This window comes from Helianthus annuus, chromosome 16 (assembly GCF_002127325.2).
Source record: "Helianthus annuus cultivar XRQ/B chromosome 16, HanXRQr2.0-SUNRISE, whole genome shotgun sequence".
NCBI lineage: Eukaryota > Viridiplantae > Streptophyta > Magnoliopsida > Asterales > Asteraceae > Helianthus > Helianthus annuus.
Window position 1 is genome coordinate 58,098,644 of NC_035448.2, and position 72,089 is coordinate 58,170,732.

Genomic DNA, 72,089 nt, shown 5'->3' on the forward strand with positions numbered 1-72,089 from the left:
CATCGATGATATATTGGTATATTCGAAAAGTGAAGCTGAACACGCACACCACTTACAAGAAGTGTTAGAGACACTTAGGCGAGAGAAGTTATATGCAAAATTCTCTAAATGTGCCTTTTGGTTACGAGAGGTTCAATTTTTAGGCCATGTCATAAATGCCGACGGAGTATTGGTGGATCCGTCAAAGATAGAGGCAGTGTCAAAATGGAATCCCCCGAAGAACCCTTCAGAAATTAGAAGCTTTTTGGGGCTTGCGGGGTACTATAGGAGATTCATTCAAGATTTCTCCAAAATTGCGTCACCGCTAACCAAGCTAACCCAAAAGAAAGCAAAGTTTATTTGGGGAATTGATCAAGAAAAAGCGTTTCAAACGCTAAAAGAAAAGTTAACTCAAGCTCCGGTACTGACATTGACGGACGGAGTCGAAGACATGGAGGTCTATTCGGATGCTTCACTATCGGGACTCGGTTGCGTGTTGATGCAACGGGGCAAGGTAATAGCCTATGCCTCGAGGCAATTGAAGATACACGAGAAGAAATATCCTACACACGATCTCGAGTTGGCGGCGGTAGTGTTTGCATTGAAAATATGGAGGCACTACTTGTATGGAGTAAAGTGCACCATATTCACCGACCACAAGAGTTTGAAATACTTCTTCGATCAGAAGGAGTTAAATATGCGACAAAGGAGATGGCTGGAAACGGTGAAAGACTACGATTGCGAAATACGTTATCACCCAGGAAAGGCTAATGCGGTGGCAGATGCTTTGAGCAGAAAAACGGATTATGTCCCGATACGAGTAAGATCGATGCAACTCGTAGTAACCTCGGGTATACTTGAACGTATTCGAGGGGCGCAATTAGAAGCAGTAAAAGAAGAGAATTGGAAGAAAGAAAGAATAATTGGTCAGTTGAAAGATTTGACGGATGGGAATCACGGATTAAAGACTCGATCCGGAAGGATATGGGTCCCACATACCTGTGGAGTGAAGGCACTTCTACTTAATGAAGCTCATAAATCCCGTTATTCAATTCATCCGGGTGCGACCAAGATGTACAATGATTTGAAACAAAACTATTGGTGGCCCGGAATGAAGAGAGATGTGGCGAAGTACGTGGAAAAATGCTTGACATGTTTATAAGTCAAGGCGGAGCATCAGAAACCATACGGCAAACTCCAACCGTTAGAAATTCCGGTTTGGAAATGGGAACATATCACAATGGACCTACTAACCAAGTTGCCTAGAACGAGTCGTGGTTTCGATGCCATATGGGTAGTGGTAGATAGATTGACGAAAAGTGCTCACTTCATTCCAATACGTGAGACTTATACGTCAGAAAAGATGTCGGAGGTTTACACGAATGAAATAATAGCATGTCATGGGGTGCCGGTGTCTATCGTGTCTGACAGGGATACTCGGTTTACTTCGAATTTCTGGAGAGATTTCCAAGAGCAAATGGGGACCAAATTGTTCATTAGCACTGCGTACCATCCTCAAACGGATGGACAAAGTGAAAGAACGATACAAACATTGGGGGACATGCTACGGGCGTGTATAATCGACTTTGGAGGTAGTTGGGATGTTCACCTACCGTTAGTTGAGTTCTCGTATAACAACAGTTACCAATCTAGTATTAAGATGGCACCATACGAAATGCTTTACGGTAGGAAGTGTCGAACCCCGGTATGTTGGGGTGAAGTGGGTCCACGAGAACTCGCCCACCAAGATATAGTACGAGCCACGAATGAAAAGATCGATAAAGTTCGGGCACACTTGAAGGCGGCTCAAGACAGGCAAAAGGCGTATGCCGATAAAAGGAAAAGGCCGATTGAATTCCAAGTTGGTGACATGGTCATGCTAAAAGTCTCCCCATGGAAAGGTGTTATTAGATTCAGAAAAAGGGGGAAGCTAAGCCCGAGGTTTATTGGACCATTTAAAATTATTGAAAAGGTCGGCAAAGTAGCTTACCGCCTCGAACTACCGGCAGAACTAAGTGGAATCCATAGCACGTTTCACGTGTCACAATTAAGAAAGTGCCTAGCAGATGAAACAACCTATATCCATTACGATGACATCGAAGTGGATAATAGTTTGAACTATGCGGTAAGACCGGTGGAGATTTTAGATCGAAAGGTCAAATACTTACGAAATAGACAAATCGATCAAGTCAAGGTCAGATGGGAGCATAGAAAAGGCTCGGACACTACGTGGGAGTCCGAGGAAGAAATGCGACGACTCTACCCTACATTAATTGGTACGTAATTCGGTTTCGGGGACGAAACCCTTTTAAGGGGGGTGGACTTGTAACACCCCGAAAATATAAAACTTTATATTAAAATTATAAAATATAAATAAACGGGAAATTTACTAACTAGAAACTTTTAACCTAGTTAGTTAATAGACTAGAAATAGCTTATGAAGGGTTAAAGCCTACTAAACAATAAGTAGAACAAAGTGGAGGGGCCTGAATTGTCAAAACTGAAACTTAAGTTACTAATAGTAACCAAAGCAAAACCAAACACCCCAAAACTTGGTGTCTGGTCAATCAAGAGAGAGGGGCGACCAGGGGATTTGCTTCAAACCCTAGTTTGTCACAAACAGCTCAAATTGGAAGCCCAAATTAAGTCCAAATCGAATTCTAAACACAAATTAGTGATCACCTCGGCATAAGGATCAAAAGGTATGTAAAAATTTGATGTTTTGATTCACCATGAATTCTAGGGTATTGATGAAAAACTGAAATTGAGCCTAGATATGTTATGCTTGAACAAGTCTTGAAGTAATATGATGTTGAGGGTTGAACCCTAGATGATTATTAGTGAAAATCATTGCATGATACTTGAAGAAATTACAAACACCATTGTAGGTGATCTATGATATTGTAAAGTTAGACAAACACTAGGATTATGTTTTTTAATCTAGTGAAAAGCTGAATTGTATGATGAAATCCAGCTATTTAAATGTTAAGTGTGTGAAATTTGCTTAATTGAAGTGAATTTAGATGTAAATAACAAGCCATGAACTAAGTGACGATTAAGTAGAAATTCTGCCCTCAAGGTGTTTGTAGAAATGCCTCAAAGAAGGCTTATAAATAGAAATTTGAAGCTTTAACGCCTAATTAAGATGTTTCGGTATATTATGCGAAGTGAGGTCTAAAGAGGGTTCTAAACATGTCTTGAATTGAACTCTATAGGACAAGATACCGGGACGTCGAGCGGACAAGCCGGTGGTGATTCTCGGTTGAAGGGCGTGCGCTAAGGTATGTAACTTGACCCGTTACCTTAAGTAAAATTAGATCATGGCGATATGCGTATTCGAATTTTAGAATATAAGTTACTATGAAATATAGCGATGATATCACTACATTGAATATTTGGTCAAAAGCTGGTTAGAACTCGTTGGTAGTCGTCAAAAAGGAAGGAATTCCATAGACGAGCTAAACGGGTCGGATAATCAAGTAAGGCATGATTTTTGTTTCGGATTATGATAGTTTGATTGTTGATTTTGAATATTTTATAACATATTTGAGATACGAGGTTTTAATGAATTAGTATCATAGAAAACTGAAACCCGAGAGTCGGGTCTTGGGAGTAATGAACAAACAAAACAAAACATGACATTTCAGGTACTACCGTAAATTACGGTAGAACCGTAATTTACGGTGGTTGTGATATGGTTTACGGTGCAGATCTCCTGGTTTACGGTGACCAGACATTTCCAGGTCTCACCGTAAATTACGGTGATACCATAATTTACGGTGGATCCAGAATCACTTTTATATTTTTGTTATTTCTAATGTGGCATTAAACCTTGGGATTTTATTATATAACAACGTCAAAACTAATGATTTTAACGGTTTTGATCATAGGTAATTTGGCGGATCTTACAGGTGGCGATCAAGCGATTTAGTGAAGAACCGAACACTCTTTTTTGAAGCTTCCGCAATGTTTAGATCTTTTGTAGTCTTTGTGTATGGGTTGTAAACACAAGTCAAACAATTTCTTTTAAAATGCTTTAACTTAGTCATTAGTTGACTAAGGTCTTTGTTATTTATGAACTTCGTTAATGAAATTCATGTACTTAAACTATAAACAAAAAAAAAATAATCAAGGGTAAAGCTAGGGTGTTACAAGTTGGTAATAAGAGCCTAAGGTTGTCTACAAAGTGTTCGGTTCAAGCTTGATCGACCGTCCGGTAAGAACTAACTTATGTTAATAAATTTTATATTACGTAAAGAATGAGAAATAAACAAATATGCATGAAAGAGCAAGTAAGCTCATTTAAATACAAGAAATGTCAAAAGCAAGAACGATCAAATCAAGTTGTGAACTTGATTGAATCAACAGCAAGAACGATCAAATCAAGTTGTGAACTTGATTGAATCAACAGCAAGAACGATCAAATCAAGTTGTGAACTTGACTGAATCAAAAGCAAGAACGATCAAATCAAGTTGTGAACTTGATTGAATCAAAAGCAAGAACGATCAAATCAAGTTGTGAACTTGATTGAATCAAAGCAAGAGCGATTAAATCAAGTCATGAACTTGATTGAATCAAACAAGTAAAGCATGTGTTATAAATGGAATGTTTTAACAACTTGTGTAAACATTTCAGAAATAGAGATGGCTGATAAAGGTAATGATGATGCGGTGCCGAGAGTCACCGAACAAATGAGAGAAGTGATTGCCGAAGAGGTTGGAAAGGCGATCGAAAACAGTTTGTCAGGCTTCATTGATAGAATTCAAAACACAGTTCTATCAATGGTAGAAGATAGAATCAAGAAATTAGAAGATGACTCAAAACTTGAAAAGGAAAAACATGGAGGACGGAAACCTTGTTCATACAAGGAATTCATGGCTTGTAAACCACCAATATACAATGGGGAGGTTGACCCGATAGTGTGCCAAAGATGGCTAAGTGATATTGAAGGGGTATTCGAGAGGACCCATTGTGATGTAGATGACTATGTAGCCTATGGCACGGGTAAACTAAGAAATCAAGCAAAGGATTGGTGGGATAACAAAAAGAGAGAGATTGGTATTGAAGCTGCTAAGGTCATGACTTGGGAAGAATTCAAGACGCCATTTCTTAAGCATCATAGCCCCAAAGCGGTTATGAATAAAATCAAGGAAGAATTCATGCAGCTTAGGCACAAAAATGAGACCATAGACAAGATCACGACTACGTTTATGGATAAGATGAAGTTTTGTGACGATCTAGTGACGAACGAAGAACAAAAGATATACTACTATCATAACATGTTGAGTGCTGAATATAGGGAGTAATGAACAAACAAAACAAAACATGACATTTCAGGTACTACCGTAAATTACGGTAGAACCGTAATTTACGGTGGTTGTGATATGGTTTACGGTGCAGATCTCCTGGTTTACGGTGACCAGACATTTCCAGGTCTCATCGTAAATTACGGTGATACCGTAATTTACGGTGGATCCAGAATCACTTTTATATTTTTGTTATTTCAAATGTGGCATTAAACCTTGGGATTTTATTATATAACAACGTCAAAACTAATGATTTTAACGGTTTTGATCATAGGTAATTTGGCGGATCTTACAGGTGGCGATCAAGCGATTTAGTGAAGAACCGAACACTCTTTTTTGAAGCTTCCGCAATGTTTAGATCTTTTGTAGTCTTTGTGTATGGGTTGTAAACACATGTCAAACAATTTCTTTTAAAATGCTTTAACTTAGTCATTAGTTGACTAAGGTCTTTGTTATTTATGAACTTCGTTAATGAAAGTCATGTACTTAAACTATAAACAAAAAAAAAAAAAAATCAAGGGTAAAGCTAGGGTGTTACATCCTGCAAGGGACCTGGGTCAAATTTAGTAGGATCTCCTTCAATGCCCATAGGTATTGGATGGCGGGGATCCAAACTCTTTGACCCCCTCATAAGTTAACTACTATTAATACTATAACCCGGCTATTTAGGACTGTATCCCTGCTGACTCAGACTACTTAGTCGAGGGTAACGTCACCGCCAAAAGCGGGGCCTACCATAATTTGCATTAATAACTTAATTCATTATCTTCCAATAATCCAACCCTTTAGGATTGTATCCTTGCTGACTCAAACTACTGGGTTGAGGGTAACGTCGCCTTCAAAAGAGGGGCCTACTACAATAACTAAGATAATCTCTTAAACAAGTGCAAAAGTGCGAAAATAATCAAAGGTTATACTAATACACGAGTCGGATCCAAGTGATTCATCTTGTCTATCTGTTTTTATTTTATTTTTATTTTTCAGCATTTAGTTAGTTTTTATTTTCTTACTTTAAAAACCTTTTCTAACATTTTGATTTGATTAGACGTTGAGGATAAACCGGTACTACAAGCTCTTCTGTCCTTGGACGACCTCGGTATCTTACCAACACTATACTACGTCCACGATGGGTGCACTTGCCCATATGTGTGTTTAGTGTTAGTAAATATCGTGTTTTATGTCACGGCCCCCGGCCCGGTTTGACCCGTTCCTGGGGCCGCGGGACAGAAATCCCGTGGTATCTGATTTATGCGACAGCGGAAGTCTTTTATTACAGGATCTTTTCACCGTAAAATGCTCGTTTAATTACACAAAGTTTTTAGGGATAAAATCCCATAATTTACAATAAGTTGATTTCACACAGAAATCATTATTTTCCAAAACATGTTTTATTTATTTATTCACAATGAGCCACTTCTCTGAGCTTGTAGTGCTTTACTGCACTTTTCCTGGATCACATAGATCACCTGAAACATGTTGGAAAAAGGTTTTGTCAGCGGGGAAATACTGAGTGAATCATTCTGTTTTCTAAAACGACCCGTTAGTTATAAATTACAGTATTAAGAGCGATTACAATGTTTCTGATATCAAACCAACTACCCACAGTATTTGTCACTCGACCAACCATTGGTTAGCCCATTTGTCCAATGGTGTCTGTGACTGTGGTCGGATCACCCCTTGGCCACCCGTTTGTCCAAGTGTGACGGGAAACAAGTAATGTATATAAAACCCCACATACCGGCTGTAATGTGGTGATTACAAAGACTTAATCCCTGTACTTATAACTTTGAAAATAACTTTGGAGTTTTGTACAACTTACTCACAATCTGTGAGAAAACAGTTTTTAAAAGAAGAATGACTCACATTGCAGATTACGAGCAAGATATAAGCCTACTGATTAGCCTTGATTAAACCTAGTTTAACACAATGCACACACAGGCAGGTTAGTAACTAATACAGCAGTTACGTCAATTCACGAGATTAAACCCTCACAACGATTAATCAGTGCAATACTCGATAATTCAATCGGATTCACAACAAATAACAGAGCATAGTCCGAATTCGAACAGCACTCTAATATTCAAGTCGAAATCACGACGAATAATCGAAGTACAAGCTCAATTTGAGCAGCACCCGGACTATGGTTGGATAGTTATAATCGATCGGACGTTGAATCGTAATAGCGATCGAGTTATTACCCTGATTGCGGCAGCACCTCGTGATCGTGTGTGTGTGTTGTGGACTGTAATCGATCTAACTCGACGTACAGACAGCGATTCTACGTCGCTTTTGTTTCAACAGTTAAGTGCCAAGGTCGGCTATTTATAGCCAGAAATTCGACTCGCTTACGGACCGTATGACCTAACCCTTACGGTCCGTAAGGCTGACCGGTAGGCTTACGGTCCGTAAGGCTTAACCTTTACGGTCCGTAAAGGGTGCAACCTATTTCCTAGCCTAGCTGAGTTCGGGTCTTAGCTTTGATGAGTCAAAAATTCAGCCAATCAGCCTTTAGCAACGATTTTAATTAGATAATTATCAATTAGGGTTTGCCCCCCTCGAGTTTTAGGGGCCCTGATCCTGATTCCGATTGTTCCGGAAATTTCAGGGTTTATGCCAAATTATTTGGGTGTCTTAATTAGGGTTTTCTTATTGGATAATTATTATCCTAATTACGGGTTTTAGTGACAGTTGTTACATCCTCCCCACCTTAAGAAAAATCTCGTCCTCGAGATTTACTGGAATAGATGAGGATATTTTCGCTTCAATTCTGATTCCACCTCCCAAGTGTATTCTGGCCCTCTCCTTGAATTCCATTTGACTTTGACCAACACCAGTCGTTAATGCTTGAGAAATTTGACTTTTCGATCTTCGATCTCTATTGGTTTCTCTACGAATTTCAACTTTTCATTTACCTCTACATCTTGAAGAGGGACTACCAGGGATTCGTCTGATAAACATTTCTTGAGATTGGATACATGAAATACATCATGTACTCCAGCTAATTCTTCTGGTAGTTGTAAACGATAAGCTACTGGTCCTATTCGTTGAATCACGGGGAATGGTCCAACATACCTTGGACTTAGCTTTCCTTTCTTACCGAATCGTACTACTCCTTTCCAAGGAGAAACTTTTAAAAGTACTTTGTCCCCGATTTGAAATTCTAAAGGCTTGCGACGATTGTCTGCATAACTTTTCTGACGATCTCGAGCCGTTTTCAGTCTTTCCTTGATCTGGGTTATCTTGTCAGTAGTTTCTTGTACAATTTCTGGACCTGATAATTGACTTTCTCCTATTTCTGCCCAACATACTGGAGTTCTGCACTTGCGTCCATACAGTGCTTCGAATGGTGCAGCTTCAATTCTTGAATGATAACTATTGTTATAGGAGAATTCTATTAATGGCAAATGGCTATCCCAATTACCACCAAAATCAATTACACATGCTCGGAGCATGTCTTCTAAAGTTTGTATTGTCCTTTCACTCTGTCCGTCTGTTTGTGGATGATATGCAGTACTTAGATTTAATCGAGTTCCCATTGCTTTCTGAAAACTTGTCCAGAAATGAGAAGTAAAACGACTACCTCTATCCGATACAATAGAGGGTGGGACTCCATGTAAAGATACCACTTCGTCCACGTACAGCTGTGCTAATCTTTCCATGCTAAAGGTTTCTTTCATTGGTAAGAAATGAGCCGACTTGGTTAATCGGTCTACAATTACCCAAATCGCATCATTACCTCTTCTGGTTTTGGGTAACTTTGTAACAAAATCCATTGTTATGAGTTCCCATTTCCATATAGGCATTTCTAGCTGTTGTAGTAATCCTGAGGGTTTCTGGTGTTCAGCCTTAACTTGTGAACAAGTTAAACACTTGGATACGTATTCGGCTATATCCTTTTTCATTCCTATCCACCAGAAATTATTTCTTAAATCTTGGTACATCTTATTATTTCCTGGGTGCATGGTATACCTAGATTTATGAGCTTCTTCTAAAATCTTATTTCTTAACTCTCCTCGCTTAGGTACCCAAATTCGTTTCTTATGGAATTTCCAAATTCCATCTTTTCCTTGTTCTAATTCCTTTAGGTAACCTTTCATTCCTTCGGCATCGTCCTTGATTGCCATTCCCTGAACTTCTTTGATTTGTTCCATTAAATCTACTTGTAGACTTAACCTAAGAGCACGGACTCGTTTCTGTTTCTCATGGTACTTACGACTTAAGGCATCTGCAACTACATTTGCCTTTCCTTCGTGATATTGGATATCACAGTCGTAATCGCTTAGCATTTCCATCCATCTTCTTTGCCTCATGTTTAACTCTTTTTGCCCAAATATATATCTTAAACTCTTATGATCTGTATAAACAGTAAACTTACTTCCATACAGATAATGTCTCCATATCTTAAGGGCAAAAATTATGGCTCCTAATTCTAGATCATGAGTCGTATAATTCTCTTCGTGCTTTTTCAATTGTCTAGAAGCATACGCAATTACCTTCTTGCGTTGCATTAACACACATCCGTATCCTAATTTTGAAGCATCACAATATACTTCGAAATCTTCGATTCCTTCTGGTAAAGCTAAGATGGGTGCATTCGTCAATCGATGCTTTAAAATCTTAAAAGCTTCTTCTTGTCTAGGTCCCCATTCAAACTTAGCAGCTTTACAGGTTAACTTAGTTAAAGGTACGGCTATCTTAGAAAAATCTTTGATAAATCGTCTATAGTATCCAGCTAAGCCTAGAAAACTTCTTATCTCCATTGCTGTCTGTGGGACTTTCCATTTTGTAATTGCTTCTATCTTAGCAGGATCTATATGGATACCTTCGTGATTTACCACATGACCTAAGAATTGTACTTCTTGCAGCCAAAATTCACATTTCGAGAATTTGGCATAAAGCCTTTCTTTTCTTAACAAGGTTAAGAGAACGTGTAAGTGTTTACAATGTTCTTTTTGGCTTTTGGAGTAAATAAGTATATCGTCGATGAAAACAATCACAAATTTATCCAAGTATGGTTTACAGATTCGATTCATCATGTCCATGAATGCTGCTGGGGCATTTGTTAATCCAAAGGGCATGACTGTAAATTCATAATGACCATACCTAGTTCTGAAAGCAGTTTTAGGTATGTCTTCTTCTTGTACTTTCAACTGATGATATCCGGATCTTAAATCTATCTTAGAGAAATACCTAGCTCCTTGTAATTGATCAAAAAGATCATCAATCCTAGGTAGTGGGTATCGATTCTTAATCGTAACCTTATTCAATTCTCTATAATCGATACACATTCTCATCGATCCATCTTTCTTTTTCACAAACAACATTGGTGCCCCCCAAGGGGATGGACTAGGTTGTATGAATCCTTTGCTTAATAATTCATCTAATTGCTTTTTCAATTCTAGCATTTCGGTAGGTGCTAATCTATATGGTGCTTTGGCTATTGGTGCAGTACCTGGAATTAAATGAATTCTAAACTCTACTTCCCTATCAGGTGGTAATCCAGGTAATTCTTCTGGAAAAACATCGGGGTATTCTGAGACTATCGGGATATCCTGAAGTTTCTTATCTTTAGTGTCAATGATTACTGAAATCATATACACCATTTCCTGCTTTCTCGAATAACTTGCCAATTTCATTACTGAAATAAATTTCAGTGGCTTTCGAGGTTTATCTCCAGTAATTAAAATTACCTCTCCTGAAGGAGTTTGAATTTCTACGGCATTTTTATCACATAGGATTTGTGCATGGTTGGCTATTAACCAATCCATTCCTAATACTACATCGAATCCGGCTAAATTCATTGGTAACAGATTTGCAGAAAACTTATGGCCTAATAGTTCTATTTTTCCTTTTTGCCAAACTGTATCTATTTTCACAGAATTTCCTTCTGCTGTTTCGACTGTAAAAATCTGCCTAAGAGTGGTTAAAGGTAATTTAAGAGCTTGACAAAATGAAGTATTAATAAAACTTTGGTTCGCACCAGAGTCAAATAATACTTTTGCAAACACATCCTGTACTAGGAACGTACCAGCTATCACATCTGGAATGAGTTCGGCCTCCTGAGTGGTCAGCTGGAATGCGCGTATATTCTTCTTGGTTGCTCCTTCAGCTGATTTAGCTTTGTTGTCTACTGGTTTAGATAGCTTAGGACATTCGGATTGGAAATGTCCCCTTTCTCTGCAGTTATAACAAATTCTTGTTTTCTTCCTGCAGTCTTCTTCACGATGTCCTTTTGCCTTGCAAAAATTGCAAACTATATTGCATTGTCCATAATGCTTCTTTTTGCAATTTCTGCAGAAAGGAGGTGATGAGGATTGCCCTGTTCCTCTTTTCTTGGTATTACCCATACGAAATCCTTGGGTAATCTTTTGAGCTATTTCCCTCTTACGATCTTCTTCTCTTGTGCGCACCAATTCATCCGTTATGGTGTTAGCTAATTCTACAACATCGTCAATGGTACGAGGTCTCGCAGCTTTAACGATGTTTCGGATTTCACTAATTAACCCCCAGATGTAACGGGAAATAAGTACCGATTCTGGCGAAGCCAGTGTTGGCACTACCCTTGCGTATTCAAAGAATGTCGAAGTATAGCCCCGGCAATCTACCCCTGTCATGCGGTGACTTAGGAATTTGTTTGCCATTTGATCTTTTTCATATTCGGGACAAAATTTTCTTTCTACAAGACTCTTAAATTCTTCCCAACTCATGGCATAGGCTATCCTTCTTTCTTTTGCCTGGAGGATCGTGTTCCACCATTCTAGTGCTCCTTCTTTGAACAGATTTGATGCATACATCACTTGATCCTCTTCGGCACATTTGCTTATTGCAATTACTGCTTCGGTTTTCTCTAACCAGCGCGGTGTTGCAGTTGCCCCTTCGTTACCTGCAAATTCAGTGGGTTTGCAAGCAAGAAATTCTTTGTAAGTGTAACCAGGTGTTGCAGCTTTTATTCTTTTTAGAAGTGGGACTTGTTGCGGATCATGATCGTTATGATTACCGCCTCCATTTATGCTGTTACTGCCGTTGTTTTCCAGAGTACGTTTACTATGATTCAAGTGTTGTGGTTCTGCAGGTTTTTGAACAGCAGCCACAATTTCTGGAATAGCATGAGCTATCCCTTGGGCGATAAAGTGCTCAATATCTTGTCGGGTTATATATTGATCTTCTTGTTCTTGCTCAGATTGATTTACTTCATTAATTGGTTCATTGTTAGCGTTTTCCATCTGCTAATTAGTAGGAATTATTAGTGTCTAATTTATTAATAACAAAATTAGCACAGATGAACACATAAATTATTACAACATACAAGCATAACCAAAATTGTCGATTTCTCGACTTTCATTTTGTTATTGTATATTGTATATGCATCCGTACACACCGTATCTTACAAAGTTTTATTGCCCATTTTACAAAGTTTTAGGTTACTTATTTACACTATTATACAATATGGCTTCCTGACTTTTTCGTGGTTTGACTGATAGTTCTAGTAACGATGCTCCCTCTCATCGTATTTCCAAGATAGTTGCTCTCCCATTTCTCTGATCCTATTACCTGTACCTATCAGTTCTTCACCGAACTGACGAAGTTCAGCTAGGTTTTCATTACTCATGGGAGGATTAGGGATTGGTTCTGGATCGAATTGTGGAAGGAAACTATAAGGACTATTAACTATGCTTTGGAATTGCCAGTCATTTGTCCACCATTCCTCCAGTTCACCCAGTGGTCGGGTGTGGATTAAAGGTTCTGGAACAGATGGCGCTACATTTAAGGGAAATTGGACTGTAGCCGGGTAAGGGTACAAATTATTGCGAATCGGGCTTATGACATCACAGTTTTCTAGTAGGCGATCTATTTCGTCTTGGAACGTGATTTCTTCTGGTTGTTTTGAACTCTCTCCAATCTCTATTCCCTTTTGCTTAAGATCTATTCCTATTTCTTTTTCTGGTGGTTTAGAACTTTCTCCAGTTTCTATTTCCTTTCCCTTGTTCATGCTCACAGGATTTTCTATTTTAGGAAGTCTCCTAGTGGCTGGTTTCCTACGGCGTACTTTCCTCCACCCTACGTATCTTCTCTTCTTTTTAGGTTTAGCTTTTTCCAGCGGTGGAGCTTGGAATTCCACAGGTTCTTCTATGTCAGCAATGTAACCAGTAAAGTCGTAAGAGACTTCGATAGGCACTGGATATAAGTTGAGATTCTGAAATGCTTCCGATATCTCACTCATGCTGCATAGCATATATGCAAAATACAAGAATGCAATGTTAAAACTTTGGAACAAAGTTTAACAAACAAACACTGAAGTTTTATTGCATATTAATTTATACAGAGGACAACAGAAATAAACACACTAGGATTTTATTTATTTACTGGATAGTGATTTTTCTTACTAGCCCCGACTTATCAGATATTTAGAGATTTGCATTTTTTGCTACAGTAGCTAGCATATAGAGATTTGCCCATTTTTCGTCTAGTTTGTCTTCCCAAGGTGAACTATTACCCAATTCCTGGACTTCTGGGTTAAACCTAACTCTCTTGGTTCGGGGTTTCTTTTTCTCCTGACTCTTTTTAAGTATCGAATCCCTTTTCTCTGGGGAAAGAGGATTCTCATAGTTTGCCTTGCGGACAAAGATTCCTTCTTCTAGTTTTACTGGGTTTTTAGAAGAAGATGCGATATCTAATTTGTGGTAGATAGCAGACAGCTTTTGTTTACCCATACTGTAACTAACAAATAATCAGTTAATAAAACATATAATCACAGAATGACAGCTAGTAGGATTAAATATCTGGTTTAAATACTTAATTCAGTAATAGGCTTAAATCAGTGGCTCGATCAGTGGCTCAATAGTTATTAATTAGCTCTGATACCACCTTATTTCTGTCACGGCCCCCGGCCCGGTTTGACTCGTTCCTGGGGCCGCGGGACAGAAATCCCGTGGTATCTGATTTATGCGACAGCGGAAGTCTTTTATTACAGGATCTTTTCACCGTAAAATGCTCGTTTAATATATTACACAAAGTTTTTAGGGATAAAATCCCATAATTTACAATAAGTTGATTTCACACAGAAATCATTATTTTCCAAAACATGTTTTATTTATTTATTCACAATGAGCCACTTCTCTGAGCTTGTAGTGCTTTACTGCACTTTTCCTGGATCACATAGATCACCTGAAACATGTTGGAAAAAGGTTTTGTCAGCGGGGAAATACTGAGTGAATCATTCTGTTTTCTAAAACGACCCGTTAGTTATAAATTACAGTATTAAGAGCGATTACAATGTTTTTGATATCAAACCAACTACCCACAGTATTTGTCACTCGACCAACCATTGGCTAGCCCATTTGTCCAATGGTGTCTGTGACTGTGGTCAGATCACCCCTTGGCCACCCGTTTGTCCAAGTGTGACGGGAAACAAGTAATGTATACAAAACCCCACATACCGGCTGTAATATGGTGATTACAAAGACTTAATCCCTGTACTTATAACTTTGAAAATAACTTTGGAGTTTTGTACAACTTACTCACAATCTGTGAGAAAACAGTTTTTAAAAGAAGAATGACTCACATTGCAGATTACGAGCAAGATATAAGCCTACTGATTAGCCTTGATTAAACCTAGTTTAACACAATGCACACACAGGCAGGTTAGTAACTAATACAGCAGTTACGTCAATTCACGAGATTAAACCCTCACAACGATTAATCAGTGCAATACTCGATAATTCAATCGGATTCACAACAAATAACAGAGCATAGTCCGAATTCGAACAGCACTCTAATATTCAAGTCGAAATCACGACGAATAATCGAAGTACAAGCTCAATTTGAGCAGCACCCGGACTATCGTTGGATAGTTATAATCGATCGGACGTTGAATCGTAATAGCGATCGAGTTATTACCCTGATAGCGGCAGCACCTCGTGATCGTGTGTGTGTGTTGTGGACTGTAATCGATCTAACTCGACGTACAGACAGCGATTCTACGTCGCTTTTGTTTCAACAGTTAAGTGCCAAGGTCGGCTATTTATAGCCAGAAATTCGACTCGCTTACGAACCGTATGACCTAACCCTTACGGTCCATAAGGCTGACCGGTAGGCTTACGGTCCGTAAGGCTTAACCTTTACGGTCCGTAAAGGGTGCAACCTATTTCCTAGCCTAGCTGAGTTCGGGTCTTAGCTTTGATGAGTCAAAAATTCAGCCAATCAGCCTTTAGCAACGATTTTAATTAGATAATTATCAATTAGGGTTTGCCCCCCTCGAGTTTTAGGGGCCCTGATCCTGATTCCGATTGTTCCGGAAATTTCAGGGTTTATGCCAAATTATTTGGGTGTCTTAATTAGGGTTTTCTTATTGGATAATTATTATCCTAATTACGGGTTTTAGTGACAGTTGTTACATTTTATAAATTTAAAACTTGGCTAAAAGTGTAAAAAGGGCTTAAAATATACATCAAAAATATATTACACTACGCACGCATCAAGTTTTTGGCGCCGCTGCCGGGGACACAAGGATTTTAAGAAAGTTAGGAATCAACGGCCTAATCATATTTTTATTTTTCTTTTTAATTTTTTAGGATTTTCTTAGATTTTCAGCTTCTGCAGAGCTCAGCACGGGCCGTGCCTGGTCAGACACGGGCCGTGCCCAGCATTGTTACTGGCAGTTTTTAGTTTTCCAAGTTACAGAAGGCTGACCACGGGGCCGTGCCGGTGCAACACGGGGCCGTGTCCAACTCTCCAGTAACTGGGATCTGGAAAACAATCACTGTAACTCCGACCACGGGCCGTGTTCACTGAGCACGGGGCCGTGGTGAACCTTCTGACCAGCATTCTTTTCTGTTTTTATTGCAGGACTTGGAACCAGACGCCACCCCTACGTAGTGTATGAGCTCCAGTTCTAATAAGGACTTAATATTAAAGCTCGAGAACACCAGAGTTGTTGATAATAATCTTCCGATTGATTGAACATGGAAGAAGAAAAGAGAGAAAGAGAGAAATTGTGATCGTGTGTATGAGAGAGAGAACGAAATTGCAGGGATTTGATTTACAAAATGAAGATAAAAAGACACAATTGGCCCTGTAAATTTCAATTCAGTCCAATTTAGCAAAAATATTTGCAATTTGGTCTCTATTGATCTCAACCATTAGATCAAAAGATCTAATGGTTTGAGATTCTTTCTTACCTTTCTCACACTTTGGGCCTTTTTTACAGGATCATTTACCTAATTTAACATATGTTGGTATCGAGCTTTTAAAAAAATGAAAATAACAAACATTAATCCATTACTTTCAATATTATATAGTTATAAACTTTTACTATATTAATAATTAATTTAACTTAGTATTTTAATATATTGATATTTTTGTCAAATCCGTGTTTAGTAAAAAAATATACTGCTTAAAAATGAGCTAAATAGGCTAAAGCATAAAAGAAAAACAAATCCAGACCATAATGAAAAACAAAACCACATAACACCCATTCAATGAAATAATTAAATGAATAACCTACACTTGTAGGTTAGGGAAACTTAGAAACTGGTACTACTCACAAGCACCTTCAACATTTGTTATTATATAAATAAATAAATAAATACATATTCGATGATAATTTAAAAGTGTACATTAAAACCTTATTAAAAAGCAAATATTTTATGCATATGGTAGTTGTAACAATGGCTTTGGGAGTTTCTCAAAAAAAAAATTGGATTTTTTCTTTTTAACCTTAAATTTTCAATCTTTGGCAAGTTAAGTTTAAAGCTTTAATATTTGTTTTCTTTTTAACCCTAAAGTTTTAATATTTGTTTTCTTTTTAACCCTAAAGTTTTAATCTTTGACAATTTGAGTTTAAAGTTTTAATCTTTGATAATATTTGTTTCCTTTTTAACCCTAAAGTTTTAATCTTTGACAATTTGAGTTTAAAGTTTTAATCTTTGGTAATTTAACCCCTTTAATTAATTTGATTTTTCACTTCTAATTCAAAAGTTTTCATCTTATACAATTTAACCCCTTTGATTAATTTGATTTTTCACTTCTAATTCAAAAGTTTCATCTTTTGCGATTTAACCAGTTTCATTTTTTACTTATGTGTTGTAACCTTCGCTTTGGGGGTTTTTCATAAAAAAATGTATTTTTTTACTTTTCACACAAAAGTATTTCATAAATTACTTTTAACCCAAAACTATTTGTTTTTTACTTTTAACACAAAACTTTTTATCTTTTGTAATCTATCCTCACAACTTTTTTTGCTTTCAACTTTGGTCATTTATACTTTTCATTTTCTGCAAAATTTTCTCTTTATGCTTCGTTCTAAATTTTGTGACTTAACACATCGCAAACGTGCGTCTTTGGTTTAACGTTTTTACATTTCGTTCTAAATTTTGCGAGTTAACATGACGCAACGTACGTGTGTGGGTGAACGTTTTTACATTGTCTATTTTTTCCCGTTTGACAGGTTCAACATAACCTGCGCGTCCTAAATCGACTTAGTTATAACTAAAGAATTCCCGCCGCATTGCGGCGGGTCGTAATTCTAGTTAAAAACAAATTGAAAAAAAAATATTTCTTGAAGATTCTAAACATTTGAATTAGCAGTGTATTTCAAACTCCATAAATGGTTTAAAAAATGAGTCGTTTCGATGTTGCACTAGTTTAACGGTGTAAATCCATTTTATCTAATAAATGAAGCTCTCATGCATATATAATTACCGAGCCATTGATATGATTTGAAAATTTTCATCTATATTCCGATCCGGTTGCTTACATTTTCTCTATAGCCGATCCGGTTACTTAGGCCAACTTTCGGTCTAAACCATAAACCAAACCGTTTACTACCATTTGAAACTTTTGAAGTCAACCGCCTGAAATATATTAAGAAGGGCCAGTCCTGAGAATTCAGATATTCTGTTAGAACCCGAGAAAACGTGCCCCTTAAGCCAATGTAACATATAAGAATTTGTAGAATATGTAGAATAATAACAAACATGAATGTTTTCCAAAAAATATATATAAGAATTTGTAACAATCTAAATTAAATAAAAACGAAAAACTAATAAAGAATAATCAATTAGGTATCCATCTGTTTTATTATAATATTTTTCAGTTTTGTTCAATTAAAACAAAATTAATGGGCCAACCCAATCTACACAACTAACACCTAATATAACGAAACTAGGGCTTTCATATGAAACATTAAAGTCGACCGCCATATTGATATTGCTCCAGAAGTCGGAAGTAGGGCTGGCAAATCGTGTCTTATCGAGTTTAACAGGTCTCTGACGACGCAAATAACACAAGTATTAAATTTGAATACAACTCGTTTAACTACTTAATATCTTATGTCTATAACATAGTTTTATGTTTTATGTACCAAGAAAAAGAAACGATGGATCCTAACCTCATAATTTTATTTATTTTTAAAAAAGTAAAAAAATCACGTTGTGTACTTTTCAGTAAACAGGTCTAATCGTGTCTTATACAGATATCTATTGCCAGCCCTACTCGGAAGCAAGATTACTCTGGACTTCGCTTCTTCTCCCGGCAAAAAAATCACAACAATCATATATATTATATATAGGCATTTTTAAATGTGCACTTGGAAAACATATGCCCTAGGCGGTGGTCCTCCCCACCCACCCCCACGGCTACCCATGATATTAAGAAAAACTGACTGTGAAATCAATCAATAACCTATTAGATGGTTCCATGTTTTAAGAAAATACCCTTGATTTGAATAGATTTACGCAATTTGATCGGTTTTATTTATTGTTAAGCCTTTTAATATGACTCATTTAGCCTAGGGCCACTCATGAGCTGAGCTGAACAGAGCAGGCCTTTGTTTATATCAGGCTCGTTGACAACTGAGCCGATAATCGAACGAGCGTTTTCCGAGCAATAAAATTATGAGCGAACATCGAGCGATTTGGACAACTTTATTGTTCGGTGTGCCATCTAGTAATTTGTAGAGAGAGACAATGATAATGTTAGGTCTTAAGTTTTTGTGCCTTTAAAAGTAACTACATTTCATATCATAATATTTTTTTATGAATGACAATGTTGTAGCCGATGGTGGCATGAGGTTGTGGCTGATGAAGCGATGAGCAGACTATAGAGAACGATAACAGAGAGAGCGAAAACATAGTTGTCAATAGTGCCCATGGCACTCGCTATAGCGTGTTATGTAACGTATATGTCATATGTCGCTATATAGTATGTAGTGATAAATATCGATATTTTTATTTATTTTTCTCATCTCCACTATTTGATATCTCAGGTTTGGTCTTCTAACATGTATTTTTTTTTGTATTTTCCTTATCTCCATTGCTCGCTAAACTAGAATAGTGCACATTATTTCATTGCTATCACTAAATAGCATATCGGTAACTTGTCGCTATTGACCGCTAGTCACTTATGAGAAGGAGACAATGAAACGATGAATAGACTATCCGGGTAAAAGACTGTCGTTTAAAGTCTAGGTTTTCCCGTTTGATTTAGTGTTAATTTTTGTACTGATTAAGCTAGTATGTATAGATCTAGTTGTATATTTGTATATAGTCGAACAAAATTCAATAGAGTGATATATATATATATATATATATATATATATATATATATATATATATATATATATATATATAGGAACAGGATCAGGAGAGAACGCCACAAAGTGTGAGAACGGTGAGAACGATTCTCAGCCACAAGATCTTAGTGGTTTGTGGCTGGGATTGATACGCTGACATTTTTGTAAATAATGGAGGCCTTGGAACTACCAGGAGGGATAAAATAGGAAGATCCAAACAAAGTTGCACATGCTAATCACATGTCATTTCCCCCATCATATTTAAACGACAATAACTTTTTTATACGTGATTATTTTTCGAAAAAAATTACACCATAAAACTCAGCGTTTTTTTTATCTTTCCAACGAGTATACTATTGATATACTTTTCGAAAAAAAATTAACTGGGTTTTATGAAGTTTTTCTAAACTAGGTGTTTTATGGCGTTTTAGACTATGCATTTTTATGACGTTTTTCTGAACTAGGTGTTTTTATGACGTTTTTAGCTGGGTATTTTCATAACGTTTTTCTGAATTGGGTGTTTTTATGGCGTTTTATTTGAATACCCAGTTCATGTGAGTGAGTTTTTTGACAATATTACCCCTTAGTGTAATTTAGCATCAATGCCACATGTCACCACCAAAATTGTTCTCACCGTTCTCACACTTTTCATCGTTCTCTCTAAATTCTAGCCCTATATATATATATATATATATAGGGGAAAGATAAATCGAAAACCCATGTGAGTTGAGAAAACCCAAATAAATCCTATGTAACATTTTTATTTTTTTCTAAAAAAATAGGAAATGTAATATAAATGTACACGGACCTATTTATGAAAAAAATGAAAAAAACGCTTACTATTTTTTTTTTTTAAATGTTGAAAATTTGTATGTTACATTTTTTTTGACATATATATTATGTAACCTGAATTTTGTAACATTTTTTAAAAAAAAAAAACTACTTGGTGTTTTTTTGTGTTTCTTTTTTAAAACTGTTCAAATATATGTATATTACATTTTCTATTTTTTTAGAAATGTTTCTTGAGTTTACATGGTTTTTTACAAAGGTTTTCTGAGTTTTCTCAACTCAAATGGGTTTTCGATTTATCCTTCCCCTATATATATATATATATAGGGAGCCGCTAGAATGAAAACCACCTCGAGTTGTAAGAACCGCGATAACTACACCCCACGGAGCGCCGTTCGCCATGATTTTTTTTTACAAGTAGATGTGTATATTATAAACACAGCCGTAAAAAATCATGGCGAACGGCGCTCCGTGGGGTGTAGTTTTTTACACCACAAGTTTGGTGAAAAAAAAAGAAAAAAGAAAAAAAATTAAAAAACACCAAACTTGTGGTGTAAAAAACTACACCCCACGGAGCGCCGTTCGCCATGATTTTTTACAGCTGTGTTTATAATACACACATCTACTTGTAAAAAAAAATCATGGCGAACGGCGCTCCGTGGGGTGTAGTTCTCGCGGTTCTTACAACTCGGGTTGGTTTTCATTCTAGCAGCCCCCTATATATATATATATATATATATATATATATATAGTAAGGTTAACATACAAAAAGCTTTATCATACATCACGTAGGAGACAATGGTAACCGTTGGATCAGGGGTATAATCACGCATGGACCACATAATCACGCATGGGACCACATAATCACGCATGGGACTATAATCATGCACGTTCTATGATAATAACGCACGTTATATTTTTTGTCATGTATGTTAATGTAGGTTAAGCCTTGAAGTACATTATACTTTATATATATATATATATATATATATATATATATATATATATATATATATATATATATATATATATATATAAATAAAGTTACAAATATAATACATCCATTTAAAATAAATTAAAAAAATATTCAAGCCAAACCGAAACAAAACGAACCGAGCCAAAATTGAAGGAGCTCTTTTCAAGCAAGCGACAAAAGGTTTAGTCGTAGCTTTGACTCGTGCAAAAATAACCCGTTGGGTTTTTTCAAACTTTACTTCAAAATAAAATAAAAGGAAAAGAATTAAATCAGAGAAAGATAATGTTTTTAGATACTGTTTTCCCACGTGCACATCTCGTGCTGCATTCATCTTTTGTATAGAGAAAGCAATAAATTGGTTTGGCACAAAATTCGCTGTCTGCTTGGCCCAATACTCTCATCCTCCAAATTATTCCTCGACCTTTATCCAAGGACCACGTGAGATTGTCTTTTCTTTTAAGCAATCGATTTTGCATCTTCACAATTTCTTAATTACAAATTCTAGTTCGTATTCTGCCATTAGCTCGTAACCAAACATGTAGCACCCACAATTTCAGTCAGGTCTATTCCGATGTCCAAAATATTGATTTATAGCTAGGACTGCAAACGAACTAAATCACAGTTTATGAACCGTTCAATGGTAAGTTCATTTGTGTTCGTTCGTTTAATAAATGAACAAATAAGAACAAGAAATTTCGTTTGTTTAATTAAACAAGAACATTAACAAGGGTTGCGTTCGTTCATTTATGTTCGTGAACGTTAGGTAACGTGTTCGTTTATGTTTTTTTGTGTCCGATAGTTTATTAGGGTTTGTAACTTTTATTTTTTATTTAAGTGCTTCAAAATTCCCACCAATAAATTATTTATTAGATATAGTGTATCTATTACGTATTAGTGTTACTCCTTACATCCTAGAAACCCTAGTTAAAAATTATCGTTCTTGCTCCCATTCCAAGCTGACGCGATGCAACTGCGCCCCCTGCTCTCATTACAGACTCCTATTTAGGGTTTTTGTGCCCGTGTTCTTCGTAATTCTCAGTACAAGATAGGGGTGATTTGTGTTCGTTTATGTTTATGAACACTTGTTTGTATTTGCTTATCTTTGTTTGTGTTCGTCTGTGTTCATGACATTCGTTTCTGTTCGTTTGTGTTCGCTTTTGTCAGATACCTAAAATTAACGAACAAACACAAATGAACATTAACACGTTCGTTTCCTTAACAAACGAAGACAAACAAAAAAATTCGTTCGGTAAGTGTTCATAAACAGTTTGTAAGCACATTATTTCTTAACAAACAAACACGAACAAGGTTGTGTTCTTGTTCGTTTGGTTCGTTTACAACCCTATTTATAGCCATTTTACGTGTTATTGGATTATTTAATGAATACAAATAGCTACAATAATAGGATGATGAATCATCATCCTATCATTACAGCTATAATGGTTTATTTAAGGATCATGCTAATTACACACGGCCAAAATAATTTTCACACCCCTAAGCGCCGCGCTATGGCCAAAGCGGGGCGCTTAGGGCGACAAAAGTTGATACGAGGTTTCGAATGACTGACTGACTGACAGACTAATAGACATAAAGGTGATACGAGGTTTCAGTCGCCCCGTGAACCCTAAGCGCCGCGCTTTGGCCATAGCGCGGCGCTTCGACCCCAAATGCTGCCTTTAAATCCCTGGCCAGACTCGACATTCATAATTCGGATTGTTTTTTGTCGATCTTCTTTGCTCTATTAGTTACATTTTTTGAAAAAACGATGTCGTGGTTCAGTAACTATCTTTTCGGTCAATATTCTGACGAGTCAGTTGTTCTTGATTCTTACGAGGGGACCGCTATTTCTGACTCGTTTGAGAAACCGGTGTCGTCCAACTTGAGGGAGACGGAGGTTGTATCTGGCATTCGTTATCGTGATAACACGGTGCAGCTGGATTTGAATACCCCTGTGGAGGACCCTTACGCACAACAAGGTTATTCGAATTTCGGTTACGGTGGCGACTATAGCTTTGTACAGCAGGAGTGTTATCCAAACGACAGTTACGGTTGTCAACAAGGCTTACAAGGTTATTCGAATTTCGGTTACGGTGGCGAGCAAAGCTTTGTACAGCAGGAGTGTTATCCAAACCAGAGTTACGGTTGTGAACAGAGCTTTGAACATCAAGTCTATTCGAACCTCGGTGACGATGGTGAGCCGGAGGATGTGTCTGTTGACGAGGAAGGTTGTTACCCGGTTACATTTTCGTTTGATCCAACGCAGACCTTTTAGTCACGTAAAGAGTTGGTGCGTTGGGTACAAGACACGGCAAAAGACAATGGTTACCTCATTGTGACTAAGAGGTCGAATAAAAGAGGAGAGAATTACAAGATTTGGTTTCAATGTAGTTTTGGTGGGGAGCATAAGAGTGTAGCTACACAGAGGAAAACGGGTAGCAAGAAAATAGGCTGCCCGTTCGAGATGATCGGGTTTTCGGAATCATCCGGAAGTGTTTGGAGGATCGAGGTGACGAAGGCGAAGCATAACCACACTCCTTTTGAAAACTTCGAGGGTCACGCGTATGCGAGAAGGCTTTCTTCGGAGGACAAAAAACTGGTTAAGGAGTTGGCAGAGCAAGATATTCCCAACCAAATTATCTGGCGAACGCTGACAAAAAACAATCCGGCTAGAAAGCTTATTCCGAAAGATATACACAACGCTGTTCAGAAGATCAACGCCGAAAAAAATGTCGGTAAGTCTCCGATGCAAAAACTTGAAAACATTCTTATCGAAAAAAATTACACTTATTACATGCGCACGAATGAGATATCGAACGAAGTTGAAGACGTCTTCTTTGTTTACGAAAAATCATTCACTATGTGGTGTGCCTTCCCGCATGTGCTAATGATTGACGCCACATACAAAACGAACATGTACAACCTGCCATTTGTTCAGGTCGTAGGCATGACGTCGACAAACAAATCGTTTACGGCTGCTTGTGCGGTAATTTCCGCTGAGAAGTCAGAGAACAACCTATGGGTGTTGCAGAGGATGAAGTCTATGCTGGCAGGATGTATGGAACCGCGCGTGATTTTAACAGACAGGGATTTTGCGCTAATGAACGCGTGTGAACAAGTTTGTCCAAAAGCGTATAAGTATCTTTGTCGGTTCCATATTCAACAAAATATTAATAAGAACAGCAAGAAGAAATTCTCTGACAAGGAGTGGAAAGAATTCGTACGTACATTTTGGACATTGTGCGAGTCTACGACCGAGGAAATATACAGGTATAACTTGGAAAACCTTGAAGCACAGCTGAAAGAAGCTGACCGTGAACGTGAGTATTTCTTACATAATTATGTTCAAATTTTATATAATAACAAAAACTGACTATTTACGTTTTTTAATTTTAGAGGTTTTTGATTATTTGAAGAAATCCTGGTTGGATCCGTACCGTGAAAAGTTTGTATCTTGCTGGATTAACCAAACTATCAACTTTCACCAGACTACGACCAACAGGGTTGAGAGCATGCATGCAACATTAAAAAGTCACTTTCCAAGTCATCGCAACACACTGGATAAACTTGTACTGTATGTTGATCATGTTGTTGATAAACAATACGCCGAGATTAGAAGTAGCTTTGAAACAAGCCTCCGAAAAGTGATGACGCACCACAAGAATCAGCCCATGCTTGCATATATTCTCAGAAAGGTTTCAATATATGCGATTGAGCTTTTGAGTATGGAACTAAAACGTAAGGAAGACGGGTTGAGAGCCTACGGTGCAAGCTGTGGTTGCCAACTTTTTACCAGCTGTGGTTTGCCATGTGCCTGTCGTTTGGAAAAGTTGGAAAATAAAGGTAATTAATATTTTTGACCTTTCTTGTTATGATTTTGCCACCTAATTTGTTTTCATCCACAGGTCAGCAAATCCGGATCACACACATAGACGTGTTTTGGAAGAAGCTTGACTTCAAGCCTGCAAGGAATAACATAGAGGATATCGATGTAGACGCGGAATTTGAAAAATTGAAAAAACAGATCGATCCAACACCCCCTCAAGTGAAAAGGAGCTTCTTTGAAAAGTTTCAGCAAATCCTCAATCCAGGGAACAGTAACAAAAAACCTCCTGCTGTTCTGAATAAAACTCGTGGTCGCCCAACATTGAAAACGCAGGAAGAAAGAAAGGTTGAAACCGCTAGACAAAGCTCTTACATTTCGTCAGAAGAAACTTGGGTCGATGCCTCAGACGATCTTCCCCGTCACAGCTCGTACATATCAGCCGAAGATTCTAGAAAAGAAAAGAATACCAAACCACTCAACCTACACCCTGATTTCCCGAATATCAAGCTCGGTCCTAAGACGGATATAGCGATCCGCAACTACGCATCTCAGATTCCCAAAGTGATCCATCCATACATCGTTAGAATAAAGGACGTGAAACCAGATGGTCATTGTGGATTTCGATCGGTGGCTGTTGGGTTAGGAGTGAAACAAAATTCATATTTGAAGATCCGGGAACAACTTCTAAAGGAGTTACGTATGAACGAATCGCTTTGGAGGTAGGTTTTCGATCCGGAAAACATAGGACATTATGATGCGCTGGTTAAAAGATCGATTTCAAGGGGGTGGGACGAGCAGGTATCGAAAATTACATGTCGATGCCTGAGACGGGGTTTCTTATTGCCCAACGATACGGTGTGATTGTTCACACCTTCGACATTCGTGGAAGCGATACAATTTTCCCTCTGCTGGGCGGCCCAAACGAAGCTGAGGAACCTCACCTGGTAGTTGCGGTTGTGTTCGTCGACAATGGGCATTTCATACATGTAGAGCTTGGAGGTTGTTATCCAATGCCTCCTCCAAACCTACTCTGGACAGCGAACAGAACAGAGCGCGCAGCAGCCTGGCATACATTATACAGAGATCAGATCAACACGTACGAAATGCTTACGTATCGTGCCCCTGACCTTAATGCAACCCCATATGTTCACGATGTATCTTAAATGTGTTTAATAATAATGAACGTTTGTGTTTGTTCAATATACGCGTTACATCACGTTAAAAACCGAATGTCACCGGCACGACCCAATCAGATTCAATACGCACTTGTACGACCCGAAATGACAATATACATCATAATACTGTAATTAATGAAAAAATACGTCATGTTCATGTACGGTAGGCGGCTGATACACATAACACTTCTCACAGGAGTACTTGTGATTTCAAACCTAAATGATACGAGATAACGGAATAAGAAATCACACGTAACCGATTTGATCCGGAACTTGCCGTATAGTCCATATATATTAAAAAATGATGTATAATGGAAAAAAACGGAAAATTTAGACTATTTATCGACGCGTTTGTGAATTAAAAACAATTTTAAAAAATTTAAAAAATGCCCAAAACGCCCCGCTATGGTCATAACGCGGCGTTTTGGACCCAAAGCGCCGCGCTATGGCCATAGCGGGGCGCTTTGGTCCCTCGTTATACACTGAAGCGGGGCATCATCCCCCCACTTCACCCAAACACCAAAAACACACACAAAGGTGCGATCCTCACACACTCGAGCCGGATTCGAAGATATTTCGAGCTTTCAACCGCTAACAGGTGCGTTCTAAACCCCTTAATCGTTTCCTGGTTCGTTACATGTCGATTGTGATTTGTTGGTTCGTTACATGTGATCAGATCCTGGATCTGTTCTTCAGATTGAAGAACCAAAGCGCCGCGCCGAGGCCAAAGCGGGGCGCTTTGGTTCATGTTTATTATTTTTTTTAATTATTATTTGTTTAATTATTATTTGTTTATTAATATTTGTTTAATTATTATTTGTTTATTAATATTTGTTTAATAATATTTGTTTAATTATTATTTGTTTAATATTATTTGTTTAATTATTATTTGTTTAATATTATTTGTTTAATTATTACTTGTTTATTAATATTTGTTTTATTATTATTTGTTTATTAATATTTGTTTAATAATATTTGTTTAATTATTATTTGTTTAATATTATTTGTTTAATTATTATTTGTTTATTAATATTTGTTTAATTATTATTTGTTTATTAATATTTGTTTAATAATATTTGTTTAATTATTATTTGTTTACTATTATTTGTTTACTATTATTTGTTTAATTATTATTTGTTTAATATTATTTGTTTAATTATTATTTGTTTATTAATATTTGTTTAATTATTATTTGTTTATTAATATTTGTTTAATATTATTTGTTTAATATTATTTGTTTAATTATTATTTGTTTAATATTATTTGTTTATTAATATTTGTTTAATATTATTTGTTTATTAATATTTGTTTAATTATTATTTGTTTAATTATTTGTTTAATTATTATTTGTTTAATTAATATTTGTTTAATTATTATTTGTTTAATTATTTATTTAATTATTATTTATTTAATATTATTTGTTTAATTAATATTATTATTTGATCAACGTGCAGGGATGGATTTATCCGACGAGGAGATTGAGCATATGGAGGCTGAGGGAGTGGTGGGGGACGAGGAGGAGCCGGCATGTCCGTATCTTCAGTTTCCGATGGGGTCACGGGCGAGGGGGAGATGCGCTAGGTTGCGCACCATAGAGATTGGGGAGCACGTAGGCATAGACTGGGAGCTGCTATCTACCCTGGGAGAGGTCGAGCGGGCGCGTCAGATAGTTGGGCTAGATACTCCTTGGTCGCGCCTATTTGAGTTAGCGATGGAGGACTCGTACCCTGAGCTTACGGTCGAGTTTTGCTCTACGTTTACATACGCGCCGCATCCGGCGGATTACGTGGAGGACCCTGCTTTTCCAGTCCATGAGGTTACATTCCGTCTCGCCGGTCAGCAGTTTGAGATGAGTGTGCGGGAGTTTGCTGTCCACACAGGTTTGTACACTGAGCCTGAGCTTGATACTGATTTATATACGCAGGCGGTTACGATGACGGACAGGCAGACGCTTATCAGTTTCTGGAGGGTCATTTCCAGGGCTCCCTTTGGGAAATCCTGGCAAAAGGCCACCACCATTAAAGATCCCTTGTACCGATACCTGCACCATGTGATCGCGTCGACTATCGTGCCGCGGGGTTCCAGCAAGGAGAAGGTCAACCTCAGTGACCTTTTCTTTCTATACTGCCTACTACGCCGCCAGCCCTGCGATCTAGCAGCCAGCCTGGCAGAGTACTTTTCTACTGCATACCACCGGCAGCTCCGCGGGTTTCTTCACACTGGCTCATTTATCACCGCCATTGCACGATCGCTAGGGATCGTGCCCGAGCATGACCCGCTGCTGTCCGATCCGGTCCCGTCATCCAGGTTGGGCCGCGCGTCAGTAGCCGCTATGCAGATCACCCGTACCTTTGATGTCGGTTTGAGGTTCAGAGGTGCTGACGGGCTGATTTGGCAGCCAGAGGTGTTGCCGGAGGTCATCCCGGTTGTTATTGAGGTGAGGCCTGGGATGTTAGCCCCTCCTGATGTTCAGCGGGCCGCTCGGCGGGCTCAGCTACAGGCTCTGGGCATCGATGAGCCTGAGGCTCAGGCTCAGGCTCAGGATGATCCGGCGCAGGAGGAGCGGGTCGAGGAGGTCCCGGTACCACCAGTTCAGCCAGCTCCTGAGCCGCCACAGTACCCGCAGCACGTTTACGCTGACCTGCCTCCGGCAGCGCGTGAGGTGGCTCGGGACTTCGACTGGCGCCTCAGACGTCAGGGCGCACGCATTGACTGGATCGTCCAGACGCTCGTTGATCTACGAGAGCTCGCTGCGTTGCCTCCACTTCCCCTCCCACCGTCCCCACCGCACGAGGATTAGTACATTACTTTGTTTGTTTAGTGTTTTGTTATGTATTATGTACTTAGTTGTACCTTTTTGTTGTGTATTGTATGTACAAACTGATATATATATATATATATATATATATATATATATATATATATATATATATATATATATATATATATATATATTGCAGTTAATCTTCTATTTACATCACGTTGGTTCTGGATTGTATACGTTTAATTCTTATGGCTTTCTGTACATTTTATTTAACGTGTTCGTTTTAATTTAACAAAATAAACAACGTTAAGAACTTATATTATACACCTTCTATAAAAATAATGACGTAATTATAAAACAACGTTAATTTAACAAAATAAACAACGTTTTAATTCAAAAAGGCAACATTCAATCATTCAAAAACAAATTCCCATTCACAACGGCAACTCTCACATAAAAATAAACAACGTTAATTTAACAAAATAAACAACGTTTTAATTCAAAAAGGCAACATTCAATCATTCAAAAACAAATTCCCATTCACAACGGCAACTCTCACATAAAAATAAACAACGTTAATTTAACAAAATAAACAACGTTTTAATTCAAAAAGGCAACATTCAATCATTCAAAAACAAATTCCCATTCACAACGGCAACTCTCACATAAAATTTTTTTCCTCCAAAAATCCCTACCAAACTAATTCAACCAAAAATCCCTACCAAACTAACCCACATCAACCCAAATCAACCCCAACCAAGGCTGTTGTCTTTTTGCACATCCAAAGCGCCTCGCTATGGCCAAAGCGGGGCGCTTTGGCTTTGGTCAACAGACAAGGACTGACTTCTGTCAGTCCTTGTCTGTTGACCAAGCCAAAGCGCCCCGCTTTGGCCATAGCGAGGCGCTTTGGATTTGCAAAAAGACAACAGCCGTGTGCGAATAGACCTAGCCTTATTTAATCTATATTCAAACGTAATGATCACAAATGTATATATCTTACCTATTGCTTTTGTCACAGTGGGGACCATGAGGAGTCCTTGGCCTAATTTGGTGCTATGGCTTTTACCACAATGGGGACCTTGGGAAGTCCTTGACCTAATTTGGTGAAAGGTATAAGATATTATGTTGACCCAAATTGGACCGTAATTGTGTACTAGGTTAACAACCACATAAACATCATAAATATGTTAAGAACAGTTGGAAAAGACATACCAAGAGAATATAACATCTTACACCAAAATGATCTTTAAGACATTATGTTGAACTTTTTATAGTAAAATGTTAAAATGGTCCCTAGCTTAGGTCATATTTGACACTTCAGTCCAAAAATGATTTTTTTTATATGAGTCCCTTAGGTTTCAATTTTGTTGTTATTTTCATCCAAATTACTAAGTCGGTTAAAATGTATTGTCAAGTCATGGACAATTTTGGCAATTCCCAAACCTCATGGAGGATTTTGGTAATTTATCCATTTATTCTTTTATTTTATTTTTTATCTTTAAATAAAAAACAAAAAAATATAAATATAATATATATACATACACACATTTGTATATACAAACTTAATTTTTGTATTTTCCTTTTTACCTTCAAAATAAAAAAAAAATACTAATAAACAAACCATAATATATATACATATACATATACATACACTCATATATATATTCATATGAGTGAAAGTTAGCTACAAAGTCCATTTTTCCTACAAAGTCTAAAAGTCATAAAACACCACATTTTCAGCCATAAAACACACTCAAAACTAATAAAGTGAAGATTACTAAAACGTCATATTTGTGGGTTTTGTGTTGTGTTTTGGATGATAAGGCTTTGATTATCGAATGACTAATATTAGTGTGTTTTATGTTATTTATCATGTTGTGTTTTATATTCATAATTCTACGATGGTGTGTTTGAAGTTTTTATGGACTGTTAGGGTTTGGATATTGTGTTTTAGTGCTCTTCACTCTGTTATTTGTGAGTTTTGAGTGTGTTTTATGGCTGAAATTGTAGTGTTTTATGACTTTGTACACTTTGTATAAAAAATAGACTTTGTAGCCGAACCCCACCCTGTTAGAATAATAAGAACAAAAAGGTTTCTTAATCACTAAAAAAAAACATCGATTTTAAATCCATTTAAGGCCCAAATTGATTTAATTATTTTAATTAATATTTATACTAAAATCTATAAAATGGTTAAATATCAGCAACCACAAGACCTGTTTTTGTATTTATTTAGGAGGATTGAATTCATTTTCAAGGGTGTGCTAAAGACTAAAGTTACTCGTATATACCCATGTTTTTTTTTTTTTATTTTATTTAGTTTATACTCCACTCTTATTTTATTTATTTTATACTCAACTCAATGTTGAATTTGTTAAACCGTTGGTGGTTTGATTTGTTCAAATTATGCTATAAATAAAACAAAGTAAAAAAATAGCTCTTTAATATATAACTAGCCGAGAAGTATCTATATAATTTCGATGAAGTCGAAAAACGAAGGTTTCCTGTTCAACTCAGAAACTACATTGATTTTGTGAAAAAGATAAATAATTCGTCAACTTGGATGGTTTGTCAAGTCTTGTAAGGTTAATGGTTTCAACAAACGATACATTGGTGTATCGTTTATTGAAGTTGGTTCTCGTATTAACCGTCGCAACCGCAATCGTTGAAATATGTTTTTCGACAATGAAGAACATGAAGACTGACTTGCGTAATCGGATTGGCGATGAGAATTTAAGTGATAGTTGTATATGTTATATAGAGAAGACTTGCTAAGGAAAGTAGCTCTAGATGATGTTTTGAATATATTTCAAAAAATGAAAACCCGTAGAGCGGCATTTTAATTATGTTTGTAACAACGTTTGACGTGTTTTTGATGATTATATAAATTTTAGCCTAATGTTATTTTGTTTTACATGACCCGACCCGGTATGGACCGATTTTTTTTTATATACCTAATGGTTTAAAATCTTTAAAAAAATATTCCGCACCCCTAAGTCTGCCACTGGTTTTGTGCTTACACATTTGACCAATCAAAGACAAAACATTAGATATAATGAACAAAATGCAATGTTGAGCGATTGACTTATACCAATATCAGATTTGTTATTTGTTAATATCTTGTGACGACTATATGTGGGTAACATTATGCATGCCCTCATAATTATAGACTTTCAGAAAACTCAAACGGCTTCAGGTTTCAGGAGCTTCAATTCCACTTCTCACCCCACATAAAAACCATATACTCTAACCATATACTCTATATAACCATATACTCTAATTTCATATGTGAATTGCCAAGCTAAAAACTTTTTAAACAACAAATTAACAAATAAAAAGAAGATAGAAGACCTTACAAACTCATACCGTAGAGGGACACATTACATTATTTGTTATCTAGTGTTTAATTTACTAATTGTAGGTGGGCTTATCATGTCTAGAATTTAATACTGAAACAAATGCATACTGAAGAACCAATGAATCGAACCCAGGCCGGAGCCTGTAATCGAGGGTTTGGGTCTTGTAAGAAAGCTTGGAAAAGGTTCCTGCAAAACAGAAAACCGTTAGGCTCGTCGCAGAGATGGGAGGGCCCCTCTGCGACCACCCTCCGGCGTGAGGATAAGTATTGGTAAAGAGAGAAAATAGAGAGAGAAAGTAAGGACGGAGGTTCAGAAAATCGTACTTGGCCTTGTACTTGAAGGGGTATTTATAATGATCAACTGGGATTACGTCATTCATCCAGACGCACTTGAAAGGAAGTTCGTCCTCGGAGCCATGGGGGAACGGGCGTATCTAGGAAATCCGTTCAGGTGAGTCCGGTTCGTCCCAAAGGATTATGTCCGGTCTTCGGATATGTATCTTCAAGTCCCCCAGTTTGTTAAGTTTCGTTCGAGACTTAGCAAAATGTTAATTCAAATTTGCCTCGTTTGGATGACGTGCCATCGTTGGAGTGGGCCGAGGTGGTGTCGTGGCGCGTTATGAATGGTGCAGACGTGGCGTGGGTGACTCAATTTGTTTGACTGTCAGTCACCCACCTGTGACTGTTACGGAACCCCGTATTGGGAATCGTGGGCGTCAGTTGAAGCGACGTCTTCGACTTGATGGCTCCTAACCGACTTATTTTTTCTATAAATTCGCTTTTCACTTTGCCATTTTCACTTTTTCCTCTCATTTTCTTCTTCACTGTTATCCTCTTTTACTTTCTGATCTTCTTCTTCTACAGAGTAAGGTGCGTTCTTTTTACTATGGCACCTGGTAAAGATAACATGTCAGCGAGTGTGAGCGTGCTTACTCAATGTCAGTTGAATAAGTTCGTCCGTGAGTATGATATTCCATTAGATTTAGATCCAGCCCTTCCCTTAAAGGACGAAACCATTCGTCCCTTCCGTCAAGGGAAGTTTCCTCTTTATACCCCGTGTTTGTAATTTTGCAAACTACCGGGTTCCATTTTCAAAATTTTTGATAAAAGTGCTTCAGTTTTTCCGAGTTCATATTAGCCAAGTGAACCCGTTCGGTCTGAGCCGTGTGAGCCACTTTGAAATATCCTGTAGGGCCCAAGACCGTAAACCAGATCTGAATGTCTTCCGGTATTTTTACGAATTTATTACGGCCGGAGACTGGTATACGTTTGCCCATCGGAAGGACATACCTCCCCCTCCTCCGATGAACGGTCTAGCCTAAAGAATTGGAAGGACAACTTTTTCTGGCTAGACGATCGTTGTCTTCCGGAGGATATGAGGTGGCGGCTCAAGGACCAGACGATGTCTTTTGATCTGGGAGAAGACTTCGTCTTCGACCATGAACTGGCCCGTGCCTTGATTGAGCATAAGTCCCCTGTCCGGCCTCTTCATGAACACTTTCTTTTATTGGGCCGTCTTTGCTTTTCCTGGAGCCAAGGGGATAGGGTTTGGCCGGTTATTCGCCGAAAGCGTGATCGTAAGTTCCGGCCTTTTACCTCCCCTTTGGCACTTTTTACTTGTAATATCCTTTTGACACTTTCCTTTGTTTTGAAAAAATTTCAGGTGTTATTATGTCTCTGAGGGATGCTCTGAAGGTGCCGAGTTTTGATGTTTTGGACATTGATTTGGAAGATCAAGGTGAGGATGAAGTTCCCCTGATGAAGCAGGTAGCCTCTTCGGCTCAAGAAATTCGTCCATTGGTTGTTACGGATGTAGCTGAACCATCCGGTGCTGATGGAGCTTCTTCTGTACCTACTCCTACGAAAGAAACGCCTGGTTCTTCAGGATCTCAAGCTGGAAAGAGATCTATTTTAGATGACGTGGAGGACGATCCAGAGATTCGCAAGCTGGACGAAGCTTTTCAACTCCATCCTTCTTCTGCTTTCCTGACAAGTAAAGGTGCTGCTCCCGACCTTGCCTCAAAACCTCTTATTCGGAAAAGGAAAATTGAAACTGTCCAGATCCAGTCATCCGACCCTCTTCCTATGCCGAAGTTAAAGAAGAACAAGAAAGGATTCTCTTATTCTGAGGGTGATGTGATGAACGAGTTTGACGAGCATCTTACCGGCGGCAAGTTTTCCATGGAAGAAGCCGCATTGGCCTGCAACAAACCGACCCCTACCTTTTCCGGAGGTTTTCTCCCCAGTAACGAAGTAGAGAACATGGAAACGGAAGATCCGGAAATTACAAGTAAGGAGAAAGAGAAAGCTCATGACGAACCGAAAATGGTAACTTTTTCAGGTACGATGTTGGACTCGTCTTTAGGTCCGGACCGCATCATTGAAGATGAGGAAGACCAAGTGTCTTCTCTTCCATCATCTTGGTTCGGACCTGAGTTGATGTCCTTTTTTCGATATGCAGATGTTTTCTCGGACGATATGGAGATCGATCCGGTGACGGCTGAAGACAAATTCATTCCTGAGTGGGATATTCGGAACAAGGATTCGGTGATGGATGAGTTGGTTGCAAGAACTCTTCTCTTCAACATGTATACTCCGCTTGACCATGCCAAGAGCCGAAAAATGAAGAACCCGGATCTGAGTGCCGCGGTTTTAACTAATCAGGCTCAGTCGAATATTTTCGTGACGGAGCTTTATCGGAGGTGGGTTGAGGCGGAGTCGGCACGGGAGAATCTGGAGAGAGAGACTCGATCTTTAAAACATAAGATTCATAAGAGCCCGGATGCGGAAAAAAGAATAACTCAGCTTACTCAGGATCTTCAAGCTCAGCAAGAAAAAGTTAAGTCTTTGATTGCTCAGAATCAATCGTCTCAAGCGGCCGCCGCTTCTGCTACGGAGGACCGTGATAGGATATCAGCTGAGTTGAAGAATTTTTCCGAGTCTATGAAGCAGAAGGATGATCAGCACAAGGAGGTTATGGCGAAGATGGATGCGTCTTTTGAAAATGCTCGTATAGCTTATGCAAATATGATGGCCGGTACGCACCTTACTTTAGCTTAAACATTCTTTTATTTTCCTATTTTTTCTAACACCTTGGCCAGAGCGGGACGTGTTCAAATCAGGGGAAGCTGATTTGAAGGCGCAGATTGAGGAGATGAAGGTGCACGAAGAAGAGATTGAAGCTGAGAATGTTTCCTTGAAGGCTAAAGTGGAGGAGCTTCAGGCGACCAAAACCTGGATGCTTTTGGAAGGGGCCAAGCTGCTGGCTAAAAACATTCACAAGGGGCCGGAGATGACTGCTGCCGTGGCCGCTATTAACAATGCAATGAGCGCCGTAGGTGTTAACTCCGGTCTTCATAGTGGTTATGTTCATGCCTTGAAGAAGAAGAAGACCCCTTATGCGGATGTTCCGTTGCTGAACCGCAATGCCAAGGAGGAACTGGATGCGGCGATTGCCTGGTTTGATTCCCTTGCCTTTCCGGTTGTGGAGGACCTCACAAAGCTTGTCAATGAGCCGCTTTCTGAAATCAAGAAAGCTCTTTTCTTTGCAAGTGGTGGTTCTTCGAAAGAATGAGGTGGACATGCCCGGCTCCTTGGGGTATGCACCTGGGTAGTTTTATTTTGTTTAACATTTTAGGGGGTGGACATGTCCGGTTGTTTGGGATATGCACCTTATTTTTTGGATTCAGAATGAATGTAATGATGCTTTTACTTGTGTTTTGACAATTATCCTTTTGAAGTGTAAATGTTTTTTGTATCGTCCGACTATATTTAGTCAGGTTGATTATGATGTAATCACTTTTGTACATGCGTCCATGCTTGTGTTTACGTTTCTACTTTTTAAGAACGTTCTTTTTTGTGATACGGATCCGATTTGCTTTTCTTTTTTAGGATAATTTTAAGTGAATGGGAAGAATACGAACGAAACCAATTCATACTTTCCTTTTAGGGTTAGCATCCCTAATTCAGCCGAAGATATTTTTGTGTTGCAACTTTGTTAGTGATAGAAAATTTTGTCATTCTATTTATTAGTCCGGAGTTAAGTTTCTCCGGTTAACACAAGGTAAAAAACATTTTAAATAGTCCGCAGGTAAAACCCTCTGTGGTTCTTGGAATTATAAAATTGTTTGGTGCGGGCAAAAACATCCGCATTACAAGGAAATAAAAGTGACGGAGCTCGTAGCCTCCGTTTTACAAACTTATTTCGAAACATAAAGTTTTTTCAAAGAAAACACTTCTTAAGGTGCACTCCGTTCCAAGTGCGAGGAACGGAGGTTCCATCCATTTTGCTCAGAGTGTATGCACCGTCTTTTCCTGCTGTTTTGATCTGGTAAGGGCCCTCCCACTTTGGGGCCATTTTCCGATCCCCTCGGCCAAGCGTGCTTCGTTACTCCGCATGACGTAATCTCCCACTTTGAACCGGACCTCTTTTATTTTGGAGTTCTAGTGTTTTTCCAACTCTTTTTATATTTCGCATCTCTAAAGGCCGCAAGCTCTCTTCTTTCTTCGACCAGGTCAAGGTTCTGTCGGAGTTCTTGTTCGTTTTCCTCTTGGTTTAGCTGCATGCGGAGGGTGGGCACTCCTACTTCGGCAGGAATGACTGTTTCCGTGCCACACGTCAGGCTGAAAGGGGTTTCCTTGGTGCTTGTCTTCGGCATCGTCCTGTGAGCCCACAAAACGTGTGGTAATTCATCCGCCCAAGAGACGCCTTCCTTCCCCAACCGTTTTTTGATGCCTTCCACAATGCTGCGGTTGGCTCTTTCTACCTGCCCGTTGGCCTGAGGGTGGGCGACCGACGTGAAACTTTGTTCTATATGCATCCTTTCGCACCATGCTTTAAATGGTTTCTCTGCAAATTGTTTCCCGTTGTCGCTGATGATACAGAGCGACATCCCATACCTGCATACTATATTCTCCCAGAAAAACCTTAGTACTTGGTCCCCTGTGATGGTTCGGAGGGGTTTGGCCTCTATCCACTTTGTGAAATAATCGATGGCCACCAGTAGAAACCTTACTCCTCCGGTGGAAACTGGAAATGGACCAACGATGTCAATCCCCCATTTTTGGAACGGCCATGCGGAGGTTACGGGGACCAAATTATTTTTTGCTCGGTGACTGGCGGGAGCGCGCCGCTGACAGTCTTCACATGATTGTAACTCGTTAACCGCACTTTGGTGCATGCTTGGCCAAAAGTAACCAACGTTCATGACCTTGGCTATCACCATCCTGGGTCCAGAATGGATACCACATATTCCCCAGTGAGTTTCTCTTATAACGTGGCTGGCTTTGTCCGGCGTTAAACATTTTAGGAGCGGACCTAAGAAGGTCTTTCGGTAAAGTTGCCCATCGTGAATCTGATATTGCAACGCTTTTACCTTTAACTTCCGGGCCTGAGCCTTATCTTCTGGGAGCGTTCCTTCTTTCAAGTATTCCAAGATCGGAGTCATCCACGATTTTTCTTGCATGGAGACTGACATAACAGAAACCGCCTGTTGGATGGCCGGAGCTTGTAAAGTTTCAACTAACACTTCTTTGGATAAATGACAGAATGCTACGGATGCAAGCTTACTTAAAGCATCGGCTTTCTTGTTCTTGCTTCGCGGTATGTGTACTATCTTGCAAGAGTCAAAGGAGGAGATTAGGCTGTTAACTTGGTTAAGATACCGAACCATGTTTTCTTCCCGTGCCTCGTACTCTCTGCTGACCTGATTAGCGACTAATAGTGAATCAAAATGTGCTAGTACGGAGGTCGCACCGACCTTAGCTGCGGTTTGGAGTCCTGCGAGAAGATCCTCATACTCTGCTTCATTGTTAGAAGTTTTGAACTTGAAACGTAGAGCATAAGTATACTCTATCCCTTCCGGATCTATTAAGATTAAACCAGCTCCCGATCCTTCTTTGCTGGAGGCTCCGTCTGTATACAGGTTCCATACCCTTGGTAATGCGGACTTTTCTTTGACGCTTTCTCCGGTTGGTACCTCCGTGAGGAAATCGGCCACAGCCTGGCCTTTCACCGGACCTCGGGTTCGGTAGGTGATGTCGAAAGCGCTGAGTTCAATTGCCCACTTGGTAAGGCATCCGGAAACCTCCGGCTTCCTGAGAATTTGCTGGATCTGAAGATCAGTCTATACTTCTATATTGAAAGCCTGAAAATATCTTCGGAGGCGTCGGGAAGCATGTACCAATGCGAGTGCTAATTTTCTATCACCGGATATCGAGTTTCATAGTCTTTCAGGATGCGACTTACATAGTAAACCGGTATTTGCGCTTGATTCTGATGCACCACAAGTACCGCACTTATAGCGAAGTGTGAGGTGGAGAGATAAACAGTGACAATATCACCGGTGATTGGGGCGATCAGAGTGGGTAATGACCCAAGACAAACTTTTAATTCTTGGAATGCCGAATCAGCCTCCGGTGTCCACTCTATCTGACCTTTTCCAGTTCGCTTTTTCAACACATTCATGAAGGGAATGGTGCGATCGGCTGCTTTTGAGACGAAACGATGAAGCGCTACCAACTTACCATTCAATGATTGGATTTCCTTGACTGTTTTAGGAGGCTGCATGGAGATTACCGCTTTGATTTTATCGGGGTGCGCCTGTATTCCGGACTGTGTTATCCATACGCCCAGGAACTTTCCTTCTTCTAAACCGAAAGAACATTTTTTGGGATTAAGCTTGAGATTGATACTCCGAAGCCTGGTGAAGGTTTTGAGTATGTCATCGATCATGTTGTCTTCAGCTTTACTTTTGATGACCAGATCATCCACGTAAATTTCTAAGTTTCTTCCGATTTGGTCTTTGAATGCCTTATCCATCAGCCTTTGATATGTAGCTCCAGCGTTTTTTAGTCCAAACGGCATTTTGGTATAACAGAAGAGCCCCTCATTTGTTACAAATGCTGTCTTATCTTCGTCTTCTAAAGCCATCTGAATTTGGTGGTAACCTTTGTATGCGTCCAAGAAGCATTTAAGACGAAAGCTGGAAAGAGAATCGATCTTCAGATCAATCTCCGGCAGAGGATAGCAATCCTTTGGACATGCATTGTTTAGATCAGAAAAATTGACGCACATCCTCCAAGTTTTTTCTTTCTTGGTTACCATCACCGGATTGGAGACCCATGTTTGATGCCGCACTTCTCTGATAATTCCGGCGCTGAGTAACTTTTGTACATCCTCGGAGATGGCTTTGTTTCGGGCTGGGGCCATATTTCTTTTTCTGATATACTCTGGTAAAGACAACTAATCTAATAATATACATCACACAACCATCACATCTTAATAGTCTAGATGATTTTTACCAATACTTGAATTAATTCTGATTCCAGCAAATGTGTACCAAACCAAGCTAACTAACAATTTTATATAATCACAACAGATAACACAATGATAAAACCTTACAGTGATTATTCACACACACCATAAAGCAGGCAAGTCCCAAAGAGTAGCCATATTCAACGCTTCAATTTTAGAAGATCGATCTAGGGTTCATGAAGAATAGAGTCATTTGATTGTTTTGGTAAAGGTGAAAAATGGAAGCTTGAAGGAACGAAGGCGACGTGAAGAAGCCCATGACATTGACACTTGACACATGTTTAAGGAAAATAATAAAGAAATCCACCGGCCTTTTGTTTTAAGAATAAGGAAAATTTAATAATAAAAAGGCTAAGTTGCAGTTTACGTCCTTTAAGTTTGGACGAAGTTGCAGACAGTGTCCTTTAATTATGAAAATTACAACGGATGTTCTTTATGTTTTAATTTTTGTACAGGCAGTGTTATTTTGTCTAAACCAGTTATATTTTTTTATGCTAAATCCATACATGGGCCACTCATGTGAGGGCATAATAGTCATTTTATTCTTATTTGAAAATTATTTAAAATTTTAAAATTTATAATATAAAAACAATATTACCACTCTCCTCTCTCACTTCCTTTTCGTTTCTTTCTCACCCTTTTGTTGTCAGTCACCATGGGTCTACTGCGACTACCACCTCGACTCCATTCTCCTCTCTCACTTCCCTTTCGTTTCTTTCTATTATTTTTGAGGGGTTATAATTTCATAATTCGAATGTTATCTACTTAAAAGCATTTTTGTTTAAAAAGGATACTTTTTAATGATAGTAGAAGACAAGAGCCTATTATTCCTTGCAAACACTCATATAAAAGCTTCTATAAATAATAATAATATGGAACTTCCAAACAATATAATCTACAACCTGCAAATTTGGTTTCAGTGCATTTGATCTAGGCGACTCGGTTCAAATCATAATCACCTGGACAAAACCCCACATGATGCTTCAAGTCGCCGATGAATGCAGCGGTTCATGGGATGATAGAAAATGTTTACCCATCTTTCAAATTGTATTTTAACCATCAGTGATAACTTTCAGATTGTTGTTTAACAATCGACTTTCAGGACATTATTTTTCTTCAAAGCTTTCAGATTCATAAGCAACCTCCGCCTCCGCTTGTGGCGCCTTAAACACCCAGAATTTCAGTCTAAAATTTCAGTTCAACGCCTCCCTCTCACAATATTTCTTCTCTGGTCTGATTTGAATTGTGGAGAAACGGACCAATGGTTGTACCGGTGGAAAATGTAACGTTCCGTAGTTTTGTATTTCTTTTTCGATTTATTATAATTCGTAATCCAATATTCAATCCTTGTAATTCCGAGACTCTGATCAATGGAAAACCTATTTTATATCAATCTTGTTTGATCATACTTGCACAATATGTAATCAATTACAAATACACACTTTTTATACAAAACCGAACCATATTTTAAGTTTATATACGCTTAGGAGTGTGATCATACATGTTTTATACTTACACGTACTTGAATAAAACTTAGATACCCAATAACATTCGTAATTATGGGTTTCCAGCTTAAAAAACCAAGAAAATCAACTGCAGGGGGTAAAATGAACATTTTGCAAAACTTTGGAAAATAGGTCTTCTTCGAGCCACACGAAAAAGCACGTTTTTCAAACATATGTTTTAATTCATGAAAATTGAGTTTAAACCTACTTTCCCTCGTCCTAACTCCCAACCACCTTCTTAATTACCCAAACCCTAATACCTACCTATAAATCACCTTCTCCACACCACCTAAACACTTTCCACACTCTTTAATCACTCTCAAATCCTCCCAAATCTTCAAAACCTTCAAGTGTTGGCAGATTATACTCAAGTCCAATATAGTGAGTTTTGGACCTTCTTCTTTATATTTTCTTCTTGTTTCTCGCTTACAACCTACTTGGGTAACCTATAGGAATGTTACACAAGTTTACCTTGGTAAACTAAGTTGGTACATCACCATTTTGAGGTCTAAAGTAGGATTATTTTCTGAATTTTACAAAAAAATATTCATACTTGTTCTCTTTACTTTGCTTTGCTTTTTGGAATATGATGTACCAAACCAAGTTCCCAGCTAATCTTAATGTAGAGGGGCATGAGTTAATGTCACACCCTCAAAATACCACCTGCGGATACCACCGTGAGGCATGTGACGTACCAGGATCTAGCCACTATCATGTCGAACTAACAGTAAATAATATTAATACAAAAATCATGTCCAACATGAATAGTGCAATTTCATAAATAATGTTTCAACATAGTTTACGTTCAACGGAAGCATTTGTATTGTTTAAACATAATTAAAAACCAAATTGTTTTAATTTGCAAAATTTTACGTGTTTCCTCAAGTGACACGCCCCATGACACTTCCCGCTCTCCAGACAACAAGTTCCAAAGCATGATGAGTCTAACAACCTGCAAGCATGCAGAAAAAGTGTATCAACATAAAGCTGGCGAGTTCACAGTTTTGTAAAACGTTTAGTTGCCAGGTATTAGTTTAAAAGCATGTTGATAACAACTCGAGTACCGCAAGATGGCGTCAGTTTGTTTGCCCTTCCCCCAATGCCTATCAACATTGGTCGAGTGGTTAAGGTCATTAGTTCACGCCCGTCCTCCTCGGTATGGTGCGAGGGTGCCAAACCTAATAGCGCTATCAACTAATAACCCCATTGCCTCTCCGTCAACTAGTTCGGTAGTAAGATGGGACTTAAGGTGATAGTTATGAGTGTATTATTGTCACACCCCAACCGATGGCGGAAACATCGGGGCACGACACTAAGCGTTCAGATTGCTCATGAGATTCCATAACATTAGATATTTCAATAGATTTAGATTGATTCAAAATAGTCTAACAAAATCCACAACCAAAAATAAGTATCAAATTCATCTCATCAAATAATTGTTCAAAAGATTCTAGTTTAACTAAGATGTGTTTCTAGCAACATCCTAGTAAGTTGTTTTTATTCCTAGCATCCTGTTAGCCTGCAACATGTATTAAAATAAAGTCAGTACAAAACGTACTGGCGAGTATACAAGTTTAAGTACATAGCATATAGATTAAAATGACTCATATCCATCATGTAAATGATACCAAAATAGTTTCAGCCATGCTAGTGTTCGCAGTCCAAGTGATAGCCCAAGTGTCCCGATGCTTTGGTGTTTTCCCAAGACTTAAGGAAAACTAGAATCCTCCTAACAATACCCCCGAGAATAATGGGAAGGTGCATCTTCCTATAGCGCTACTATTGTTAAGGCAGAACTACACACTCTGGATAAACGTTCACATAGCATAAAGAATCAAGAATCAAGAATCAAGAATCACAAGTTTCACATACACATATTATAGAGTTTAGATTCCAAAAGTTTCAAGTATCATTGTTTAATAGAATACATGTTGCATCCCAAAGTTTAAAACAAAAAGGGATCGAGTATACTCACAGTGATTGCTTAACAGTTTAACTGTTATTGGATCAAAGGGAGCTCTTTAGGTTTAGCATGATTAGATTACAACAGATAAGTGTCAGACAGAATAACAAGATTGCACAAAGTGTCGGATCAGTTACTTGATTGGATGGCTGTTCGATCGGACGGCAGTCCGATCGGATTACCATTCCATCGAGGTGGCTTAGGTGTGTGGGGATGGATCGCCATCCGATGGGATGGTCATCCGATTGAATGGTCATTCGATCCAAGTGTTGAGATTCCAAAAGATTACCAAGTGTTGACGTCACTTCGATCGGATGGCGTCCGATCGGATTGCCATTCGATCATGGAAGTTTCCAAGGTTTCAAAGTTTCAAAAAGATTCCAAGTTTTGAAAGGTTATAAGGCTCATGTCACTCCAATCGGATGGCCGTTCGATTGGACGGAAGTCCGATCGGATTGCCATTCGATCATCATGGCTTGTTCCGTTTTGCAAATTGTAAAGTTTCCAAGTTTCTAGTTTAACGGTGACGGCTTGGTACATATCGAGACAATGGTAAACACGTCAATATTCAGCCGATTTGATCAGATAGGAATCACCCCGTCCGATCGGGCGTCTGTTCATGACAGTGCTTATGTCAGATCCCGTACTCCGGTCATCTTCTCCGGCAGCAATCCATTTCCAAGCCGACTTCAGACTAAGCATCAAGTCTATTGTCTATTTGGGGCTGGATTCTACCGTTTTAAGTAAAAGTTAAGGAAAAATGAAGGAAAACATAAGTTTCAGCTGAAAAGTTCAGATTTAGTAAAGATTTGCATGAAATTTCTTAGATCTGAGCTAGATCTTGACAGGAATGACATCACACAACCTGTTTGTATGAACCGTCATGATGACATCACCCTCAAGAGCTCAAATCTTAGAGATTTCATGGTGAAAAGTGTGATTCCAAAGGAGAATCATGTAGAGAATAGTGCATAGACCAAAGATGTACAAGAATCTAGTGTAAAACGTACCGAAATCACCGAGAAATGGAAGAAAAGTGGGAGTGGGTGCGTCTTGATCGAATAAGGTTGTCACATCAGTGAGAATGATGTGACAAGCCTATTTATAGTGTCAAAGAGGGAGTGTAAGGCGGTGTGCAGCGGATCGGATGGCACTTCGATCGAATGGCCTTCCGATCGGATGGTCATCCGATCGGATTGCCATTCGGTCAATCCCATCCTTTCCGTTTCACCGTCTTTGATTCGTTTTGTGAGTTAGATTCAGCGTTGCGTTGTGTATTATTGTGTAATAACATTACTAGATTATATCACTAACACAAAAGTTTCCAAGTTTCATAGTTTCCGCCAGTGACAAGTCTCCAGTCTCTCGTTCAACCAAGTCTCAAGTTGCACGAGTCTCAAGAGTCAAGTACCAAAGTATCAAGAATCATAGTCCATAAGAATCAATTATCAAGAATCAAACCTTAAGAATCAAGTATCAAGAATTCTCATAGTGTTAAACACCAAGAATCAAGTTTCTAGAATCAAGAATCAAGCATCATAGTATTAAGAATCAAGAATCTAGATTTAAGCATCACAAGTATCAAAAATGTTAAGTATCACATAGTTTAGGGACTAAAATTGACAATAGCTAAAAGTCTAAGGACACAGGCGTTACAGTCTCCCCTCCTTTAGGAGATTTCATCCCCGAAATCTGGGAAGAAGACTGCTCAAAGAGCTGCGGATACTTGGTCTTCATCCTACTTTTAAGTTCCTAAGTGAATTCGGCGCCGCGCTTTCCTTCCCATCGAACCTTGACTATGGGAATTTTGCTGCGCCTCAGTTGCTTGACACCTTGATCCATGATTTCGACCGGTTTTTCCACAAAGTGTATTGCGTCATTTATTTGCAAGTCTTCAAGGGGAACCTATAGTTCGTCGTCGGCTAGGCATTTATGTAGATTAGATACGTGGAACACTGGATGTACATTGTTTAGTTCTTGTGGCAAGTCAATTCTGTACGCCACCTTGCCAATCCTTTCGAGTATCGTGAAAAGACCCACACAGCGAGGAGCGAGCTTTCCCTTCTTACCAAAATGAACCACCCCCTTCTAGGGAGATACCTTGAGAAGAACTCGATCACCAACATCAAATTCCAGAGACTTGCGCCTTTTATCAGCATAGCTCTTTTGTCTGCTCCTAGCCTTGATCAAGTTATCACGGATCTGGAGAATCTTATTCATTGTCTCTTGAATGATTTCAGGGCCAGTAAATTGCTTGTCACCAACCTCATGCCAGCTGAGAGGAGATCGGCACATGCGACCATACAAAGTCGATAGCTGTTGTTGTACGAGAATTCAATCAATGGTAAATGTACATACCACCAAAGTCGATGACACAAGAACGGAGCATATCCTCTAGGGTTTGAATAGTACGCTCGGTCTGTCCATTCGTCTGAGGATGAAAAGCCGTGCTAAGATTAAAATATGAACCCATGGCGGACTGAAAGGTTTGCCAAAGACGTTAAATAAAACGACCATCACGGTCAGAGATTATGTCAAGAGGTATGCCATGACGGCATATAATCTCGTCGGAGGAAGAAAGTGAGCGGATTTGGTCAAACGGTCAATGATTACCCAAGTACTATCATGACCAGTAGGTGTACGGGGTATTTTAGTAATAAAGTCTATAGCGATGCTATCCCATTTCTAAATAGGGATTTCGGGTTGTTCTAAGAGTCCTGAAGGACGTTGATGTTCAGCCTTTACCTTTGTACAAGTAAGGTATTTCAAGACATAGACAGCAATGTCCTTCTTCATACCAGGCCACCAATAAGTCATACGCAAATCATGGTACATTTTATCAGCACCTGGATGAATAGAGTATCGAGACTTGTGAGCTTCATTCATAATGAGCTCAAGGATATTATTGCGATCTGGCACCCAGATGCGATTGAGATAGTATTGAAGTCCATCAGACTTAGTTTCGAGTTGATCCACAGCAGCACCATGAATTTCCATAATTAGATTACCCTCATTAGCTGACGAATACTAAGCTTCAAGAATACATGCATGAAGATCACTAGAGATGCGAATAGCCTTAACATGAGTTTTCCGGCTAAGAGTGTCGGCCACTACATTCGCCTTGCTAGGATGATAGCGAATTTCGCAGTCGTAGTCATTAAGCAAATCCACCCAACATCTATGTCGCATGTTCAGTTCATTTTGGTCAAAGATATGCTAAAGGCTCTTATGGTATGTGAAATCCACACACTTAGTACCATACGGGTAGTGTCGCTAGATCTTTAACGCAAACACAACTGCACTAAGCTCCAGATCGTGAGTAGTATAGTTTTTCTCATGTATCTTGAGTTGACGAGAGGCATAAGCAATCACCTTGTCCCGCTGCAGGAGCACACAGCCCAAGCCACGGTTCGAGGCATCACAGTATACCACGAAGTCGTCATTCCCATCGGGTAGAGTAAGGACAGGAGCATTACACAAAAGGGTCTTAAGAGTCCAAAAAGATTCTTCTTGTTCGGGACCCCAAGCAAAAGGTTTCTCTTTCTGAGTCAACGAAGTGAGAGGTACAGCGATCTTAGAAAAGTCCGAGATGAATCGGCGATAATAACCTGCCAATCCTAGAAAGGAACGAATCTCAGATGCAGATTTAGGCGTACTCCAATTCTTCACTGCTTTGATTTTAGAAAGGTCAACATGAATACCTTGCTTACTAACGACATGACCGAGAAATTGTACTTCATCAATCCAAAACTCACACTTAGAAAATTTAGCATACAAACATTCACCACGTAAGAGTTCAAGCATAAGGCGTAAATGACGAGCATGATCATCCTTAGATTTCGAGTAAATGAGAATATCATCAACAAAGACTATCACAAAACGATCCAAATAGGGTTTACAAACACGATTCATAAGATCCATGAAAACAACGGGTGCGTCGGTTAATCCAAAAGGCATGACCACGAACTCGTAGTGTCCATAACGAGTGCGAAAAGCGGTTTTGGGTACATCATCTTCGAGAACACGAAGCTGATGATAGCCAGAACGAAGATCGATTTTCGAGAAACAGGACGCGCCTTGTAGTTGGTCAAATAGGTCATCAATACGAGGGAGGGGATAACGATTCTTAATGGTAAGCTTATTAAGTTCACGGTAGTCGATACACATACGAAACGAACCATCTTTCTTCTTGACGAATAGTTCGGGAGCAACCCACGGAGAGGTACTTGGACGAATGAATCCCTTGTCGAGCAATTCTTGAAGTTGACTAGATAGCTCTTGCATCTCGGAAGGTGCAAGTCGATAAGGAGCCCTGGCGACAGGAGTCGCACCAGGTATGAGATCAATACGAAAATCAACAGATCTAGGAGGAGGAAGACCGGGAAGATCTTCAGGAAAGACATTAGGGTAATCACACACTACTGGAACATCGCTTATGTTCTTCCCCTTGCCCTTTTTTTTGACCATGTGGGCCAAGAAGGCAAAGTTCTGTTTACGTAAGCATCTGTTCGCTTGAGTGCATGACATCAACTTCAGTCCTCTCGAAGGTCGGTCTCCATAGACATGCAAAATATCACCGGACGAAAGAGGTAAGCGAACGAACTTCTCGTGACAGGCAATCTCGACATGATTCTTACGCAACCAATCCATACCGATTATGACATCAAAACTGCCCAATTGTATGGGTATTAGATCAATAGTAAACACGTGGTCGTTAAGAGTCAAGTAACAACCACTGAGAATAGAATCAACAAGAATCGATTTACCATCGGCAATCTCCACCGAAAACGACTTAGGTAACTATGAGCATCCACAGTTTAACAAAGACTCAAATTCTATGGACATAAAGCTTCTGTTGGCACCAGTATCAAATAGTATGGAAGCGTAAAGGTTATTCACAAGAAACGTACCATTAACAACGTCGTTGTCGTTACGAGCCTAATTAGCATTAAGATTGAACGCTCGTCCATGAGCGGCTGGCTGTTGGCCCTGGTTCAACTGAGGACATTGATTACAAAGATGAGTAGTATCTCCACATTTGAAGCATGCACGAACATCGTTGACTGGCCTCGGATTCTGCGGAGTAGCTGGAAGAGCTGGTAGAGCTGCCTGAGCTGGGGCTTGCTGAGCTGGTAGAGCAGGGTTAGCTTGACGATAATAAGGAGTCGTGTGACCATAGCAATTGCAGTTGGTACACAAACGACATGCGGAATTAGCAGGATGATGAAAATTGCAAGTTGCACACTTGGGGTGAGGTCCACTGTACTGCCTCTTGATTTCAGGAGCGGCAGGGTTCTGAACAGCAGCAGCAGCAGGTTTAGCTACAGGGTTTGCAGCAGGAACAATAGCATTGCATCCCGAACCCTGAGTCTTTCACCTCTTGTTCTTGCTACCACTAGACTGCTGAGTAACTTGATGTGCAGGCTTAGGTAGAGCAGGAGTAGTAAACTGCTTATCACGAACGCGGTTGTTGTTGAGACTAGCTGCAAGACGGTAGACTTCCTCAATAGTGTCGAGTTGAGCTGCTTCAATAGAATCATGCATAGCAGGAGGTAGACCATTGATGTACTTGGTTATCATGCGCTTAGGGGAAGAAACCAATTGTGGTACAATCAAGCTGAGCTGCTTGAAACGAGTAGTATAAGCCAGATTATCATCACCAATCTGCTTCAAGTGCCAGAACTCTTCTTCGAGCTTCAGTTGTTCATGGGGAGAGCAGAACTCAAGCATCATTATTTCTCACACCTCGGCCCATGGAAGAGTATAGGCTTCTTCGTTTGAATGGATGTTCCTCTCATTTGACCACCACTCCAACGCTCTGCCTTGAAATATTCCCGTTGCACTCCTAGTCTTTAAGTGATCCAGGCACTCGGTGTTAATGAAGGTAACCTCAATGCTGACAAACCACTCGAGCATAACAATCACCCCATCACTGCCCGTGAAAGGCTTAGGGTTGCAGGAGATGAAATGTTTGTAGCTGAACTTTGTAGGCTTTAGTTGCTCGGCTTTCGAGTCCACAGAGGATGGAGGTGTGTTTGATCCTTGGATCTCAGAGACGATCTTTGGCACGACTCGAGCAATCTGGTAGGCCGTGAAGGACATCATCGTTTTCTAAGAGTTTTCCCTGGATCTCTTGAGAGTGTCGGTGATGTGCATGAAGTGTATTATATTTTAGGTGTATATTTTAAGCCCTTTTACACTTTTTAGCCAAGTTCTAAATTTATAAAACATGATATTTACTAACACTAAACACACATATGGGCAAGTGCACCCATCATGGACGTAGTATAGTGTTGGTAAGATACCGAGGTCGTCTAAGGACACAAGAGCTTTTAGTACCGGTTTATCCTCAACGTCTAATCAAATCAAAAGTTAGAAAAAAGGTTTTTAAATTAGAAAAATAAAACTAACTAAAATGCTGAAAATAAAATAAAAATAAAAACAGATAGACAAGATGAATCACTTGGATCCGAATCGTGTGTAGTGTAACCTTTGATTATTTTCGCACTTTTGCACTTGTTTAAGAGATTATCTTAGTTATTGTAGTAGGCCCCTCTTTTGAAGGTGACGTTACCCTCAACCCAGTAGTTTGAGTCAGCAAGGATACAATCCTAAAGGGTCGGGTTATTGAAAGATAATTAATTAAGTTATTAATGCATAATGTGGTAGGCCCCTCTTTTGAAGGCGACGTTACCCTCGGCTAAGTAGTATGAGTCAGCAGGGATACAGTCCTAAGTAGCCGGGTTAAAGTTTTAATAGTAGTTTAACTTATGAGGGGATCAAAGAGTTCGGACCCCCGCCATCCAATACCGTTGGGTATTGAAGGAGGTCGTACTAAATTTGACTCAGGACCTTTGCAGGATCTATACACTAAACATTGGCAAGACTCTTACCAAACCGTTCCCTTAACCCCCGACCAGGTAGCCAACATACCTCCAAATAGACCGTGGAGATATGAATGGTGAAAATCTTTTATTTTATATAGACAGTAAAATAATGCCAAGACACCACGGACAAACGATAAGGAAAAATCACCTCCAACATAAGAAACTAGTAATTAAAGTCATTAACACAAAACCAATTAAAAAGTGCAAAAGATTAAAAATAAAAAGTATTACACTAAACACTTGTCTTCACCAAGTGATGTAAGAGACTTAGGTAAACATGGCCTTTGATTGTCAAGAACTCTTATAATCAATCTTGGATCCCGAGACGACTCACACACTCTATGATGGACAATGGATGATGGTGTTGTGATGGTGGTGGGTGGTGGGTGAAGTGTGAGAGAGGTGGTGAGCCAAGGGATGAGTTGCAAGAGCTCCAAGCACTCCTATTTATAGGCTGAACAGAAGCTCGGGCACGGCCCCGTGTCCACTGGGCACGGCCCCGTGCCCATCCTATTCTCTTTCTTCATTAAATGCATTTTTGTCCGCATTAGTTGACCACGCCCCCGTGTCCGCTGAGCACGACCCCGTGTGCAGAAGCATATCTATACTATCAAGATTTGCCTGGATGTTGCGAATCTTATAGTTGACCACGGCCCCGTGTCCGCTCAGCACGACCCCGTGGTGGGCAATAGAAGCTTCTACCACTTTGTCTTTTCTGCTGACACTTGGGCACGGCCCCATGCTCACTGAGCACGGGGCGTGTTCAGTCTTCTGTCTTCTTGTTTTGCTTGGGAAGATGTTATCGGGAGGTTGGGCATGCCAAGTTTGTTCCTTTTCTTGTATTTATGTTAGATTTAGCTGTCTTTTTACTTCTTTTGTTCATTTGAGCTCATTTAATCCTGAAAATACAAAAGGAAGACAAAAGCACACTTTTTCCAACATTAGTACTAAAAAAAGGTTAGTTTTATGCCACAATTGATGTAATTTATGTTGGTGCACTTACGTCTGTCGACTACGTCTTCCATCGAGTCTTGAAGATAAAGCGATCAGACATGGCACGGAAACCTAGAAATAGGAGTTTGTAATAGGTCCGCTTATTTGTCACTGTATTGGTTCGCTTTTGGGAACAGTTATAGTATCGCTTTTGTATCAGTCTCGCTTTTGTGAACAGGGTGTTAAAATTTGATAGTTGTGAACGATGGATACTGAATTTTATAACGCTTTTGCAACCCCGGCCTCGATTACTCAGAGTGCTTTGATTGAAAACGAAACCGGAACGTCTCAAAAACCACCGAAACTCATGGATATTGACGATTATAACGTGTGGTCTGAACGTTTTGGCAATTGGGTCGAAGCTTATCATCTTGATGCGTGGGAACACACCGAGGAACCATTGTTAAACCCACAAAGAACGATGTTGTGAATGGTATTCCGCTAACACTTAGAGAGATGAGTACTGCAGATAAAAAGAATTATCGAGATGAGAAATTGATGGTGAGTTTACTTCAGCAAGCGATAAAAGAAGATATTTTGATATTGCTTCAACATGATGGAACTGCATATTCGATTTGGACAGAACTGGAAGCAAAGTTTACGGGAAGTGATGATATGTTAAAGAACAAAATGTCTCTCATGAAGAAAGAATTTGATTTGTTTCGGGGATTGAAAAATGAAAACACCAAGCAAATTATTGATAGATATTGTAACTTGGTAAGAAATATGACAAAGTTAGGTGTTAAGAAAGATACTGATGAGTTAATTGAAAAACTTGCAGATGCGCTTCCATATGAAACATGGGGAACATTTTTGATGATGCTGAAGTCCAACAAAGCAGAATATAAAAAGATGACACTAGGAGACTTCGTAAAGCATTTGGAAGCTCAACAGATGGAGCAGAGAAAGATAGCTAGGATGAAGAATTACGATGGAGAACAGGATATCAGTCTGTACTACAAGCATGGTGCTACTGATTCAACAAAGTATTCTCCTAAGATCGAAACTGCGTACAGTGTTAAAGATTCTCCTGAGAAGACGGCATCTCAAGGATCAAGCAACAGCACAAGATTTTCATCTTTCGATCCTAACATCTCTGTAACAAAGAATGGGAGAAAACTTCAGTGTAACATTGTATTAAGCCTTGAAAATGATCAAGACTACACTGAAGAGATTGCTAAAAATCAAATGTCTTTGTTAGGGATGATTTTAGAGTCTTATAGCTGTTTTGTTGCAGGAAAGATCGGAAATCCAATGCGCACGAAAGAGGATTACGATCAAATCGATGCTGAAGAAATGGAATTGATGGACATAAAATGGTGTATGGCGAGTGTGATGAGACGTGCTGAAAAGTTTAAACAAATTACCGGCCGTGATGATTTTCGTGATGCAAACATTTCAGCTTTAGGTTTTGATAAATCTAAGGTTACGTGTTTTCGTTGTCGGGAGAAGGGGCATTTCAAGAGGGAGTGCAAAAACCGTGAAGTTACCGGAGCCCAGAATCCTTTCGGAAACAACGACTATCACAAGAAGGCCATCTATCATCAAATCACACCACCAGCACAGCAGCAGGCACAAACAGCTCATGGGAGAGATGTGATGGATAATTCGAAAAGAGCATGTGTTGTTAGTCAGGGAAAATATGATAATTTTACCTGGGAAAAGTATCTTTCGAAAAACAGCAAAGTGTGTTTGGCTGAACAAGATGATGAGAAGTTGGCTAAAGGTTTTACCTGGGATGATTTTTGTCCAGATCAAAATCTTATGGCCAAAGAGATGTACAAAAACACTTCTCATGCTTTCTTTGCTAATGCTTATGATTTGAAATGTGCAGAAAGGTGTAGAAAAGTCATGGAAGCTGCTGAAGAAAAACGAAGAAGGAACAGAGAAGAGGCAGAAGAGGAAGAGAGATTGAAGGAAGAAGCTAAAGCTGAAAAGATGAGAAGAGCTGAATTTTTACAATCAAGAAGGACAGTGAAAGAGGTTCCTGAGTTTGAGGTTAAAGTGGATGCTGAACCGGTCATGGTCCAAGAAAAGTGCATGAACTGTGATTCGCTGATTAAGCAGAACAATGAGCTGTTGCACAATATTCACAAGTTGAAAGAATCGTATGATACTATGAACAGAGAAATCAATAAATATACAGATTCTGATGGTGAACAAGCTGAAGCTATGAATACTTTGAAGATAGCTTATCTGAGACAGCTTGATACGGCAAACTTTAACATAAAGAAATGTGCAGATCTCGAGCTTGAGTTGGCAACACAAAAGATAGAAACTGAGAAAATTAAGAAATTATTAGATAGTTACTCATGTTCTACTTTTGTGGTTGACAGGATTTATCCGGTGGTGAAAGATTTGAAGACGTTCAAAGAAGAGGAGACATTGGATGAAGAAAAGTGTGTGACAAATGATGAAGAAAAATTGAAAGCTTCTGGTAAGAAACCGAGTGTATCCTACAATAGATGTCCGCCCCCAGTCGAAAATGGATATTCACCTCGAAATCCAAATTCAGAAAGAGTCAATAAAGCGATCAATTTGAAATGGGAGTCTGGGTCGTCGGATAACTTACCGGAAAGTATTGATGTCACATATACGTCATCAGACACTGATCATGACTCAAAGTTGATAAAAAGTGTGGTCGATCAGGTGTTAGACACAGATGACAATGAGGAATCAAAACCGAAGTCAAAACCCGAGTCAAAGTCTGGGTCCAGTGTGTCAAAGCCAACAGTCAAAAAGGACAAACGGGTTTATGATAAAGAGTTTTTACTTTCGAAATCTAATTTGAATGATGAATCATTCAAAGTGGCATATACTTTGAAAGGTTCTGACAAATTATATTCTGACGAGAGTTTTCCAATAAGAAGTGTCAGACTTGAAATGATTCAAAAGGTTTTCAAAATAACAGAAATTAATATTTCTGAAATAAAAGATTTAAATCTTAATGGAAAACCTAAACAGTACACTTCAAGAGATCAACAGAGAATCAACAAGAAAATGGGTTAGAATTGTGGTTATAGTTTCCAAAAGAAACCAAACCATAATCGTAATTACAAAAAGAAAGGTCTTGGTTTTATTCCACAGAAAAACTATAAAAATGAAAAAATTTATAAACCAAAAACAATGTTTGTTGCAGGAAAAACAACAGAAGCTGAAAAAGAAAAATCTTTCAGGAATCAGACGAATCAAGAATTCCTTGCTAAGAAGCAAGAGGACATGAAGAAGAAGGAAGATCCAAAGAAGGTTGAAAAGAGATCTTGTTTTCAATGTAAAGCTGTGGGTCATGTTGCGAAAGATTGTCCAAAGACTTTTCGACCAAAACAAGAAGTCTCAAGAAAAATGAAAGAAAAAATTGTTGAGAAAACTGAACTGTCAAACCGGAAGTTCACAGGTTTTGAGAATTCAACTTATGAAAAAGGAGAATGTTCAAAGAGTGCTTCCAAAAGAATAGACAATGCTACAAATCAGAAATGGGTTGTAAAAGGTTCAGGTAAAAAGTCTGGTAATGATTCTGATTCCATAAAATCAGAGGAGCCACATGTTGAGAAAGAGATTGTAAGAAAAGTTCCGAAAGTGGACGATGTGAATTTTCCATCACTGAATGCTAAAAATTACAAATCTAAAATTGGAAAAGTTGAAATTTCAAATCAATTTTATTCTGACAAGAAGAAAATTGATGTTGAAAAAACTTTTAACGGAAATGTAAAACGCATCTTTGGAAAAATGGTCAGTGGTAAGGCCCAAAGCATTAAGGATTTTTATGCTTCCAAAGGATGGGTTTACAAGTCAGTCGAAAGGAACGATGAAAAAGATGAGGTTACACCCAAGGAAGGTCAGGCTTGGGTGGATATATTTTTTCAAGAATAAAATCCTGATTTGCCGCAGATCCCAAGTTGGTATTGTGGATCATGAATCGGCATCTTTCTAAATCTGTTTTTGAAGTTTTGCAGGACTTGCCGGAACTCCCAGGTTTGTAAGCGAGGAGTAGGAATCGGCACCTTGAGAATTCAACCAAAAGATGGTAATTGGTTGAAAACAGGTTTGATAAGCTTAATTGTTAAATCTTCTAGTGGTTGTATGTTGTGGATGTTATAAGTGGTTCAGAATGAGAACTAGTTGATCGTACAAGTGGTTAAATCAAGGTCATTGATTTGAACTTGATTTAATTATCATTCATAAGATTGGTAAACAATGTGATGATTTTGCCCCATTTTTACAAAAGGTAAAAGCAACTAAACTTATTTTCCGGGAAAAACCATTCTGATTAAAACAAACTTAAGTGTTTTGAAATCTTTATGGGAAAATAGTTCTGTTGTGAGGGGGAGTTCTGATTGTTTAAGCCTAACGGATGGAGAATTGAAGTGTTTCGATATCAGTTGTCATGTTCTGTACAGTTTTGTTTTCAATTTTCAATTTTCTTTAGATGTATTTGAATTTTAGGGGGAATAAGAATTTTTAGAAAATCCAAAAACATCAGAAAATTTGAAAAAGACAAAAACATGATAAAACAGAAAAATGAGTTTTTGTTGCATAAAAGAGGAAATGATAGTACATCAGTGAACTATCACAGCATGCTAAAGAATTGTAAAGTCAAAATGTGATAAACAATCTTACTGCGGATGTGTCAGTAGATTTTCACACATTTAGTAAATTGAAACGAGATATAAACCTAAATCAAACTTACTTAATTCGTGGGTAACTATTCTTGGATATATGGGTAACCCCCGAAATCTTGTTTGAAAGGTCCCGTATTCTGAGATACTAGGTCTTTATGCTCAGTGATATCTGGGGTATTATTCCGGGACTTCTGCTGTATGGAAATACTGACCTAGTCACCGAATAATACTTTCTGCTAAAAGCTTTGAAACACAAGCTCGCCCTCAGCAATCTGATTAAACAATAAAATTGATAGTCATTGCTGTTGTAAAAAAGATCCTCTAAAGGGGACCCACCAAAAGTCGAGCCGTCATCTCTCTGCTGAACGGAAGTTCTGACCTGAGCTCTCACGGTTTCGCATCTACCCCTTTACAGATATCATCTGTGGTATACTCACCTGTAAGACTGAATATTTGGGATCTGGATACGGGAGTATATTCAAGTGGAGTGATACACAATTAAGTTTAAGTCTCTAAAACATTAATATCGTATCTCGAATCATTTGAAGTCTGTGTGAAAATTTAAGTGGACAAACATACTGACAATCTAGGTAAATTGTTTAGAACATAATATGTAATCAAGCTTAACGGTGTTAGTGATATGTTTCATAACTGATATGATCCTCTTGCACAAACTCACAAAAATATTGTCTGTAAATATTTCATTTCTGCATTTACTTTCTTTCAGAAAATCCAAAAAGATTTTTAGTGTGTTTTAGCATAAATTTTGAAAAATCAAAAAGATTTTCGACAACTGGTGTTGAGATGCTGATTTTTGAAATTAAAGTGCTAAACTTGAAGAACTGGTTTGGGGAGTGTTTGTGTGTAGATGGTAAGGTTGTTTTGATAAGAACTAGTAATAAATCCTTGAATGCAAAATCATTACTGTTTTGGTTCAACATAGTTTCTAAATTGTCGAAAATTTTAATCTTTATAGAAACTTATGGTTTGGTAGAGATTGTGCAGGACTTGAGCCAGATATTGATCCTGAGAGAGAATGGAGCCAGGTATCGATCTGGAACCTGATGGGAGCCTGTTAACGATCTTAGAACCAGTGAAAGTTTGAATTCCAGACTACGATCCCAGCTGTGTGAGAGGGGGAGTCTGAAGACACCGAGTCAACATTCAAGAGAGAAGAGTTTGTTGATGATGAAGATAGAGAACGAGGATTCTTGGAACGACAGATATTTCAGAGGCAGATTGTCGACTGATGAAGATTGTAGATTGACTTGTGCGAAGACTCTATGAAGACTTCGTCAACATCCGAGGGGGAGTCTGTTGGTGCACTTACGTCTGTCGACTACGTCTTCCATCGAGTCTTGAAGATAAAGCGATCAGACATGGCACGGAAACCTAGAAATAGGAGTTTGTAATAGGTCCGCTTATTTGTCACTAGATTTGGTCCGCTTTTGTGTCATGTTTAGGTTAGGATCGCTCATGTGTCACAATGTAGGATCGCTTATACGTACATGTACGTATAAGCGAACCAGTGTGTCTATAAATAGGTCCGTAGGAGCGATCCAAGAACACATAGTTGAAGGTGTTTGTTCCGGTATGCTGCCGAAGTGCTGTCAAATCTTGTAATCGCGTTCAATATCAATAATACAGCAAGTTTAAAGTGAATACAGCTTCAATAGCACCGAATTATTAGTTTCCGCCTCTTAATTCGGATACGAACTTCTCTGAACGACTCAAACAGGGCCGAGAACGATCCTACAATTTATATGTTGCATTTTGTGCACATCAAATACCCCCACACTTGAATCTTTGCTTGTCCTAAAGCAAAACTCTTTATAATGTGGCTTTTTCACTCCCAAATGGAATGGGTAGAAGAGAAGGTTTTTGGGCTTGTCATAGAGTGTCGGGATTTCCAAGATTCTGTATTAAGTTTTATTTTTATTTATTTACAATCCTATTCGTCATGATTTATTAAAAACGTTTCATAAAATAAATTACTTATTAGGGCATAACACGCCTTTTTTAAAATTTCATTTATATACAAGTTCACATACCTCACGGGGGATCACTCAACACTCGGCCGAAGGTGTATTTTTTTTAGTGAATCACTCGAGAGCGGCATGGAACTTACTCCTACCATAAGCTTGCCAAACAATCAATCCTCCTCCTTTTTAACTATATAGCTTTGTAAATATCAAGAGGACTTTTTGGGTGAAGGGTTAGGCATGGGCTAGGTGGGTGGTTGGGTTAGTGGTTAGTAAACGGGCGAAAAGCGTAAAAAGCATCAGTTTTTTTTTGAAAGACTTTTTATTTTTCACAATATTTTATTCCGATGAACCATTTTTTTTCAAAAAAAGTTATTTTTGATGAACTTGTTTGTTTATTTGGTTTCATCATCATCATATATATATATTTTAAGTCATAAGGAAAACCGAGCTTTGTTACTAAAAGAAAAGGGTTAAAATAAAAAGGTTTAGGTGGGTAAAAAGGGTGATTGTTTTGGGTTAAGAAATGAAAAGGTTTAGGCTCAAAGGGGTTAACTAGGGGGATTTTGGGTAGGTGGTAAAAAAAATGAAAAATAATGGTGTAGAAAGAAAAAAGTGTTAGTCCTAATGCCTCCATCATTTACTTACTCGGGTTTAAGTTGGTAAGGACTTGGAATGCATTGTTGTGGCAAGTTCTAGAGTCGTAAGAACCAAGCGGCTATTCACACAAGAAACGAAAAATGAGCATTTAGTGTAAAGATATGTATTTGTATGCTCAATAAAGGCTCAAAACTCACTTTTGTGGGAATGGGTTTTTATGTGATCAAGTATATATAATCAAATTTTAACTAAACTTGTCATGCCGTTTCATAATTTTCTTATGTTGGTTCTTTTTATCACGACGCTATCGGTTGTAAATTTGTAAAACTATAACCTTTTTAGGACTTGAAATTCCCAACTTAAACCTAGACAAGTAAACAGAAAAAGAAAACTTTTGCAAAAAAATTGGGGTGATTAGCGGTTCCAATAGAGTTTTGTGTAAGGCTTGTTAATTAGGACTTGCAAGATTAAAAGTTTTAGCATCCCCCCCACACTTAAATTACACATTGTCCTTAATGTGTCCCAAAAATAAGTTTTTAGGTTGATTGAATGTGTAAAAAGGTGTTAAAAAGCAAAATTTTATGTTACTGGCACTTTGGACACGGCCCCGTGGTGACCGGGCACAGCCCCGTGTTCAGGTGCCAGTAACAAGATTTAGTAAAGAGAAACAGAAGCCTGGACACGGGGGCGTGTTCAGTGAATACGGCCCATGTCCAGTTACCTGAACTGGGCATTTTCTACAGATTGTGCAGCACGGGGCCGTGTCGGGCGGACACGGCCCGTGCTGAACTTGCTGTAGTGAAGAAATTTTTGTCGGATGGCCCTGTTTTCGTGCATGGGGTGATGTTTCTCGTTTCCCTTGTTATCCTTCACCATCCCGAGTGTGTTTTATTCATCACAACATTATCCAAACACTAAAACCATCATTTCATTAAAATCATAGAGAGATACATAACGTTCCTAGAAAATTAGAAACAAAGAAGAGAAATAAAAGTTAAAGGTCCTAAACTAGATAGGTCAAGTGATACATAAAATTATCATAAAGAGTTCCACTTTTTCATTAAGAACCAAAATCCCGGAAATAGTTTCCCGGTATTGAGAAGTGTATTAGGACTCTTGGCCGAGGGTTATCTTCCTAGATGTTGTCAAAGCCATTCTTCTATCTCTCTTGGGAGGAAGAAGGCGACTTCGTTTTCCTCAACATCTTGCGGAGGAGGGGAAACACCAACCGGAACCCCTTGTAATATGTCTCTTGGAGGTTCCGGGTGTATGGTGTACCACTCGGCTGGCATGATGACTTCAGGCACCACGTTCCATGCCCTTTGGGTTATTATAGGCACCAAAAGAGGAGATGCGAGAATGTTCAACCTCTGGTGCAAGAGGTTGACCTCCCGGAGACACCCTTCCAGTCCCACTGTTAGGTGATTGATACGGTCGACCAATGCTTCTTCCACCCCCGTCATTTCATCAATAGCCTCTCTTAAGGCGTAAACATAGTTAACAAGAGAGTCTTCCGTTGTTGATGACATCCTCCCCTGTCGGTTGTTCCTTGAGTGCGATGAAGACGTTCCGCTTGTTCTACTCGCCATTATGGGAAAACAGACCGAAAAGAGCTCAATTTTCATGAAACAGTTCCTCGGATACGGCCCCGTGTCCAATGAACACAGCCCCGTGTCCAGTTGTCTGCAGGTTTTCAAAGCAAGGAATCTTGAATTTTAAATTATTTTCTTGGTTTATAGGTTAATTTTAAGCATAAATAATTCAAAAAAAAGTTGCATAATTTATGTTAAGCAAGATTCCTTGAATAATAACCTTACAAACACCACAATAAAGGTTGGAATCATGAAGCTTCCAAGCTTTAATGGAGGTAGTGATTGAAAATTGAAGAAGAAGGCAATGAACAAAAGTGGAAAAGACAAGATGGCTCTTGAGAACATTCTTTTAGAACATACCTAGGATAGTATGAGTGAAGATCCCAAGAATCTCTGTCTTTTAAAATGGTCCAAATGAGCAGGAATCTTGCTGCATTTATAGAAAACGACCCCGTGTCCGCTGAGCACGACCCCGTGTGCAGAAGCATATCTGTACTATCAAGATTTGCCTGGATTTTGCGAATCTTATAGTTGACCACGGCCCCGTGTCCACTGAGCACGGCCCCGTGGTGGGCAATAGAAGCTTCTACCACTTTGTCTTTTCTTCTGACACTTGGGCACGGCCCCATGCTCACTGAGCACGGGGCGTGTTCAGTCTTCTGTCTTCTTGTTTTGCTTGGGAAGATGTTGTCGGGAGGTCGGGCATGCCACGTTTGTTCCTTTTCTTGTATTTATTTTAGATTTAGCTCTCTTTTTACTTCTTTTGTTCATTTGAGCTCATTTAATCCTGAAAATACAAAAGGAAGACAAAAGCACACTTTTTCCAACATTAGTACTAAAAAGGGTTAGTTTTATGCCACAATTGATGTAATTTATATGTTGCATTTTGTGCACATCAGTCGGAAAACTTACGAGAAGACATCTAAAGATCCAACAAGAGGATCGTATAAGTCTAGATTCAAAAAAAGCCTCACAGTATAGATTCATACACGATAGATTAAAGACTCAAGATTCAACAAGATTCACATAGATTGAAGATTCAAGTTTCCCACAAGTTTCACATAGAATTCAATAGTTCCAATAGATTCAACACCGCAAACCCACGACCTTCGCATGGCACGTTGTACGAAGTTTGGCAACATGTCAGAAACGCTTATATATAGGAAGTACCAGCGGCGTATCCACCACGCTTCGGGCACATCGCTTCCGCCTCGTACTCGGTGTCATGTTACGTGTCGCAATTTCCAAACACACTTATCATCATCATACACACTTAGATTAACCCGATAGATTCAAATAGATTACCCCAATAGATTCTCATAGATTCAAATAGATTCCAAGAGATTTCAATAGATTCACATAGACTCCCATAGATTACTTAGTAGATTCACATATGTTTGCATAGATTAGCGTTAACAAACCACAACAACGAAATCCCGCATGGCACTTGCTACGAAAGTTCGGCAACATGACGGAAGCACTTATATATAGGAAGTACAAGCGGCGTATCCACCATGCTTCAATCATGCCACGTCCGTCTCGTCATCGGTGTCATGCTTCGTTAACCATAACATTAGATTCCATCACTTCTCACAACATAGATTAGCCAAATAGATTCAACAATCATAGATTAACCAAGTAGATTCCACCAGTTTAACCCGAGCCTACAAAACTACGAACTTCACTTAGCGCGTGGTACGAAGGTTTGGCAACATGCCAGAAACACTTATATATAGGAAGTACCAACGGCATATCCACCATGTTTCGGACATGCCACGTTCGCCTCGTCTTCGGCGCTAAGCTACGCTTCGTATTTTGTTACTCAAAACACCACATACATAGATTACACTAGAATACACATAGATTACACGTAGTTTTCACATAGATTCCTCATAGATTACACAAGTAGTTTCTCATAGCTTAGATTTCAACAATCTCATCACCGGTCTGCAAAACACTAAGTTTCGCATGGCGCGTGGTACGAAAGTTGGTAACATGTCGAAAACACTTATATATAGGAAGTACCAGTGACGTATCCACCATGCTTCAGACACGTCACTTCTGTCTCGTATTTCTATGCCACGTTACGTTTAGTGTTTCACAACCACAATAACACATAGATTCATCAAATAGCTTCACATAGTATCATAGTTGGTCAAGATTCCCACATAGATTATCATCATGAATAAAGCTTCATAAATTTAGTTTGATCCTGAGATTAGAACTAACGTTTTAGATTGCAGACGTACGTGCGATTGTATAAAGAAAGCTTCAAAATAAACGAAGAATCAAGTTTAAAACCACACATAAAAAGCGAGATAACACAAAAGATAGGCTCATAAAACATAGGATTGTTCCTGGCAGAGGAACGGTGACTAACCAAAGTGATTCGAACCCCTTTCGAATTTAGGCAACGTGTCTTGACTTACTTAGACAAATACGTCATCGATGTTACGCCTACGATATTCGTCCTTTTGGTCATTTCACGATCCTAATTGATTGGAAGTTTCGAGACTTTGGCGAGACATAAAATCAAAGAGTGGGACTAGTTATCAAGGTCTGAGTTTCACCTCTATCTTGACAACATCGTACCCTAATAGCGTTGGTACTTATCAACATATAAGACCTACTAGAATATGATAAGGAAATTTCCCATCAAGGTTCGGATGTCACTCCTGACTTGAGGACAAATTTCGTGCAAAATACAAACACTGGTTAGCAGTGTTTTCAAAGTATCAAGTGTATATTGTATCAGCCTAAGAAAAGGCATGTAAGTTTAGCAGGGAAATGTGCTGCTAGGAAGCAGATACGGTCGAATGCATAAGTCTTAAACAACATATAAGAATCAAGATTCCTAGAACTATAGACTAGGACAAGCATTTCTACTTATCCTAATTCCCTATAGTTATGCATAAGTCTTGACTGCTTCAATTTTCACGGGATCGACATAGATACCTTGACTATTGACAATGTGACCTAGAAATTGAACCTCCTCCAGCTAGAATTCACACTTGGAGAACTTGGCATAGAGTCGATTTCCTTGGAGTAACTAGAGAACCAAACATAGATGCTGCGCGTGTTCGACTTTCGTCTTGGAATAGATCAGGATATCATCGATGAACACGATGACGAAGCGGTCTAGGTATGGTTTACACACGCGATTCATTAGATCCATTAAAACCGCGGGGGCGTTGGTTAAACCAAAAGGCATAACAACGAATTCGTAATGGCCGTATCGAGTGCGGAAAGCGGTTTTGGGAATATCCTCCTCTTGGATGCGAAGTTGGTGATAGCCTGAGCGTAAATCGATCTTGGAGAAACATGAGGCACCTTGCAGCTGATCAAACAAATCATCGATTCGGGGTAAGGGATAGCGATTCTTGATGGTCAACTTATTCAACTCCCGATAGTCGATGCACATCCTGAACGACCCATCCTTCGTTTTGACGAAAAGGACTGGCGTACCCCAAGGAGAGGTGCTCGGGCAAATGAAGCCTTTATCAAGTAATTCCTGGAGTTGGCTCGAGAGTTCATGCATTTCAGAGGGAGCAAGACGATAAGGTGCTTTAGCAACAGGGTTGGCTCCAGGAATAAGGTCGATACGAAAGTCGATATCACGACTCGGCGGTAGACTTGGAAGGTCTTCTGTAACACCCCGTGTTTTCAAAAGTCAAAGTCAAAGGCAAGATTGACTTCTTTGACTGTAGCTAATCTATTTTATGTTTGTTTTAGTTGTATTATGTGGAGTAAGTGTTAATAATCAAAGAAATCGAATGTTTATCGATACGAAACGCCATGCGACTTTGAATAGTAGGAAGTAACAATGCGATAAAGTCAATCAATCAATAATCAAACTAGTCAAATCATCATCAACCTCGAAACTCGAATTACGCAACTCTTGGTGTTATTATACGTGTGTGTGTGCCTTATGTGTTACTTGTGCGTTTTTTACTTTATTTATGTGTGGTGATCAATCGAATCGAAACTCGAAACTCAATCGCAATCAAATCGAAATCGAAATCGAATATGTAATATAGATGCTTGTATGTAGATATAGTGGTTGGGACTAAAAGTAATTTGAATAGGAAACTCTATCGTATTCGTATCATCTTCAATCGAAATCGAAATATCAGAAATCGTCGCGCCAAACGCTCAAAACAGGAAGCTGAACGATCAGGCTCTTAGCCGATCGAACAGCCAAGCCGATCGGACGGATTGTCCGATCGGGATGCCTAGCCGATCGGCCAGCCCTTTCCTCTTTTGGAAGCCTATAAATACCCCTGTCATTATCATCTTTACCACTTTTGGAAAGCTCTGACCGACCAGCTCGTGCTCTCACCCCTTTTCTCAGATTTCTCTCGATTCCGGTAAGATTTCATCCTAAATCTTGTACTTTCTTGATCTATGCACACTCCTACACCTTTCTATCTTTTGAATCTTGACTTTTAACCGTGAAATCATCAAGATTCAAGTGTTCTAGGATGATGTCATCATGGTGTTCTTGAAGAACTTCATGTTTTAGCCTCAATCCACCAAGAATAACTTGGATCTAGCCGATTTCCACATAAACAAACAAAGATCTGTCATAGATCTAAACATTTATACGGTGTAAAGGATTGAAAGATGGATTTCCAACCTTCTTTCAACTCTTTTACACTCAATGCCTTCAAACCAATAGAAACGAGGCTTGAGCCGACTTACTAATCATTTTAGTAGTAGGTGCGATTCAAGATTCAGTTTCTATCCACGAGGTTCACCGATTTCGGGTTACACGTTAAGCTCCGTTCCGAACCGTTCACCGGCAGGACTTGGGTGATTCCTGTCCGAGCAGGAGAAACAAGTAAGAAGGAGGTTCTATGGTTCCACTCGTTGTCAAAATACTTCGATATAACGACAAACAGAATCAGAACAGCCAAGTGTTAGACTATCAGGCCGACCAGGTCAGGATGCTGACCGATCGGACAGGCTGTCCGAACGGACAGCCCAGCCGATCGGATAAGTCAGCCCATCGGCTAGCACATGGTCCACACTTTAATAAACCTTATGAAGTCTAGTATTGAACGAATGCCAATCGATCGGACTACTGTCTGATTGCATTACTCTTCGGTTCATGAGATACTATGCTTCAACACTTAATTGATTTTCAACTTGTTCGACGCATTGGAGTGCCACCCGATCGAACATGTCGTCCGATCAGGTGACACCCTGCTGAAGACTCGTTACTGAAGTACCTGACCAATCGGTTAAGCCGGCCAATCGAACGGTCTGTTCAATCGATCGACCTGAAAGGTAAGGACGCTTCAATGTTTTCAAATACTACAACGAAAACTTCAAAAGGTCAAACCATCATACACAAACACATCTTACTCAAAGGAAGAAACAATCCACTCGAACAGCCCATCCGATCGGACTTATCGACCGACCGGACAGGCTGTCCGAATGGACTCTTAATCGAACGGTCAAGCCGACCGACCGGACTTACCGTCCGATCGACTAAGCCGACCGACTTCCCAACACTTGTTTCCATTTTTCGCGTTACTCATCGTTATGCTATCGAACTATTCAGGCTAACCCTACTCTCAAGCGCTCCCTTCAATCCATCAACCGCTGTGAGTATACTCGAACCCCTTTTGCTTTAGCACATTTGGGTGTTACATACGTTACTTATCTAAATCACAATCAAACACACTACTCAATTATTTAAACGCAAACCGTTCAGCATGTATTACGCGACTAAATGAATGCTTGTTGCTATGTTTACATGTGGAATGCTGTCTACCTGCCTTAACGACGATAATACTATAGTTTGGACTCAGCACCCGTTCACACGGGGGTTGTTAAGGACCATTACTTGCATGGATTACGGTGGTAATCATGTATTGCGAACTGCCTCAGGCAGTCAACCCGCAGTCACTGGTATCGACAGATCCATGTCGATAATTAACATGCTTCGTTTTCCTCTGTGTACGTGCTGGTTATGCGTAAACTATTTCGAACTCTATATGCTATATCAAACTTGTATGCTCACCTTTACATTATATGTATTGACTTTATTTTAACGTATGCGACAGGTGTTTAAGATGCTTAGCTGCTAGGAAGGCGAAGCTAGAATAAGAGTCTAGAGCATAGTTGTCTATAGATCTTGCGGGACGAGTCTCTAGACATAGATAAACAATATTTATATTTATATTTATATATAAATCTGAGTTGTCGGAACAGAACATTTGACTAGCTGTTATCTGTAATAACTTTTTTACTATTTGAGGTACGGTATGGGATGTATTATATAAATTGAATGGTAATAATAGTTGTTGTGGAAACTTCTGGACAATCTGTTTCGCTCAGTGGCATGCCCCGATGATTCCGCCATCGATTGGGGTGTGGCACTAGCATCCTGTCAGCCTGCAACATGTATTAAAATAAAGTCAGTACAAAACGTACTGGCGAGCATACAAGTTTGAGTACATATCATATAGATTAAAATGACTCATATCCATCATGTAAAAGATTTCAAAATAGTTTTAGCCATGCTAGTGTTCGCAGTCCAAGTGATAGCCCAAGTGTCCTGATGCTTTGGTGTTTTCCCAAGACTCAAGGAAAACTAGAATCCTCCTAACAATACCCTCGAGAATAATGGGGAGGTGCATCTTCCTATAGCGCTACTGTTGTTAAGGTGGAACTACACACTCTGGATTAAACGTTCACATAGCATAAAGAATCAAGAATCAAGAATCACAAGTTTCACATACACATAGGATAGAGTTTAGATTCCAAAAGTTTCAAGTATCATTGTTTAATAGAATACATGTTGCATCCCAAAGTTTAAAACAAAAAGGGATCGAGTATACTCACAGTGATTGCTTAACAGTTTAACTGTTATTGGATCAAAGGGAGCTCTTTAGTTTTAGCCTGATTAGATTACAATAGATAAGTGTTAGACAGAATAACAAGATTGCACAAAGTGTCGGATCAGTCACTGGACCAGATGGTTGTTCGATCAGACGGCAGTCCGATCGGATTGCCATTCGATCGAGGTGGCTTAGGTGTGTGGGGACGGATCACTATCCGATCGGATGGTCATCCGATCGAATGGTCATTCGATCCAAGTGTTGAGATTCCAAAAGATTACCAAGTGTTTAGGTCACTTCGATCGGATGGTCATTCGATCGGACGGCAGTCCGATCGGATTGTCATTCGATCATGGAAGTTTCCAAGGTTTCAAAGTTTCAAAAAGATTCCAAGTTTTGAAAGGTTATAAGGCTCATGTCACTCTGATCGGATGGCCGTTCGATCGGACGACAGTCCGATCAGATTGTCATTCGATCGTCATGGCTTGTTCCGTTTTGCAAATAGTAAAGTTTCCAAGTTTCTAGTTTTACGGTGACGGCTTGGTACTTATCGAGACTACGGTAAACACTTCAATGTTCAACCAATCTGATCGGATAAGAGTCACCCCGTCCGATCCGGCGTCTGTTCATGACAGTGCTTATGTCAGATCTCGTACTCCGGTCATCTTCTCCGGCAACAATCCATTTCCAAGCCGACTTCAGACTAAGCATCAATTCTACAGTCCGTTTGGGGCTGGATTCTACCATTTTAAGTAAAAGTTGAGGAAAGATGAAGGAAAACATAAGTTTCAGCTGAAAAGTTTGTTAGTGCACTACATCTGTCGACTTCGTCTTGTATCGAGTCTTACATTGAATTGTATATATTAGGGCTCGTGTTACGAGAAAATAGGAGAATGTGTGTGTATTAGGTCATGATTTCGCTCATAGGGTATTAGCAAGTGATTTCGCTGATATGGACATGTTAGGGTTTCGCTCATAAGGCCATGTACCTTGGGGTGAAATCAGACATCCTATATATAGTGTTCATGAGCGAAACCAGTGTATAAGTTGTGCAATTCCATACCGAGGTGTCACACCCCGGCCGCGTATAACATGCAACCGCGGCGGAAACGCCGGGGAGTGTTGGGACAGAATTAATTGTTTCATAACCATGGAAATTAAAGTTACATTTTATTTATCAAACAAGCGTTTTACGTTGTCTTTAAACAGGAAATAAAGAGTTTATAACATAATTAAACTAGTCTATCTTCGTTTTATGTCTCTAAGGCACAGGTCCGCCCTAGTATCCACCATGTTTGTATCATATTACATACGGCACGTTACTCAAACCATTTACCCAAACCAACCACCATGTAAATTGTTCATGTATAAATCAATTGTCAAGTGTTATTGTGTAAACCATATCGAAATGTCTATGTTCAATGTAAACCACCAAATGTGTATATCAATGTCAAAATGTTTATGTTTAATGTATATCATGTAATGTGTACCCAAAATATATCATGTATGGTAAGTGAAATATATCAACTAAACCATATGTAAAATGCACAAAAACAAGGTATTGAAGTAAAACATGGTTTAAATCAAAGTTATGTTTTGTGGAACAAATGCATGCTATACTGATACAAACATTTATGCGGTATTGTGAAATTGCATACATCCAAGCCTTGAGACTGTGGCGATAAACCCTTAAACAAATTAATGGTTTATCTAAGTTATGTATATCGAATTCGGTCATTCCTTTCATTCAAACCAACCTAGGATGTCCGGAACGGGAGTTGTCAATTCCTATGGTACCACTACCTACTAATGAATGGCGTGATCAATGTTAATGAATGTATTGTTCCATGTTAAACAAACCAAATGTCATACCAAAATGTAGGCATGTGATGAATAATTGTACTAAGTACGCACACAATGGGCATACATAGCATAAAAGTCATGTGAATCAATGTACTAGCATGCTCAGTCAACATACATAGCAGAAATGTAATGTAAAACAATGTACTAAGTACGCACACAATGGGCATACATAGCATGAAGTGTAATGTAAAACAATGTACTAAGTACGCACACAATGGGCATACATAGCATGAAGTGTAATGTAAAACAATGTACTAAGTACGCACACAATGGGCATACATAGCATGAAATGTAATGAAATCATGTACTATAATGTACTAACGAACATAGCAGGTATATGATGTGAAAACATGGAAAGCATGAAAGTAACAAGTAGGCACATGTGTTTCACCCCAAAACAGTTTGGAAAACCGTAAAAGATGGGGTTCAATGTACTCACCTGAGATTGCTTTGAATTCCTTGTGTAATAATCACACAATGCTAGAGATCACGGGATATCAAACGGCACCTAATAGGTAGCTATATTAATACACCGGACCAAAATCGGAAGGATCGGATAGTATGCAGGTTCTTAAACCAAACGAGTATGGAAACTCGTGTAATATGGTTTAACAAAGCCTACATACTAAAATGAAACCTAACCTAAGTGCTTACGACCCATTACGACCCGTTTAGGTAGCTTATGCTATCTTAACGCGTCGTTCGCGTAGAACGCATTTGGAACGCCTAACATCGTGACCACAAGGTATAACCTCGGAAGGTTATAGCTATGGTCACCTAATGTGTTTGGTCGGATCCTAATGATCGACCAAATGGGTCGGGTTCGAAAGTATAAGCGATTGTTTAGATCGCTTACCTTACGACCCTATATATGCACTAAACTAAAAGTGACGAGCTAAGCATGTTAGGACATGCTTAACTAAGTTTAGAAAACAGGTTTGGCATCAAAACAAACGGCTTTGATGCTCACGAGTAGTTTGGTTACAAAATACGCAAGAATGCGCATTTTGGCCGAAACTACGACTCGTCACTGAGCCTAGATAACGTGGTAATCAGTAGGTATAGTCGCCATGGACTATAACCATCGTGATCACGCTCACGTTATGAAGTTCCAATGAACTTCGTGTTGACCATAAGCTGGCCAACGCAGAAATTCAAACAAAGTTTGACTTTAGCACTAGAAAACGATTAAAAGAACGAAAGAACACTTACGAAGGGTCCCCGAATGCTAATCTAGATTAAAATGGCTCAGGTATGAAACAAAGGTTCTAACTTAGAGCTTTAGATCAGATTTTTGTGGGTTTTAACCAAAAGGGGGGGGGGTATTTATAGGAAAAGTAAAGCCGTTAGGATCGTTTCTTGAATATCATGCCACGATCCAAGCCGTATCTTGTCAAGATGTTGTGGTGGCTTAATGTGACCTTAACCCCAAAGATGGTGAAAGGGCATTGCCCTTTGGAGTGTTTGAAAGGCCAATTTTAGCAAGAAAACAAAGTTTTTGCAACTGAAGGGGCCATGCGGCCCGCATCAGGATCAGACAAAACTCAGGCGGGCCGCTTGCGCCTGTCTGATCTGCACATACTTTCAGAAATGGCAGTTTTGGTCCCTATTGCATGTTTAAGCCATTTCCAACACTTTTAAGGCCCGTAAAGCCAACTTTAAGGCCCTAAAATGATGCCTAAACATTGTGGACATGAAACATGCTCAAAAATATGTCGGATGTTGGTTCGTTTGGCCGTACGATCGCGATGTTCGGTTAATTACGACGGAAATGCGCATAAGCGCGAAAAACGATCCAAATGACGCGACGAATGGATTTTTCCCATGCCAAACACTAAGGCATAATATTAGGATGCTTACATAAATTTTTGGATGTCCGGATGTATTCAGAACGTAAGTTATGCGCGAAAGTGCAAACTTGTGCACTTTTTGACACTTTTAGCCCCTGAATGATCCAAAAGTTTGTTTTAGCATACCAAACCCCTCAAAGCCTATTTCTAAGCTATGTAAAGGATATTTATGGTATGTTTTACTTATGGACATGTTCCGGAATGTTCGTTACAATTCAAATTGGCATACTTTCGCAGTTTGTCAAGTTTAGTCCCTGTAAGCGAATTAAGTTGTTTTTGCGATACCAAAGCCTTCAAAACTTATTTCTAATTATGTAAAGGTTATTTAAGGTATGTTGAGTATATGTTGATGTTCCGGAGTATTTTTCGCATTAAACTGAGTACGTTTACGCACCAGTTTGCGTATAATTCTCCAGAAAGCGATGTAGAGTTTGAAATTGAACAAAAGTCGAAACATGAAAAATGTAAAACACAACCAAACAAACATTGGGATCAAATGACATCGTTTTATTGATTACTGAACTGTTCATAATGATTTCAAGCACAAATGTTACACGAGGTGCTGCCGGTGTGAGATTTGGCTGTAATCTGTCTGATATCAATACAAAAAGGTGTTAAAAGTGATTTGCTAGCTGTTTCTAAATCAGATACTTGTTTTCCGCACCTGTATCTGATCAAAACTCCTCTGAACGACTCATTCGGGTCGGAACACGATCCTACAAGTGGTATCAGAGCTCAGGAGGAGGAGTTCTGCAGAGAATAGCTGGATTTCATCGTCATTTCTTACTTCTACACCTTCTTTCTTCAGTTCAGAAAATTTTAACGGTCAAAATCAGCTCAAAATTTCACAGATTGTGCGTAATTGGACATAGACAAATCCCTGAAAGTTTGAGATCTAAATTCGGACTAAAAATGGACTAAAATTGAACCCAAGCTGATTTCGCTTATACGGACTTTTTGTGATTTCGCTTATTGGAACAACCTGATTTCGCTCATAGCTGCACAAATCTTTGATTTCGCTCATAATTACCATCAGATTTCGCTCTAGTGTCACATCAATCAGTGATCTCGCTCCAGTGTCAAGTATCTAAGTGATTTCGCTCTTGCAGACATCTGATTTCGCTCTTGTGAACGTTATCAGTGATTTCGCTGTTGTGAACATTGTTATTTCGCTCCAAAGGCTTTGTATTGATTTCGCTCCTGTGGAAAGTGGTGATTTCGCTCAAAAGGACTGTTGTGAAATTAGTTAAAAATCTGAAAAATGGACGAGGAATTTTACAACGCATTCGCTAATCCGGTTACCCCAATCACTATTGCACAGAACACAATGCT